The sequence below is a fragment of the Eurosta solidaginis genome, chromosome 4 (genome assembly GCF_040869045.1).
Source record: "Eurosta solidaginis isolate ZX-2024a chromosome 4, ASM4086904v1, whole genome shotgun sequence".
NCBI lineage: Eukaryota > Metazoa > Arthropoda > Insecta > Diptera > Tephritidae > Eurosta > Eurosta solidaginis.
This window is the reverse complement of record NC_090322.1, coordinates 70163480-70235568: the sequence shown is the minus strand read 5'-3', so window position 1 is coordinate 70235568 and position 72089 is coordinate 70163480. Positions and strand designations below refer to the sequence as shown.

At 38.5% G+C, this 72089-nt stretch overlaps 1 pseudogene; it reads left to right on the top strand.

Moving 5' to 3' along the window:
* The first annotated feature begins 22579 nt into the window (after positions 1-22579).
* Positions 22580-23984, top strand: LOC137248293 (piggyBac transposable element-derived protein 1-like; annotated as a pseudogene).
* The last annotated feature ends 48105 nt before the right edge of the window (positions 23985-72089 follow it).

The following is a 72089-nucleotide window of genomic DNA, read 5'->3' as shown; positions in this document are numbered from 1 at the left end:
ACTATCAGTTTCTTCTTGCATGGACCATCCTCATTCTCCCATACTCAATGCAAGCAACCGGATATCAACTCTAAACTGTTCCACTGTGCCCAATATGACTTCGCAATGGGACTCTCTGCTGACATCTCTCTATTTGGTCTTTCGTTTCGTTCGAGCCCTTGAATAACATGTGACAGATCTGTATCTTCTAGCTGACACTTCCTTAGCTGTTCCTCGTCCCATTCATCTGTACATGTTATAGTCATTAGCCGGACATCTATAATATCTTCTTTAGCCTCGGCCTTTGAACAGTACTTGCATTCCAAACTACATGGTCTTCCTGACAGTGAATCAGCATTTCCATGGGTACTACCTTTTCGATGCTCAATGGAAAAGTCATAGCTTTGTAGTCGCTCGATCCACCGTGCCAATTGTCCTTCCGGATTACGGAACTGCAGAAGCCATTTCAACGCTGCGTGATCTGTCCTGACGCGGAATCGCTGGCCGTAGAGGTATTTGTGGAAATGTTTAATGCACTCTACCAATGCCAACAGCTCTCTCCAGGTAACGCAATAGCTCCTCTCGTTGTTTTGTTTTACTCTGATAGGCTTCCTCTATCCCCTGCCCCCATGCCCTGATGCTATTAGAAAGATCAGTATTACTAGATGAAACGTGTTCCTGGAGCTGTTCACAGTTAATAACTACTTCAGCCTCTTGGCATCTTCCCAAAATAGCTCCTTTGGTCAGTTTGAGTGGAGACTTGAACTCATTGAGTACTCTTACCGGAATACGTCCATCTTGTTTTCTCATAGCCAGGGTTTTTCCTACAAGTATATTCAGTGCTGATGTGTTTGCTGCTTCTACAGCCCAAAATTTGTTTGTCCCACAATCTCCATCAACCCTTGCCCAGATGACTGCTTCGGATTTTGGTGGTATTTGCTGACTCTCTTCCACCAGCACTCGTTTACTGCTGTAGCCTCTCTCGTAGCCGAAATTAAGTGGCACATCCATGTTCTTATATCGCATCGTCTTGCTTTGCATATCGATCTTGATGCCTTGGTCGATTAAGAAGTCCACTCCAATTATGTTTTCATCAACAATCTCTGCCACTATAAAATTGTGTAGTATCGTGACGTTCCCAATTGCTACTTCACATGCTACTTCTACAATTACTTGGGTGTCCTCTCCCGTGGCTGTATGTAATCTTGCTCAAAGCAATGGTCTTATCTTCTTGTTGACTAAATCTGATAGAATGATGGAATGGGATGCACCCGTATCTACAGTCAGTAAACGCTCCTTTCCATCCACATGCCATCCGAAAGTAAGATTGCTTGACTTTCTTCCAATTTGCGAGATAGAGATTATGGGGCATTCAATTGAGGGAGCCAGCTATCGCCCCTTGCGGCTGACACTCTTTAGTTTAACGATTGAGTGGACTTGGAGATTTGCTCATCTCCTTCAGCTCTGCGTTTACGACCACCCACATTGTTGGAACTGTTAGGGTTGGTGTTGCAATATAGCGCAGCTTTCCACACATAAAACAATTGACTGCATCATTATTCTTCTGCTGCGTACCCTTTAATGCTTCCAAAATTGTGTCTACCCAGTCTGGCCTTTCCACTTCCACGCGATGAGCTTTATATGCAGGCTTACTAAAAACGACGATGTTTCTTGAGTCAGTGCATGGAATACCGTTTCTGCGAATGTGGGTTTTTGGTTTGCATATGTCACTCGCTTCGTTTCTACGTCCCGTATGCAATTTATAAAACTCTGGATTTTTACGCTCTCGGTGTACTCTACGGGTGCGTCCGCATTTGCCAAATGAGCCAGCCTTTCAACATCCGAACCAGACTCTTGCAAAGTCTCATTAACTTTTTGGTAGCGGTTTTGGAATTCTATTTGGTAGATCTGTTTCCTGTGTTCGCTTCCGTACCGTCGCTCTACCGCAGCCATCAATGCTTCATAACTGTTACGTTCATATTCTGGGATGGTCTGTAAGATCTCAGCAGCTGGTCCTTTTGAAGCCACGAATAGTGCTGCAACTTTATCTTCGGCACTTCAGTTGTTCGCTGCCGACGTCTTCTCAAATTGTAGCTTAAAGGCCTGGAAAGGAACAGAACCGTCAAAGGATGTTGTTTTTACCTTTGGATTACTCGTTGAAACTGCTGGGCAATTTAGTTACAACTGCTCGATACGTCCTCTCAAAGCATCCACCTCGGCCTCGATTTTTTCCTCAAACTGTACAATTTTTGTATCCTGGGCATCCAGCTTCGATGTTATTCTTATCTCTTGTGCTTCCAGCTGCGAGGATATGCGGGCCTCCTGTGCTTTATGTTTTCTGTTCTTCCATTGAGTTTCCATCTTGGATGTAATCTGTGTCGACATTTCTGACATACGTGTTTCTTGTGCTTCAATCTTCGATGTTATTTCTGACGACATTTTTGACATTTGCGACGACATTGATGTTACTGTCGATGTTTGTGCAGATATTGCAGTCAAAATCATGTTCAAGTCTGTGCTCGTAACTGTCTGCGAGGTTTCGTTTTTCTCTTCAATTTGTGTTATTGTCTCGTCCCCATCAGGATAAAAGACGTATTCGTCCACATCAATTCCTTGCGACTCCATTACCTCTCGTAGCCGTGCTTGAAGTTCGATCTTATTGCCGGTTGTATTCAATCCACGGTTCTACAACTCCTTTTTCAGTTGCTGGATCCTCAATTCACTCAACTTCGCCATGCCGAAGTTGTATTCCCAATCTTCGGAATTTATTCAACAATTCCTCCTCTGACACCAATTGTAACGAATTTACTGCAAATCCTCTTATTTTCCATCTTCTGCTAAGTTCGAATCACTAAACTGTTGAATAAATAACTCCAATATTTAATAATGCAAAATGGCCTTTATTAAAGTACTTCACAATAAATAAATCTACTATTTCTCGCCAGATAGCGTCTTAAATCCAACTGATTCCCGCGCCTCTACTGTTGTCGCCTTTTATACTGCCTGGTTTCCTCGTTGCATACTTTAATCTTTTCCATTCCAGAACTTACTAGTTAGTTATCAGCTACAAAATCACCAGCCACAACTACGATTAGAGCTTCTCATATGCGCGTGAGTAATACTTGCACAAATTATTGCCCTCTTTTGTGAGCACCTCAGATAAGATATATGCATGTTTTTGTGCGTTGCTTCTCCGCTGCGTGTACGTACATATGTGTAGACATAATGATTGAATTATTGATGTGGATCAACTCACTGCTTAGCATCGGCTTACAGATGATAGTATCCCTAAGTGCTGCTAATATTCGTTACAATATTTATGACGTAGAATAGAATATCTGCTATAGTCATTTGGAAGTCCAGATTTTTTATATCTCTTAAGCCAACGCGTTTTCTGATTTTTTAAGCGGTTTAGTTTCTTGGTGCACCAACCAGTATTTACTGAAACTCTAACGCTATTAGTTTGGGGGATACAAGAACGGAATATGAGGTGTAAAGAACTAGTAAAATGATGAACGCTCTCGTCAACATCTCCACTATAATCGGGCCAAACTATAACGGAAAGCTCATTTCTTAACTTCCTGAAGTCAGTTTTCCTAAATAAAAACCTAGTAGGAGACAAATTATTATAGGTGTTACGTTGTTCTGGAAGGCTAAAGGTTTCAGCAGGGTGATATACATCTTCAGGAAGTACTAGCGGGTCAGTTCGGACTAAAGAGAATCTAGAATTATCACTGACCTATATTAACTCCAAGCATTTACCAAATTTATTTAGAATGCCGTTAACCTGAAAAAGCCCACTATCTGCAAGGTTGTTTAAGAACTCGTTAAGATTTCTCGAGAAGACCAGGGAACCAAGCAACCATCAATCATATTCCATGTTACACACGGTAAATTAAAATCACCAAGAACTACAATCAAGTCAGAAGAAGTAGCCAAAGAAGTCACAGACATTATAATCGAAGCGTGTTTGTTGTATAACTGTAGGTCAGATTGCGGAGGAAGCTAGCTAATAGTAATGTATAAATGCATAGATAAGAGTTTGATACGAACGCAAAGAAATTCGATTTCGTCAGCTTCAGGAATCAGAATTTCTTCAGCAGATAGGCTAGCATCTGCGGCGATTAAGACACCACCACCGACTCTACTTTGACGATCTTTTCTCTAAAAATTTCGTATCTATTAATAAAATTTCAGAGTTCAGCACATGAGGTTTCAGCCAGGTTTCGGTAAATGCCAGTACTTTAAAAGTAAGGTCATGGCTGCTAAGAAAAAGATCTATTAGTTTAGTGTTCAAACCCCTCACATTCTGGTAATAGAAGTTGATGTCAAGGTCTACAACTAGTTTTTTGAGGCAGGAATAGGTCGTGGAGTGCGAGCGACATTTCTAGACCTAGGCTTAAATTCGTGGACTAACGCTCCATCTGGCCAGAAACACTTATCCAAAAGCATCTCAAAACAATATGCAGAAACATCTATCTTGAAAGAAGAGATGCACCTCTCATGGTCAAAAGTAAATTTTCTTATATGCAGTTAATTCGGCTTTATTTTTGACGATATAAAATAATTTATATCTATCAGTGGCTCTCAAACTTCTTACTTTTGTTTTTAACCCTTTTCGTAAGTAACCATATTCAAGTTTATATTTACATTTTATGTGCTAAATTTTTAAGACGACTATAATGGCAACTTCTTGTGTATTTGAAAATTGTAATGTGAAGAGCGACTCTGAGCGTTTTGTAGCATGTTGGTTATGTGATAGTATCGGGCATATGAAATGTGCTGGTTTGACTGGAAGAGTAGCTGACGCTTTGAATGAGGGTAAAGGGGTTCGCTGGTCCCGTCCAAAGTGTCGGTCTACTGAGGCGGATTTTTTCAGGCTCTTTAAAACAGCAAGAAACGGCTTTCTTGAAATCGGTAAGGAGCTTGAGATCATCAACCAAAAATTTCAGTTTTATGAAGCGGCTTTTAAATCTTTTAAATGTTTAGAGACATCACCGGCAAGAAATGGGAAGCAGACTACTAAAAAGCGGAAGTTTGCGGATGATGCCCTGTGCTCGAATTCAACCTCTTCTATTTCTAGTGTACCTATTCCTGTTTCTTTCTCGAACTCTATATCTTCTGCTTTACCTATTCCTTCCTCTATTTCTATGCTTGGCAGCGAATTGACCATCTTCAATTCGCCAAGCATTCAACAAGAAACTTCAGGGGCTACCACAAGGTCTAAATCTGATGTTAATCAGGGGTATCCTCCACTACTTACTCCTTCTACGACGGCGTTAACGTTGACGCCGTCGACCTCATCTGCTCCTATTTCGTCCATAACTTTTGGAAATCAGCGTTCCAGAAGATAGGACAGCTTTGATGGCTCCATCAACTCAGAATTTACCAAGCCCTAATAATACGGAAATAACGGTTGGAAGACAACTTATAGTTGTTCCTCCAAGAAAAGCTATCTTTTTATCCCGCTTCTCAAGTGATACAACTGCAGACGATATAAATTATTTTAAAATATATCAAGCCGAATGAACTGCATATAAGAAAATTTACATTTGACCATGATAGGTGCATCTCTTCTTTCAAGATAGATGTTTCTGCAGTTTGTTTTGAGATGCTTTTGGATAAGTCTTTCTGGCCAGATGGAGCGTTAGTCCACGAATTTACGTCTAGGTCTAGAAATGTCGCTCGCACTCCACGACCTATTGCTGCCTCAAAAAACTAGTTGTAGACCTTGGCATCAACTTCTATTACCAGAATGTGAGAGGCTTGAACACTAAACTAATAGATCTTTTTCTTAGCAGCCATGACCTTACTTTTAAAGTACTGTCATTTACCGAAACCTGGCTGGTTAAGGGGGTGGCAATGTAAAAGTTACCTCCCTTTTGGTGTATGGCTGTATGGCTGTGGCTTTGGTGGCTGAGCTGGCGATGTTAGGCTGCTGGTGATGGCGGTGGCGTCTTGATGATGGTGGCGGTGGTTATATGGCGGCGCCTTGATGATGGCGATACAGCGGCAGTGTGGTTGTGGATGGGCTAATTAGTATTTTGCACGAAATATTTCGAGGGTATGCTTTTTCACATAAATCAATCTATTTTATGTGATTGGGTTGAAGCCAACATTTATAGAGTGTATGAACTTTCGAGTTTAACAAGAATAATAAACTATTTTGTTTAAAATTTTGAGGTTCTACAAATTTTATTGTCACAACCGGGATAAGTAAAAATTTCGAGTGGGTAATAAAATATAAAAAAGAAAATGTCAAAACAAATATAAATGTATGTATGTATGTACATAGTCACATCTGTCAACCCATTGTTGGGGTTGCCAGAGAGGTGAAATACGCTCGCGCGTTAGCGTAAAATACAAACATTTCAAATTCTTAAATTTAATAAATATGTACGTAATATATGATATTACGTATTTGTACGTGCAAATAATTCAGAATGCGTACTTATACGTGAAAGGTACATATGTAAATAAATTCAATATAAAATTCAGGTAAATTCATTTAAATTCATGTTTAGGTTTTCTTAAGCCTAATTTCTATTAAATAGAAGGGTTGGCTGTTGGCGACTACGATAGTCGCTCAAACATCGTCCCCGCCCTAGGCGCGTTCAGCGGCTAGAGCCTCTTGCAGCTCTTGAAGAGTCCGTAGCGCATCTCGTAGGAGGAGGTCAGACACCTTTCCCCTGAAAGTGGCAGTTTGCAGCCCTTGAGCGGTGCATCGAACGGTGCGTCGAGCGGCAGTAGATGCTGGCGGTTGTGCTTCGGTAGCTGGACGAGACCGAGAGATAGCTGGGCGAGACCGAGAGATAGCTGGGCGAGAACGGGGTCGCACGGTGGGGGCAGAGGGTACCTGAGGTGGTACTACTTGGCGATTAGGCCGGGGTGCCTGGGTATGACGTGGGATGCTCGGGGTTGCATCCCGTCGATGCAGCAGAGGGTGATGTCGTAAGCCGCAAGTTCGGCAGCGATCATGTGAGCTGCATTCATCTGTGGCGTGCGATAGCGCTAAGCAATTTAGGCAGAATTTATGCGCCCTCGCGAGAATCCATCGTTGTGGCGGCTTCAGTTTCTTGAAGACTGCAATTGCGAAGAGCGTGGGTTTGCATACATACGCGGCATCGTCGGTAGTCGATTTTCAGCGGCGGGCTGCGCGCGACCACTGCTGACCGCAAGGAGTTTCGGGGTGCCCGTTGCTGATCGCGATTCATGACAATCTGAAAGTATAGTTGTAAATGCCTTTTAGGTGAGAGAAATGTTAAGGCAGGGAGTTTCAGGCGGCATTATGTTGCGAAATACGACTATTAGTGACGGTGATGTGGTAAGAGTGGACAGAGGTGGTTTGAGAGTAGCTACGAATTCTCCGGGGTTGCCCGAGAGGGTGGGCTTTCAGTCTGAGGGAGGAAACAGAGCTTGACAAGTGGTCGTGTGAAGGTGCCGGTTTGAGTACGAACGTCAACAACACGTATATGGCCGTCAGGACCTGGATGTATTTTTTCAATACGTCCAAGGCGCCATTCAGTCGGGGGAAGTGAGTCGTCGTGAATGCAGACACACTCACCGACCTTGGGTTCGGGTTGTGGATTTTTCCACTTCTGCCTTTTTTGGAGATCCTTTGGGTAGTCTTCCTTCCACCTTTTGCTGAATTGATGATGTAAGCTTTTTACCCTATCCCATCGGTTTATAAGAGATAAATCCGCGTGATCCAATTCAGGGATAGCGAGGAGGGGGCTACCTCGGAGAAAGTGGCCGGGGGCAGCGCGGTAAACTCTGTGGGATCTTGGGATAAAGGTGAGATAGGACGAGAGTTCAACACGGCTTCTATTCTTACCAAGAGGGTGGTAAATTCTTCAAATGTGAACTTGTGGGCTCCTGAAGTCTTCTTGAAGTGCAGTTTGAAACTCTCCACTGCAGACTCCCAAAAGCCGCCCATGTGGGGAGCTCCGGGCGGAATGAATTTCCAATTGATGCCCTGGGGAGAGTATTTTGCGGTTACTTCTTGAGAGGCAGTTTTCATGAAGTCAACGAACTCTTTTTCCGTCGCTCTTTTAGCTCCAATAAACGTTTTGCCGTTGTCACTCATCATTGTGGCAGGATATCCACGACGTCCGACGAAGCGAGCAAATGCTGCGAGAAAGGCATTTGTTGTTAAGTCCGAGCACAGCTCAAGGTGGATAGCTTTTGTCACGAAACAGACAAAAACGGCCACGTAGCCTTTCAGTAAGGTGTGAGACCTTAGCAAGGAGGCTTTTATTTGAAAAGGCCCCGCAAAGTCGACACCGGTAGTGGTGAAAGGCGGAGCGTATGTGCATCGGTCCGGGGGCAAGGCCGCCATGATTTGCGATCGCATTTGCTGCTTGTGGAGGGTACAAGTTTTGCACTGATGGATGCATCTCTTTATGAGGAGTTTTAGGCGTGGAATATAGAGATCCTGTCTGAGGCATTGCTGCATTAGACGTATTTCGGCGTGGAGGAGAAGTTCATGGAGGTACTGTATATAGAGGACAGCGAATCTAGATTTCTCCGATATAATAACGGGGTGTTTTTCATTGTAAGTCAACGTCGAATGAACTAGTCTACCATGAACCCTGAGGAGCCCGTTTTCATCGAGGTATGGGTTGAGGGTTAGAAGAGAGCTTCTTTTATCAATGGGTTTTGCATTTCCTAAGCATGCTCTTTCGCGAGGAAAATATCGGGTTTGCGTTAACGTCACAAGTTTATTTTTCGTTTTGCGGAGATCTTCATGAGACAGAGAGGGAGTGTAAGCGGGTTTAATGCCTCGAATTCGGTCCTTGAGATTATTAATGAACCTAAAAGCATATGCCATGACCCTGAGGGCGCGAGGAAAAGAGGAAAATCGATCCAATACATCGGGGTCATCTTCAGCTGAGTGTAGTGCTTCGACTCGGCGCATTCCAGGCGGGTTGATGCTGCGGGTGGATGGGTTTGGCCAAGCTTCGGGGGGCTGGGTCAGCCACGCAGGGCCATTCCACCACAGCGAAGAATTTGCCAAGTCCATGGGTTTGCATCCTCTAGTGCCCATGTCTACTGAATTGTCGCGACTGCCTACATGCTTCCAGGAGGCGCTTCCGACGAGATCCATAATTTCAGCTGTTCGATTGGATACGAAAGTTTTCCAAGCGTGGGGAAGCTTTTCGAGCCATGCTAACACAATTTCCGAGTCAGACCACATGTAAGGATTTTTAAGAGAGAGCTCGAGATGGGATTGTACGACGGCGATTAGTCGGGCAAGGAGTAGAGCTGCACATAGTTCTAGTCTTGGAAGACTGGTAGTGCGAAGGGGGGCAACCTTGCCTTTAGCGACCAGAAGGTGAGACGACGTGGTGGCACCGTGGATTGTTCGCAGATATATGGTGGCAAAATATGCCTTTTCTGACGCATCGCAGTAGCCATGCAGTTCAACCTGCTGGTTCGGGATGTAGTCAACCCACCGAGGTATCTTTATATTTGAGATGTTGGGTAAATTTTTTGGGAACTGCGTCCATTTAATGAAGCGGAGGGGCTTCACTGGTTCGTCCCAGCCGGTTCCGTCTATCCATAACTCTTGGAGTAAAATCTTGGCCTGAATAATAATCGGCGTAAGCCACCCTGCGGGGTCAAAAAGTTTTGCGACCGAGGAGAGAATTTGTCGTTTTGTACTAGCGGACGAGAGGGGTATTGAGTCCACTGTATACGAAAACGTGTCGGCCAGAGCGTTCACTGTATGCCGAGAGTTTTGGTGTTGCTTGCTTTCTCGAATTCCAAAAGATTGGTATCTAGCAAGTCCTCTGCTGACGCTAACACTTGGATAACTTGGGAGAGAGATGTTTCAGCAGAGAGAATTTCATGGCTGCCAGAGAGAATGTCATCTACATATGTTTCTTTCGTCAAAACAGGGACGGCTTTGGGGAAAGTTTCTTCTACATTTTTGGCCAGTTGGTGAAGAGTACGTATGGCGAGGTAAGGGGCACAGTTCACACCAAATGTGACTGTTTTCAGGCGACAGTATTTTACGGGGTCGCTCGGAGATGAGCGAAAGACGATCCTCTGATAGTCTCTATCGTCTTCGTGCATTATAATTTGACGATACATTTTTTCTACGTCTCCGTTGAAAACAAACTGATATGTCCTCCATTTGAGAATCAGAAGCATCAGATCGGGTTGGAGGGTAGGGCCGGTATAAAGAACGTCGTTGAGCATGTCAAGATGCCAACTTCTTTGAGGCGTTAAACCCGACCCGCACCTTTGATGTCTTTTTCTCGGGCTTGACAACTGCGTGATGAGGAAGATAAAATGAGAGGCATTTTCCTCCGTCAAATTTTTCATAGGAGCCGGTTTCCTCCATATGATCGAGGGTGAGGTATTCTTCTAGGACACTATCATATTGAGTCTTTAAATCCCCTTTTTTGTGGAAACTTCTCTCCATTCCAAGAAACTGGCTTAGAGCTGAAGACCGAGAGTGGGATAATGAGATTGACTCTGGGAAGCTGGGTTTAAACGGCAGCCTTACGATATAACGACCGTTATCATCGCGTGAGGTTGTGGCTGCGTAGAAAATTTCGCAAAACTCGTCTTCTGGGGTTATTTGGGGTTTGGTGGGAACTTCCTCCAATTCCCAGAATTTTCGCAATAGAGAGTTAAGATCTTCGTTCGTCACTTCTGACGCTTGCATGCAGAAAGAGTTGACCATCACAGGGGCTCTACCGCTCAGAATCCATCCAAAAATGGTTTTCTGCACTAGAAGATGGGGGGAAAGTTTCTCAACGCCATTTTGGATGATTTGAGGTATTACATCACTGCCTAGGATGAGATCTATTTGCGAGGGGGAGTGACAGTTCGAGTCTGCGAGGTTGAGGTGTGTCCATTTTGCTTGAAGCTCACTAGTGAGCTTAAGCGGGGGGAGCATTTTTGTTATCCGGGGTAATACTATTGCCTCTGCACTTATTCTGGTTTTAAAATCGGGGGATACCAAGGTCAGAGAGCACAATTTGTTTGAGGTCTGAACTACCTTGCCGCCCATCCCTGATATTTCAAATCTAGAGGGTTTGAATGGGAGCTTGAGTCTATCTTGGGCTCTGGTAGAGATAGTTTAAACATTTCTCCTTTATGCTCTACGGGAACGATAGCCGTGGGTAAAATTATTTCACAATCGTTTTCGGAATAAAACGATTGCACTTGGCTTTTCTGCGAGCATGAAGGGCTTTCATCCAGAGCATTGGCTTGATCGGGAGTATTAACGGGTGAGACTGTGGAATTCGTGGTCGTGGCTTGTGAGGCTGTCCTTTGCAATCGTGAGGGTTGCCTTGAGATGTGTCTTCGTGAAGAACTGAGTTGTGCCGATCTTGACATTGATTGCAAGTTTGAGTACTGGAACAGTCTTTCAATATGTGTGACTGAGAGAGGCAGTTGAAACACATATTGTTTTCTCTCACAAACCTTCTGCGATCAGAGGTCGACAGCTTCTTAAATTTGAAGCAACCTATAAGGGGGTGAGATGAGGTTTTACACATAGCGCACTTGTACATTGTCCGCTGCTCTGTCATATGAGACTGGGTGTGGGAGGTCGATCTATTTTGAAAGGGATGCGACTGCTGGGGTTTAAATGATGGCCTAGCTTGTGGGGTGGCTTTAAATTTATTTGGTCGCCATTGATCGACTCGCTCTACGACTTCATATCGAGTTGTGAGGAACTGGTCCATTTGGGACCAGTTAGGAAGTTCTCTTCTTGAAGTCAGAGACTGCTCCCATAACGTGACTGTATTTTCAGGGAGTTTAGAGGTCACGAGATAAATAAGAATGGGGTCCCAGTTATCTGTGGAGACTTGTTGCGTGGCAAGAATTTGAAGGCAATTATTTACCGACGATTGCAACCTTTGAATGTCTTCACTGTTTTCGGTAGTGATAGTTTTTAAATTCATCAGGGCCCGTATTTGATTATCTACGAGAACTCGCCTGTTCTCGTATCGGGCCTTTAGGGCTTCCCACGCTAAGGCAAAGTTGTCGTCAGTAAAAGGGAATTGATTGACTATTTGAGCTGCCTTTCCTTGGGTTTTGTATCTGAGGTGATACAATTTTTGTGCTTGGGAGAGTTTGGGATGGTTAATATAAACGGCTGTGAACATGTCACGAAATGAGGGCCATTTTTCATAACCACCATAAAATATTTCGGTATCGCAGGGAGGGATTTTTAGCGAAATACCGGAGTTATCGGGTGGACCTGTTGTGACAGAAGGAGGCGCGGGGGCATTTGCTTGTTTAAGCAACTGAAGCTGGTCTTCGATCTGGGCTTTTGTGTCTTCATACGCTATTAGACAGGACCTTTATTTGCTATTAGCAGATGTTGGAAAATCTTCGGGCAGTTCCTGATCTGGGGTTTCGGCAATTTTATCGAAAGCGTGTTGGACTCTATTCCAGAATTTTGTTATATTCGAGTTTTTTATTTTGAGTGAGGACTCCGTGTTGTCTTGGAGCGACGTCGACCTAAACCGAGCACAATATTCCATAAAATTGTCCGTTTCGGATGTAAATTTTTTGGGGGCAGACGAGATTTTAAATTTTTTAACTCCTTGAGTTTTGGAGCCACCTTTTTTGGTTTCATCGTCACTCATTTTTGAGCTTTGTTTTATGACGCTTAGAGTTGAGAATTAACAAAACATTTAACTTCAGAGAGAAAACTTTTTTTTTTTTTTTTGAAGAGAGAGTATTTGCTTTTAACTATGTGAGGGAGTTACGTTTAAATATTCACGTTAAATAGCAAGAGAGAATACTTTTCAAAACCAAAAAAAAGTTTTTAAGTTAAATTTATTTGCGTTTGCACTGTATTTAATGCGTATATATGGGGGAGAATTAAATATACGTGGGAAAAATACAAATATATATATATATATGTAAATATGAGTAATTATTTTTTAAGATTTTCACTATCGATATTTTTGTGGACTGTATAAATGGGGATACAGAGTGAAATACTAAATTACTCGGGAAAATTTTTTAGCTTTACACAAGAGAGATATATTTTTTAAACGCTAGTGTACGCACTGAACCACTCTTGTACCACTGTATGAGATTTTGTTTCACCGCTTATGTCGCTTTCTTTCTTTTGTTTATCCGTATATATGTATACGCAAGTATGGAGATTTACAAATGTTTTTTGCGTTTTAAATTAATTTAAATGGGGAGAAATCAGAAGTTAGCAGAGGTTGTGCAATATATTTAATTAACGACAAGAGATATTTTAATTTAAAATGAGAAAATTTTAAATTATTAAGAGATTTGTCGCATTAAAATATAAGGGGTGCTCTTAGCAAGTGTGCCCACTGTAGCTAACTACTGAGTTTTTCTTATTTGGCTTTGCACATATACCGTACTGAGTTTTGCAATATGGGGTTATTGCTATATATATATATATATATATACATATATATATGTATATATACGAATGGTATGTGCAAGTTTTGGCGGGAAATTATAACTTTTGGCGGAATAATAATTTTTTGAGGATCAAATTGCCTTAATTTTTCCGATTTTATATATATTTCTTGTGTGGGGGAGTATTAAATCGCATTTAATACTCACAATTTTTTGGAAAATGGGTACTAATTGTGTCGCTGGTTTCTTAGTGGCGTCGAAGGACCACTGGTTAAGGGGGTGGCAATGTAAAAGTTACCTCTCTTTTGGTGTATGGCTGTATGGCTGTGGCTTTGGTGGCTGAGCTGGCGATGTTAGGCTGCTGGTGATGGCGGTGGCGTCTTGATGATGGTGGCGGTGGTTATATGGCGGCGCCTTGATGATGGCGATACAGCGGCAGTGTGATTTTGGATGGGCTAATTAGTATTTTGCACGAAATATTTCGAGGGTATGCTTTTTCACATAAATCAATCTATTTTATGTGATTGGGTTGAAGCCAACATTTATAGAGTGTATCAACTTTCGAGTTTAACAAGAGCACGGTATTAAACTTTGAATAATAAACTATTTTGTTTAAAATTTTGAGGTTCTACAAATTTTATTGTCACAACCGGGATAAGTAAAAATTTCGAGTGAGTAATAAAAAATGTATAAAAAAGAAAATGTCAAAACAAATATAAATGTATGTATGTATGTATATAGTCACATCTGTCAACCCATTGTTGGGGTTGCCAGAGAGGTGAAATACGCTCGCGCGTTAGCGTAAAATACAAACATTTCAAATTCTTAAATTTAATAAATATGTACGTAATATATAATATTACGTATTTGTACGTGCAAATAATTCAGAATGCGTACTTATACGTCAAAGGTACATATGTAAATAAATTCAATATAAAATTCAGGTAAATTCATTTAAATTCATGTTTAGGTTTTCTTAAGCCTAATTTCTATTAAATAGAAGGGTTGGCTGTTGGCGACTACGACAGTCGCTCAAACACTGGCTAAAACCTCATGTGCTCAACTCTGAAATTCTATGTAATAGATACGAAATTTTTAGAAAATATCGTCAAAGTAAAGTCGGTGGTGGTGTCTTAATCGCCGTAGATGCTAGCTTATCAGCTGAAGAAATTCTGATTCCTGAAGCTGACGAAATCGAATTTCTTTGCGTTCATATAAGACTCTTATCTATGCATTTATACATTACTATTAGCTGTGCCGCAATCTGACCTACAGTTATACAACAAACACGCTTCGATTATAATGTCTGCGACTTCTTTGGCTACTTCTTCTGAATTGATTGTAGTTCTCGGTGATTTTAGTTTATCGTGTGTAACGTGGAATATGATTGATGGTTGCTTGGTTCCCTGTTCTTCTCGAGAAATCTTTAACGAGTTCTTAAACAACCTTGCAGATAGTGGGCTTTTTCAGGTTAACGGCATTCTAAATAAGTTTGGTAAATGCTTGGACCTAATATATGTCAGTGATAATTCTAGATTCTCTTTAGTTCGAACTGACCCGTTGGTACTTCCTGAAGTTGTATATCACCCTGCATTGGAGTTAATTGCTGAAACCTTTAGCCTTCCAAAACAACGCAACACCTATAATAATTTGTCTGCTGCTAGATTTTTATTTAGGAAAACTGACTTCAGGATGTTAAGAAATGAGCTTTCCGTTATAGTTTGGCCCGATTATAGTGGAGATGTTGACGAGAGCGTTCATCATTTTATTAGTGCTTTACACCTCATATTCCGTGTTTGTATCCCCCAAACTATTAGCGTTAGAGTTTCAGTAAATACTGGTTGGTGCACCAAGAAACCAAACTGCTTAAACAAATCAGAAAACGCGTTGGTTTAAGAGATATAAAAAATCTGGACTTCCAAATGACTATAGCAGATATTCTATTCTACGCTATAAATATAATTCTTTGAACTAAAAGTATTACAAAGACTACATTAATAAGATTAAGCTGCAACTTTCCTCTAATCTCGAGTCGTTCTTCAATTTTGATAACACTAAACGAAAGACTACTGGATTCCCATCCGTCATGAAATTTAAAGACTTGATTTCAAGTGACGATGCCACAGTTGCCGATATGTTCGCTGATTTTTTAAATCAAACTACGCACAAAATTGCGTGCCCGTCCAATCGAATGTTCTTTTTAGCTTGGCAATGCTTTGGGGTGTACGAGCCCCTTCGATATCCTGTAACGACGTGTTTTTACACTTAGAAAACCTAAAAACTTCTTATGCTAGTGGTCCCCACAGCATTCCGTCTGTTGTTCTAAAAAGTTGCGCGCAATATTTGTATCGGCCCTTAACGAATATTTTTAACGCTCCTCTAAGGCAAGGTGTATTTCCCTGTTTCTGGAAAGAGTCTTTTATTATACCACTGTACAAAAGTAGCAGTAAATCATGTGTTGCAAACTATAGAGGCATTACAAAACTTAGCGAAATACCTAAACTTTTCGAATCCATTATAACTAAACAACTAGCTCATTCAGTTTCTCCTATCATTAACCCAGCTCAGCGTGGCTTCTCCAAAGGGAAGTGAGCTGAGACAAACCTGTTGGAATTTACCACTCATGTCTCCAGAAATTTAAGGAATAACTTACATACCGATGTAATTTACACGGATTTCAGCAAAGCTTTCGATAAGGTTGCCCACACTATTCTCACCTATAAACTTAATGGTTTAGGGTTTCCACCTCAACTTCGGAGTTGGATTTCTCTTACTTAAAAGGAAGGAAACAAAAGGTGTTACTTAAAAACAGCGAATTTCAATTCATTAGGGTTACTTCTGGCGTACCGCAAGGTAGTCACCTTGATCCTTTGCTATTTTTGCTATTTATTTATGATCTACCAAGCGCGTTAACTCATTCCAAGATTTTGATGTACGCTGACTATGTAAAGCTTTTTAAACCTATACTCACTCCGGAAGACAGACTGCTCCTTCAAGAAGATGTCGATAGTTTAGTCAAGTGGCGCAATATTAAAAAATATGAGCCTGAACCTAATTAAGTGTAAATTTATGAGTTTTGGTAGAAAATCATTTCAAGTGCACAATTACACGGTTGGTGACTACCGGCTGGAGCAAGTCACTAGATTTACTGATCTGGGTGTTACATTGGACCCAAAACTTGACTTTAAATTTCATATTGAAACTTGCGTGACCCGATCGAAAGGAGTTCTTGCTTTTGTTAAACGATGGTCTAAGGAATTTAATGACCCCTACGTTACAAAATCTCTCTTTACTGCTTTAGTGAGACCTATATTGGAGTATGCATCAATCATTTGGAAGCCGCGGTATCAAATCTTTCGTGAAAAGCTTGAATCGGTTCAAAAACAATTCCTACTTTTTGCTTTGAGTCATTTGGCGTGGGATCCAACAAGAAATCTTCCCTCTTACAGCAGTCGGTTAAAGCTTATAAACCTCCCTTCTCTCGAGAGTCGCAGGGAAATGCTTGGTGTGTTGTTTATGTTGAAATTATTGAGTGGAACGGTGAATAGTCCGTTTTTACTTAGCGAGATCAAATTTAATGTTCCCATGAGGCTGTCAAGGCATTTCCATCTGCTTTTTTTGAGCACATGTAGGTCGAATTTCGAAATGCACGAAGCTCTTCGTTGTTTGTGCCTGGATTTTAACAAGCATTATAGTAGTTTTGATATGTCGGACCCGCTTTTCAAAATAAAGAGGTGTATTTTATTTGAGTTAAATTAGTATATATGTATACATATTTCAAATAACTAACTATAACTTACTGTTACTCCATTTTACGTATATATAATATAGCAGCTCTTTCTGAGCGGTTCGCGTCAGCTCCCTTCTGAGCACCTTTCGTTAGCCCCCTACTGGGCAATCAGCTCCTTTCTGAGCAATTCGCGTCAGCTCCCTTATGAGCACCTTCGTCGGCCCCTTACTGGGCATACGTATACAAAACTCATACCCTCTTGTAAAGTTAAGTTATTTATTTATGTATGCATATAATTATACATGTCACCTCTTAATATCAAATATGTAACTATAACTCTTAAGACCGTTCACTTAATGTTTTACACTGCATATTCGTTTTGTATAAGACATACTATTTGTAAATTTACTGCTATTTGCTATTTAGTCTGTTTAAATTGCTCAAATTTGTAGACTATTAAATAAAAAATAAAAAAAAATATTAAATGTTTTTTTTTTTTAACGCACTTATTAAGCAAATATTGTTACCTTTAAAATAAAACAAAAATGAATAAGATACGATGGGTGGCACCAAAGATATAGAATTTCGAATGTGGGGAAGTTGGTCTAAACATCGAATCTGAACACATTCAGATCTCTGAAAAAAAATGTTTTTTTGGAGGAATTCCTTATATATGTGTTGACTCAAATTGCGAAAATATTCCATGAAATAAATTTGGGTGTCTTTTTAAACAGTTAAAATTTATTTTCTAAAAATCCGTACGATTTGTAAAATATTGACCCATATATGCTCCTGTCAAACATATTGTGCGAAGGATTGAAGCCCACCCTTAATCGATTGATTGAACCTTATAAGTGTGAGTTAAACATGGTAAATCTACCATTGGCTCTGCATATGTCGTCGTTGTTGTTGTTGTTGTAGCGATAAGGTTGCTCCCCGCAGGCTTTGGGGAGTGTTATCGATGTGATGGTCCTTTGCCGGATACAGATCCGGTATGCTCCAGTACCACAGCACCATTAAGGTGCTAGCTCGACCATCTCGGGAACGATTTATGTGGCCACATTAAACCTTCAGGCCATTCCCTCCCTCCCCACCCCAAGTTACATTAGGAGCTTGGGGTCGCCAGAGCCTCGTCTGTTAGTGAAACAGGATTCGCCGCAGATAGGTGAGGTTGACAATTGGGTTTGGAGAAGCTATATATTACGCTGGCAACCTGAAGGGTTGCGCTACACAGCCCGTTGAATCTGGTATTTTAGTCGCCTCTTACGACAGACATACCTACCGCAGGTATATTTTGATCCCCTAACCCGCTGGGGGTGCATATGTCGTTGAGCGAGGTTTCAGATAGGGTGGCTCCATTGTGCGATTTCTTTATTTTGATGCTGGAGAAAATTATACTGCTGCAGAATTTAACCGCTCTGGAACAAGATTCTATAAAAGCGTACAATAACTAGCGAATGCTGATGACATTGATATTGTAACGAATTCTGGGGATTGCTGATATTTATACACCTTCTGCTAACGTTCGAATCGCTAAACTATTGAATATATCACTCCAATATTAAGTATTGCAGACTGCTCTTTATTTATATTACTTTGGGAGTAATAATTCATAATTATACTTCATAACCAATAGCGTGATTAAATAAATACTGATTAACTGAAGACTCAGCTTGCGCTGCTTTTGTGCTCTTCGTTGCTTCGTTCGCATATTTCTCCTAAGGTCTAGACGTTTCACCTTCTAGAACTTTTGTATCTCCAACTCGGTTTGTAGCTTATGTCTTTCTTATAGCCATATGCGGGTGTAAGTGAAGTAAGAACTTCGACTCATGGCTACATGTGTGTGTGTGATATACCTCTTCACTTCTAGCTGCTGGTTATGTGTGTGCATGTACTTCTCATCGCCTTCCATGTATTTGTGTAAATGATGATTGAAGTGTTCATGTACGGAAGTGTGGCTTGCTTTAATGTTTTTGTTGATAATTATGATCATGAGCCTACAGTGTTTCTTTTTACTATTAGGGATTGCTTGCACTGTATCACACTTTTAGGTGTTGTGCTATGCAAAATTATTTCTTTAATTGCTCTTTGGCTATCAATATAAAAGTAGACGCGGCTGTAGTGTTTCCACTGCTTTGGTTTGGCTACTACTTCCGCCTAAAAAGCAACACAGTGATTTGGCAGCTTATAGGATTTGTTTATTTTCAGATTAGCACAGTATACAACAGACCCTAATCCTTCCATTACTTTGAAACCAACAATGTACACGTGTATCGCCTCGTTCACCATTTGAGCACCCTTGTGCCAACCATCCACCTCTATTGTAGCTCCAAGAGCGCCTTCGAAGCGCAGATACGGAATAAGGTAGTCCGTTCGTCCAGTAATTGACGACGTTATACTACAAAGGCCGTATGTTCTGCGCTCAAGCTGGCCCGAAGCACTGAACGTTGGAAATGGCATACACTCAGGGCATCCTGCATACCCCATTTAACTTTTTCAGGTAGGTTCTTTTTTCTGTTGTTGTCCAACAAAGAAGGACTCCATAGAACAGGATAGGGTTAAAAATCACTGTAAACACCCAATCAGAGAGACATGGCGATAGATCCTACGAACACTTCTTCTTCTAGGTCCAACTCTTTGGAATGCGATGTATGACGAGGTGCTAGAAATCGACCTTCCCGGAGGCACGGAAATTGTTGGCTATGCAGATGATATTGTCGTAGTAGTAGTGGCCAAGGAACTTGATTTGCTCCCAGCATTATGTAATGACGCCGTGGGAAGAATAAAGGAATGGTTGACGAACATGGGGCTGGATATGGGTAGCAATAAGATAGAAGTGGTTCTGGTGAGCTTAAAGCGGACTGTGGATGAGTTGGTCTTAACCATAGGAGATTATCAAATAAATTCAAAGCCTTCCTTGAAATATCCAGGAGTAATCATTGACTCAAAACTAACTTTTAGGGAGCACTTCAGGGTGGAGAAAGTTTCTAGAGTTAGTGGAGCCCTAACGCGAATAATGCCCGACATCGGCGGCCCAAGCGAAGCTACCCGTCAGCTATTATCCAACGTAACCAGCTCTATAATATTATATGCAGCACCAGTATGGCACGGATCTAAAATGGTCACCAAAAAGATATACTAGCAGCCTACCGCATTACTGCTATACGAATAGCATGTGCTTATCGGATGGTGTCCGACGACGCGATCCATGTTTTATCCAGGAAAATCCCATTAGATCTACTCTCAGGTGAAATGGGCCATCTGCATGGCATTGGAATCAGCCGAAGATGCTAAGAAAAGCGCAAGGTCACGAACAATAGTTAGGTATCAAGAACGGTGGGAAGATTCGAGAAAAGGGCGCTGGACCTTCATGCTAGTCCGGAATATAGCGGAATGGTACGAGCGAAAATACGGCGAACTAAATTACCACCTCACACAGATATTGAGCGGGCACGGCGGTTTCAAGGAATATCTACATAAGCGGGGATAGAGGAGGATCCTTTCTGTCCAAACTGTCCCCCCGAAATGGAAAGAGCAGAACATGTTGTAACGAATTTGCCTGAAATCCACTTATTTGCAACCTTCTGCTAAGTTCGAATCACTAAACTGTTGAACAAATAACTCCAATATTTAATAATGCAAAATGGCCTTTATTCAAGTACTTTCAAAATAACACTTCTTTTGCTCGACAAATAGCGTGCTATAAAATTATAACTACAGATGCACGTGTATAGCTCCTCATATGCGCGTGTATTTGTGAGCGAAACTTCCACAATTATATTGCATTCTTTTGGGAGCATCTCAGATAAGATATCTGCATGTGTTTGTGCATTGCTTCTCCGCTGCGTGTACGTACATATGTGTAGACATAATGATTGAATTATTGATGTGCATCAAGTCACTGCTTAGCATCGGCTTAGAGATGACAGTATCCCTTAGTGCTGCTAATATTCGTTACAATGTAATGTTTCACTGCCCTCGTTTTCATGGCGAAAGACTGTCTGTAAACAGAGTTTTTGGAGAGGAGCCTTCCATTAGGAATTTGGTTCCACGAATGTGCGGACAAATAGATTGTTGGATTGCTGTTAGCAAGATGGCCTTTATAGTAATGACGAAATTGATGCATGCTGAAAGGGAGCGCTGAGAAATCCGCATGCGAAGTAGTGGCGACTAAATCGCCGGAGACATTGTTGAATGCCCCGGAAATGCCTAAGAAGACTTCTAAAATTAGATCCCTATTTAATCTACAAGAAAGAAAGATAAAGCCTATCGTTTTTAGAAATTACTAAAAGTATCGGGAATTTATTTTGACATTAAAACCACATACATAATCCAATTTCAAAACAATTTTCGAAAACGTTACAAAAGTCGAAAAGCATTTAAACATCTGCATGAAAACTTTGAATTTTTTATTTTGAATTTTCATCAATGTTTTGAGTATGCCCGTTCTGTAGACCAATAAACTTTAGTGCAAAAAGTCACTCAAAGTTCGCATTATTAAAAGCAAAAATTGTAAAATATCAATGCTAATTTTCGGTTTTCGATTGTCTCGAGACTGATCGGTTTGGACTTGTATATTATTATTATATCATATTATCGTTTTCTATGCCGATAATGACAACAGATTCTGGCCCTTCCACTGATAAACTATGATACAAAATAAACAACTATATCTATAGTCTTTACAGATTTTGCGCCTCGCGTAACTTGGCAGTTTTATCGCCCAGGCATTCGTCGAATTTATTCAGGAAGTGGGCGTGGCAAATGTCTGGCACCGAAATATGCTGGGTGTGGCGAGCATGCTGCCATAGATGAATGGATTTGCAACTCTTTGTTTCGAGAGAGCGCTGTCAAAATGCACATTTTTTATAACATTTATCAATGATGCCACTCCAAACAAAAATGAATAGATCTGACAATGGGGATTTTTGACATACATTTCGGCGATTATAGTTTCAATCCTTTAATAAAATGATAGTCGTAAAATATTTATTTCCTTAAAGTTATTTTACAATAATACGACTAGTTAGAGTTAAATATAAACAAATCTAATTAAAACTAACATTTCGATTAAATTAATTAGTCAAATATTGTAACGCATTTAACTCGCAGTGAAAACCATATATTTTCGTAGCCTTTGAAAAAGATCCACGTTAATACTTTACGATTTGTTTAAATTTTCGTTTTATTATTAGAAATGTTCCGATCAAATAATGAAAACTTATCAGATGATGAAATACAAAATTTTTTTGAACAATTACCATCTGACAATGAATTTATGGAAAGACACACACTTTCAGCTTCACGTCAACGAACTGTTTTTTGGAGGTGACAAGGACACCCCAGATTTTCGAAAAAATTTACGAACACCATATGATTGTTTTCAATACTTTGTTTCAAACGATTTTCTAAAGGTATGACTTTAATTAATTAATGGAACGTAAATCCAGATATTACAGGTGTTTGATAAATTTTTTTATCCAGACTTTAGCTACTCAAATGAATTTTTATGCCACCCAAAGCGATATTTCTACAAAGTTTAAAACTGACGAAGTGGAACTTCGAAAATTTTGGGGGATATTGTTTTTCATGTCAGTGTTCCGGTATCCGAGTTCTCGCTTGTATTGGGGACAGTATTCTCTGGAACCGGTACGCTTAGCAATGACTTGTAATCGTTTTGAGGAGCTCCGATCAAAACTTCACTTTAATGATAATTTTTTATATGCCAAGAAGGGTGAACTTGAATTGATCTGTTGTATAAAGCGAGACCTCTTATCCAACATTTCAATAACCGTTTCGGGTCAATTCCTATGCTTCAGCGTCTTTGTGTGGATGAACAGATATGTTTTTCGAAAATGCAAAAAAAAACCTTTTGAGCAGTATATGCCGGCAAAACCCCATATCGAAGTTATTTGTTCTCTGCGACTATACTTTGTTTTCTTACAATTTCGAATTATATTGCGGCGCTGGGGACAATAAAGTTTTTCCTGAGTGTCCTGATCCAGCAGCTGCTTCGAACTTCGTTGTAAGATCGTCAAAAAATATACCGAACAATATAAATCACATCCTATACTTCGATATTTTCTGCACATCTATAGGATTACTAGTTTATTTGAAAAGCCGCGGGATTTAGGGATTGGGAACAGTGCGGGCAAATCGCGTTCCGAACATTAAACTTTCTACTGATCCTGAGCTCCAAAAGAAAAATGTAAGTCGTGGCTTTTCCGAACAGTATGTTGGAGCAGTTTGTGGCGTGGAAGTAAGCAATGTTCTTTTGTACGATACAAGGCCAGTTCGTCTTCTTTCTAGTTATGTGGGATCAGAACCGTTTATAAGTCGCATCATACCCCTCAACAATAACACTTTGGGATCGAAAAACAAAGAAAAAATTGATATAAGCTGCCCAGCAATACTCAAAGAATACAACAAACATATGGGTGGAGTCGACTTATTGGATGGACTTATCGGACGATACCATATTCGAATGAAGACAAAAAATTGGACAGCTCGCTTATTCTATCATTTACTAGATGTGGCTATGGTTAATTCTTATATATTGTACAAGAGGTTACATCAAAATCCTAATGAAAAGCAGTATACCCTACTTGAGTTCAGAACAGAAGTTGCAGAAGTATTATGTTGGATGCGTTCAACTCCGTCTCCGAAACGTGGTCGCCCCCCTTTAGCTTCCCCTCAACCAAAGCCGAAAAAGGCGTACATGCCACCAATAGACATTCGCTATGACAATCAGGACATTGGTGCAAGTTTTTAGATAGATCCGGAAAGAAAATATGCAAGCATCCAGGTTGTAAATCAGAAACCCAAGCATTTTGTGTAAAATTTGATATAAATGTATGTTTCTACAACAAAACAATGTTTTATAGAATTCCACACTAAACAATAAAAACTTTCTTACTTACTTAATTGGCGCTTAACCGTCTAAACGGTTATGGCCGTCCAACAAGGCGCGCCAGTCGCTCCTTCGGTCCGCCAACCGGCGCCAATTGGTCACACCAAGGGAGTTTAAATCGTTTTCCACCTGGACTTCCAACGGAGTGGGGGCCGCCCTCTACCTTTGCTTCCATAGGCGGGTTCCGATAGAAACACTTTCTTGGCCGGAGCATCATCTTTCATTCGCATAACATGGCCTAGCCAGCGCAGCCGCTGCGTTTTAATTCGCTGGACTATGTTGATGTCTGCGTATAGCTCGTACAGCTCATCATTAAATCTTCTTCGGTAGTCGCCAAACAATAAAACAATAAAAAAAAAAATAAAAACAAGTTTGAAATATATCTCTGAAAAATGTTTAACATTCGAAATATATTGCTGTTTTATTTTTTATAACTATCCAGGCGTTGTTTCATGGGTCCGCCTCAAGGTGGACTGCACTTTTTTAAATATTTTCCGAAAACGAAAAGTCAAATTAAAAAATTATTAGCAGATTCGAGCTCAGATACATGAAATTAATATAATTAAATTTTTTGAACAAAAATTCATGCATTAGAGGGTTAAAGACAATTTGTTTAGCAAATGTCTTCCTCATTTTAGATAAGTGTTTTTTTCTGAGTGTATTTGGCATAGTTTTTGATTAGAAAGCCCAACGATGTTGACCAATGACTAAAACCTGCTGACGATTTCAAATAAAATTCCATAAATGAGGTGCTATCACCCCACAGCCGCCTCGCCTGCCATAACTTCGATATGGGTACTATAATAGGTCCAACTCCAGAATCAATCAATGTGTCCCCATATGACACCAACCATCTTTTCAATCGCAATTTGTGAGTGATCGCATTTATTGGATAAGGCGAGCACTCCCTGCAGCGAACCGCACTGGTTCCGAACTATTGCATTAAGAGACGATACCGATTCTAATTCCGTCCCCTCGAAATGCTTTGAGCTTACATTTTCTACATTGTGGTGTCCTACGTATAGGCCTTTGCAAGCCTTTTGAACGCATTATTAACTGCTTCAGTCAGGTGTTTCTGAAATAGTCGCTGCCTTCGACTAATTAATTTATGTGCATATAGCTCAGACCTTAGCGCTGTTGTTGCGGTTTATTGCATCCGATTGACAGCAGTTTGGAGGTAGTCCTTAAATTTGTAGTACGAATCTGTCGCTTTGCATCTTTGTTTCCCATATTCGATGCTACAAAAAGACAACTTTTTCAGAACCACCAGCTACAGGATAAGATAAGAACGCGTCCGAAAATACCGCAATTGAAAGCCCTACGAGGCGACAGAACTAGAACTAGTACTGTCTCTTAACGCAATCGTTCTGCGCTAGTTCACAACTATAGCGATTCGCTGCAGGGTATAAAAGAAAATTAATAAGGGCGTAGATCTAAAATGCATTTTGAGGTTGACCAAATACACAGATATCTTTTCATAGACATAGGCGCGACGACGTTTGGCACTTTTCTCAATTTTTTACTTATTTAAGACGGTCTATGCCGTTTATTGTTCGTGTGGGCGATATGGTCGAGAGCGATATCAACGGACGCGCATCACTGACCGTATGCGCAATTTAGCTCTTCTTAACACGGCTAAAACTTTAAGCCTAAATTCAAAACTTTTTTTGGACTTCATATATGACGAAAACTAATTTGGTTTAAAAATCAAACTTAGTAAATTTTCATAGCAGAGAGTGTACTGATTTGGGTTTTGATTTCAAACCAGGGCCCGTATCATGTTTACGTTACTGATCGTATGAGCGGCATTAGTGGTATTGCCACATACGTTCACTATAGTATCGTAATTTGTGACAGAGTGTAATAGATTTGACAACGAAATGTAATAGAAATATTGATAGCGTGAAAAATAAACCGGTGACATGAGTCATGCGTATGGGACTTACGTCGTCATGATAGATATATCGCATCGAATATTAATGAAGGATTTGCGATAGTGGTCTTCCTTTATTTCCTGTATATATTTTTTAACAAAGCTATCATATTTACAAAAAATGTTCACACTACTAAAATTTTTCGACTTTGATAACTTTTTAGTAAGTTCACAGATCTCACAATACCAAATTACGATTCTCCTTATTCGTTTACGTATAACACGATACCAAATAAAGCAATATTACGAAACTACTAACTCGATCACGGAAGCTACGATACGGGACAACGTTTAAAATTTTGAGTTTTTTAAATTCAACGACAACAAACCTGATTTGTTGATTGTACTAGCTTATTTTCTTTCGGTGCATATTGTGAAGTAACTGTCTGGGATCATCGTGGTCCACATTTTGGTCTATATCTCAGATCTGGGTTCACACAAGGAACTACAACCCGATTTCAAACCAGCTACGAAATCTAGCTATAATTTTTTAAATCGTTTTGGTCGAGCTATAAAGTTTCCAACAGATTTTGTATACGTTTTTATATACATATATTATATTCTTCTCTTTGAAAGGCTGCTTAAATAATTAATTTGAAACAAATCTCACTATAAATAAGATTTTTTACAATAGTTCGGATGCTGGCCCACTTGCGCAAAGAAATGTTAAGAGCGTAGCGGTCGCGACATTATAAATTTTAAAAGTAGTAGAGAGGTCATTTCCATACCACACACTGTAAGAATTTCCCACTATATTCATTAAAACCATCTTACCATATCTAAAGTATATATAAACAACATATTTAAACTTGACTTGAATGGAATTCCGCAATTCTACGCCGATGACGGGACCTTTTTGTATGCTACTGATAGCCTCGATGACCTCTTGGCTAATATGCAAAGAGATTTAAGTTAATTTCACAATGGTTTCAGCATAATTTATTAAAAATTAATCTATCTAAAACTAACTTTATAATATTCAACAATTATAAAAATATACCCAGTTTGAATGATTTGAAAGGAACTTATCTGGGGGGCAGCTTTATTTCGAGAATCGACAATTTAAAGTACCTCGGAATTTGTTAGGTATCGTCATTGTAAATGACAAACTAAACATAAGTCACCTCCAATTATATATACTCACCTTAAGAATTATCTTAGTTATTAATCGAATCTCATTGTTAAGGCTCCATTACTGATACTTAGCATAGACTTGGCTTGCGAACTGTCACTTACAGTTCTGTTAAATGAACATTGCATGTTACTGATTACTCAAAACTTAACTTGACTTAGAAGTCTGTTGAATTTTGATTTTCTATGCAAGTTCTAAGTGACGTTTACATTTTGAGATGCCATTTGTTTGTTTCCATTTCATTTTGACATTTTGTCATACAAATTGACATTTATTTAAAAATAAATTTCAACGCTGATTATGATGCCAGATTTTATGCGCCAAGTGGAGTATAATCGTGGCTAAGTTGCCAAGTTTACGCCAAGTCAAGTCAAGTCTATGCTAAGTATCAGTAATGGGGGCTTTAGTCTATAAGAAGTAATGAGTAAGTCAATAAACTGAAGTCGTAAGCAAACAACTCTTCGGTGCGTCTCACTCGGTACATAACATATTGGTGACGAAGAAAAAAGGAAAAATAAAATTTATTTTTTTTTCTCTTCTTTTGTACATACAAAAGAAATTGATAGTGTATAGTGCAGCAACTGTAATTACAGAGCTGAACGAAATGTATCATAAACTTCACTATAATGCCCAACGAACCTCAAAATACAGTAACGATATACCATCCAAATAATGTGGAGCAATTTTCTCCACAAACGGAATCATGGATATTGTGGAAAGAAAAGTTAGAAATTAATTTTGGGAAAATAAATTGCACAGAATTGAATGCAAAAAAGGCTACTCTATTAAAAGCCATAGGCCCAACACCATATGAGGTTTTGCACAACCTTTGCAGCCCAGGTGCACCGGTATCAAAAACGTATAAGGAGGTAAGTGACATACTCAAAGTTCATTACACTCCACCGTCCATTGTTTTCCGCGTGCGTAAGGATTTTCACTCAGCAACACAGGCTGAAGGTGAAACGGTATCGCAATGGCATGCACGAGTAAAAAAACTCGCGCTAACATGCAAATTTGGTGACAACTTGTCAGCCTTCGTAATGGATCGCTTCATAATGGGTCTTCACAGCGGAATATTTGAACGTATGTGCGAAGAAGATGAGAACATATGCATTGACCAAGCACTCCGAAAAGCTCTCATTATGGAGATGAAACTGTCATCGACAAAGCATGAGCACAACTTGCAAGTGAATTACACCAAAAGTGGCAAGAGTAACAACAAATCTAAAAGCTCTACTTCTGACACTTCAAATCAAGACAACAAACATGATCGTAAAAAGAAGAAAGGAACTCACAATACAGCAACAAAATACGCAAAGGCTTGCAATCACTGTGTGTGGCGAAATCACACAACTAACGAATGTCGATACAAGAATAGCAAATGTCATAAGTGCGGCAAAATTGGACACATATGTAACCGAAAATCGTTACCAGTTCTTTTATTCGCAATTCTGGCCAAAGTTGTAACGCTGTCATCACCGAAAAACTCACCAATGTCTGTGGTGAAATTTAAAAGTTGGTTTTCTTCGCTTCACCCATGGCGGAACGATACAAAGTGACAGCATGCGACAGCTGAATATAAACTTTTTTATTTGATTCGATACATCAACTTCCGGCGCAGTACGATTTTAACATTCGTCTATCGAATTTACAAACACAAAGTACATGGAATTTTTATTTATGTTTGTAGGTATGTCACCATGCTGCCACCTTGTATGGTTCCGCCATGGCTTTACCGAAAATGTGTCACTCGTAGATACGAGGTTAACGAATAAACGAGACGATGTGTATATATGTACATACATGCATAAGATTTTACATACATAGCTATATTGTAATTTATTCTATGAAAGTACATAATGTAAACAAATATATAATATATAGCAAGAGGCAACACTTGTTTACTATTATCTTTACTTATTTGCGCTTACAATTCTTTATTTTTCAGTTTTGCCTTTTTCTAAACAACAGCTGTTGTGTGGTTATTTCGATGTAACCACCTACTTTTGTGGGTAACAAATTATCCGGCTACTTTCGTGGATAGAATAACAAAAGGATGTACAAGTTTCCACATGATTTCGTTACCGTGGTGAAGAATGTTGTTACCACACTAGAATCGGGGCCTTAGCATCAATTTGCAAAACAAGTGGAAAAGTAGTTAATTACGTATCAGAATCTGATAATTCAGGCGACGAATTTAATACTAACAATTCGCATAATTTTTATACTCAGTTGAGCAGAGCTCACAGAGTATATTAAGTTTGATTGGATAACGGTTGGTTGTACATATATAAAGGAATCGAGATAGTTATAGACTTCCATATATCAAAATAATCAGGATCGAAAAAAAATTTAATTGAGCCATGTCCGTCCGTCCGTCCGTCCGTCCGTTAACACGATAACTTGAGTAAATTTTGAGATATCTTGATGAAATTTGGTATGTAGATTCCTGGGCACTCATCTCAGATCGCTATTTAAAATGAACGATATCGGACAATAACCACGCCCACTTTTTCGATATCGAAAATTTCGAAAAACTGAAAAAATGCGATAATTCATTGCCAAAGACGGTTAAAGCGATGAAACTTGGTAGATGGGTTGACGTTATGACGCAGAATAGAAAATTAGTAAGATTTTGGACAATGGGCGTGGCACCGCCCACTTTTACAAGAAGGTAATTTAAAAGTTTTGCAAGCTGTAATTTGGCAGTCGTTGAAGATATCATGATGACATTTGGCAGGAACGCTACTACTATTACTATATATGTGTTAAATAAAAATTAGCAAAATTGGATGAAGAACACGCCCACTTTTTAAAAAAAATTTTTTTTTAATTCAAATTTTAACAAAAAATTTAATATCTTTACTGTATATAAGTAAATTAATTCAAAATTCAACTCCTGTAATGATATGATGCAACAAAATACAAAAATAAAAGAAGATTTCAAAATGGGCGTGGCTCCGCCCATTTTCATTTAGTTTGTGTAGAATACTTTTAATGCCATAAGTCGAACAAAAATTTACGAATCCTTCTTAAATTTGGTAGGGGCATAGATTCTATGACGGTAACTGTTCTCTGTGAAAATGGGCGAAATCGGTGGAAGCCACGCCCAGTTTTTATACACAGTCCACCGTCTGTCCTTCCGCTCCGCCGTTAACACAATAACTTGAGCAAAAACCGATATATCTTTACTAAACTTAGCCCACCTACTTATCTAAACTCACTTTATCTTGGTATAAAAAATGGCCGACATCCGACCATAACCACGCCCACTTTATCGATATCGAAAATTACGAAAAATGAAAAAAATGCCATAATTCTATACCAAATACGAAAAAAGGGATGAAACATGGTAACTGGATTGGTTTATTGACGCAAAATATAACTTTGGAAAAAATTTTGTAAAATGGGTGTGACACCTACCATATTAAGTAGAAGAAAATGAATAAGTTCTACAAGGTGAAATCAACAGCCCTTGGAATCTTGGCAGGAATACTGTTAGTGGTATTGCATATATAAATAAATTAGCAGTACCCGACAGATGATTTTCTGGATCACCTGATCCACATTTTGGTCGATATCGCGAGAACGCCTTCACATATACATCTAAGGGCCACTCGCTTTTAAAACCCTCATTAATACCTTTAATTTGATATCGATATCGTACAAACACATTCTAGAGTCACCCCTGGCCCACCCTAATGGCGATATCTCGAAAAGGCGTCCACCTATAGGCCTAATGGCCACTCCCTCTTAAAATGCTCAGTAACACCTTTCGCTTGATACCCATTTCGTACAAACATTCTAGAGTCACCCCTGGCCCACCCTATTGGCGATATCTCGGAAAGGCGTCCACCTATAGACCTAATGCCCCCTACCTCTTAAAATGCTCAGTAACACATTTCGTTTGATACCCATATCGTACAAACATTCTAGAGTCACTTCTGGCCCACCCTAATGGCGATATCTCGAAAAGGCGTCCACCTATAGACCTAATGCCCACTCCCTCTTAAAATGCTCAGTAACACCTTTCGTTTGATACCCATATCGTACAAACACATTCTAGAGTCACCCTGGCCCACCCTAATGGCGATATCTCGAAAAGGCGGCCACCTATAGACCTCATGCCCACTCCCTCTTAAAATGCTCAGTAACACCTTTCTTTTGATACCCATATCGTACAAACATTCTAGAGTCACCCTTGGTCCACCTTTATGGCGATATCTCGAAAAGGCGTCCACCTATAGAACTAAGGATTACTCCCTTTTAAAATACTCATTACCACCTTACATTTGATACCCATATCGTACAAACACATTCTAGAGTCACCCTGGCCCACCCTAATGGCGATATCTCGAAAAGGCGTCCACCTATAGACCTAATGCCCACTCTCTCTTAAAATGCTCAGTAACACCTTTCGTTTGATACCCATATCGTACAAACATTCTAGAGTCACCCCTGGCCCACACTAATGGCGATATCTCGAAAAGGCGTCCACCTATAGACCTAATGCCCACTCCCTCTTAAAATGCTCAGTAACACCTTTCGTTTGATACCCATATCGTACAAACACATTCTAGAGTCACCACTGGCCCACCCTAATGACGATATCTCGAAAAGGCGGCCACCTATAGACCTCATGCCCACTCCCTCTTAAAATGCTCAGTAACACCTTTCGTTTGATACCCATATCGTACAAACATTCTAGAGTCACCCTTGGTCCACCTTTATGGCGATATCTCGATAAGGCGTCCACCTATAGAACTAAGGATTACTCCCTTTTAAAATACTCATTACCATCTTTCATTTGATACCCATATCATACAAACACATTCTAGAGTCACCCCTGGCCCACCCTAATGGCGATATCTCGAAAAGGCGTCCACCTATAGACCTAATGCCCACTCCCTCTTAAAATGCTCAGTAACACCTTTCATTTGATTCCCATATCGTACAAACACATTCTAGAGACACCCCTGGTCCACCTTTATGGCGATATCTCGAAACGGCGTCCACCTATGGAACTAAGGATCACTCCTTCCAAAATACTCATTAACAGCTTTCATTTGATACCCATATCGTACAAACATATTCTAGAGTCACCCCTGGTCCACCTTTATGGCGATTTATGGAAAAGGCGTTCACCTATAGAACTAAAGCCCACTCCCTTTTAAAATACTCATTACCACCTTTCATTTGATACCCATATCGTACAAACACATTCTGGAGTCACCCCTGGTCCACCTTAATGGCGATATCTCGAAAAGGCGTCCACCGATAGACCTAAGACCCACTCCCTCTTAAAATGCTCAGTAACACCTTTCATTTGATACCCATATCGTACAAACAAATTCTAGAGTCAGCCCTGGTCCACCTTTATGGCGATATCCCTAAATGGCGTCCATCCATAGAACTATGGCCTACTCTCTCTTAAAATACTCTTTAATACCTTCCATTTGATACACATGTCATACAACCACATTCCAGGGTTACCCTAGGTTCATTTTCCTACATGGTGATTTCCTTATTTTGTCTCCATAGCTCTCAACTGAGTATGTAATGTTCGGTTACACCCGAACTTAGCCTTCCTTACTTGTTCTATTTACAGTATCAACCAAAGCAAGTGTGATGATTCAGCTAAAATGTACAGTGTATCGGTCAAAATAGGCGGAGTTTCTATGGACATATTATGCGATTCGGGTTCACCATGTAGTTTGGTTTCTAGACATTGTTTAAATAAAATTAATAAGAACGTAAGACTTAATCCTTATAATGGCCCTTTTATTGATTATAATGGCAACCGAATTAAAGTACAAGGAGAATACTATTAAAAGAAAGAATGCAATGGTGTCAAAAAGAAAGTAAAATTAATAGTTACTAATAACAATAATACCGCTTTACTTGTCAGAAATGTTTTGAGAAAATTTAGTTTTGAACTAGTGCAAGTGAATTCTATCGGTACCCCTAATCGATCTTCCACAAGCGCTGAGGAATTAAAAAATGAATTTTTTGAAGTTTTTGACAATGGTCTGGGCGCTTATAAGTTGAGTAAAATTTCTTTAGCTGTAGATAGTGACGCAAAGCCCATATTTTTCAAACCACGTCCAGTTCCTCTTGCATGGAAAAACAAAATTGAGAAGAACTTAAACGAATTAGTTGCGACAGGAGTTTTAGTACCAATTGACCATGCGGAATGGGGTACTCCTCTTGTTCCCATACTGAAACCAAATGGCGAGATCAGAATCTATCACAATTAATAAACATCTATCCGATTTTAAGTATCCTCTACCTATAATTGATGAAATTTTCGCATCACTTCAGGGTGGTGAAATCTTTTCTAAATTGGACTTGTGCAACGCTTATAATCAGTTGATTCTTGACGAAGAATCACAAAAATTATGCACTTGGTCAACGCACATAGGCACATTCAAAATAACGCGCTTATCTTTCGGCATAAAACCGGCAGCAGGCATATTCCAGAAAACTACGGAAAATTTACTAAAGAGCATTCGATTTGTAGTTGTGTATCAAGATGATATAACCGTGTCAGGCAAAGACATGCAACAACACAATCGGAACTTGAAGGCAGTGCTGTGTAAACTGATGGAAGCAGGGCTTAAGTTGAACAATAACAAATGTGAGTTTTTCAAATCCAAAATTACGTATTTAGGTTTTACAATCAACAAATTTGGTCTTAGCAAAAATAAAGATAGAATAGAGCCGGTATTACATGCACCTGTCGCTAGTAATGTATCAGAGCTTAGGGCATTTATAGGTATGGTCAACTACTACTCTAAGCTTATTAACCATTTTGCTGAAAAGATGATCCCTTAATATAAACTATTGCAAAAAAATGTAACTTTCCATTGGTCTAAAAGTTGCCAGGAGGCCTATGAAACGATAAAAAAAGATGTGACGTCAGACCAAGTTTTGGTACACTTTATGCCAAAGATACCGATCATACTTACAACGGATGCATCTAACAATGCAATATCCGGTATTTTGTCTCATTCCTTATCGGACAACTCAAAGCCAATTGCCTTCTTATCCAGAGCTTTATCAATAGCTGAACAAAATTATAGCACGCTTGAAAAAGAAGCACTGACGATCGTTTTTTCGGTCACAAAATTGAAAAATTATTTATTGGGAATTTTTTTTATATTGAAAACAGATCATAAGCCACTGATTTCAATATTTAACGAAAATAAAGGTTTACCAGTTCTTGCAGCTGCTAGAGTACAAAGATGGGAGTTCGTACTGTCGGGATTCAACTACAGAATAGAATACGTAAAAGGACAATTGAATACTGCGGATCATTTGTCGCCACAGCAGACTGTGCGAGAGACATCTGATAATGAATGCAGTTTCGTCAACCTAGTTGAAAAATCCAATATTCTTAGTCTTGATTTTAAAGACATTGCTCGTGAAACAAGGCGTTACCCAATTCTATCCAAAGTGCAGGAATCTATGCAAAAAGGTTTAGTGAGGGAACTAAAGGATGAAATTTTTAAAGGGTACACCAACAAAGAGGTTGAGCTTACAGTAGACCAGGGCTGCATTCTGTGGGGCTATAGAGTAATAATTCCACAAAAACTTAGGAAATATGTGCTCCAATCATTACATGATTCTCACTTAGGAATAGTGAAGACAAAATTGGCCAGGTCGTTTGTTTGATGGCCCAAGATAGATAATGATATTGAAAAGTGAATCAAATCCTGCATTCGTTGCCAAAAACTTTCACCGTCTCCAGAGAAGAGTACTCTTATACCATGGCAATTACCAGATTCTAATTGGCGAAGATTACACATGGATTTTGCTGGTCCGATTAAAGGACATTATCTTTTCATAATTATTGACGCCTATTCGAAGTGGGTTGAAGTTTTTAGAACAAAGGACATCACAACCAACTTCGTGATTACCAAGCTAAGAGAACTTTTCTGTCGTTTTGGCATTCCCACCACCATTGCAAGTGACAACGGCAGACAATTTGTGTCGATTGATTTTAACGACTTTACAAAACGAAACAAAATAAATCATGTTTTAACAGCTCCAGGTCACCCATCTACCAATGGACAAGCCGAGAACTTTGTCAAAACTCTAAATAAATCAATCTTAGCAAATTTTAATTCTGAAAATAATGAAATTTTTGATGTTGTCGTGAATAGATTTTTGATGAACTATCGAAATGCAAAACACATTCCTTGGAAGATCTATTAGAACTCGTTTTGATCTTATTAAACCTCCTCTCATTCGCGTTAAATTTGTGAAAAACAAAATAAAACTATTGTTAACTACAAGGTTAAACGTTCTGTTACTTTCAAAAAAGGTCAACATGTTTTTGTACGGGATTATTCTAATCTTAACAAAGAGGTTTGGTCCGCTGCAGTTGTTAAGAATCAAATTGGTCCACGTTCGTATTATTGCACATTACCAAATAACAGAGTAATTAAGCGACACACTGATCAAATGAGACCAGGCGTAAGAATTAATAGTTCAAACCATACGCAAATGCAATTAATAGAAAATACACTGGGTGCATCAGCCGAATCATTGCAAAGCTCACATGATAATTTAGAAGTTAGTGAAAATCATAACACTTTAGTAGAGAATAGCATCGAAGAAAATGAAAGTATCACAAATGGGGAGAAAAGAGATACGCTGAACAATGAAGTCGAAAATCATAAAAATAATGTAAACACTAGAACACTGAGACCTAGAGATAAGGATGGGAAAGTTTCTAAATAATCTTTTTTTATATTGTTACGAATATTAGCAACATTAAGGGGTACTGCCATCTCCAGGCCGATGCTAAGCAGTGACGTGAATTCACATCAATAATTCAATCATTAAGTATCTATATCAGGGCTATTCATTTCATAGCACAATTGTACCCTCTCAATTCACACGCATATGATTCGCTCTGTCGTCGTTAATTGAGTTAGTCGTCGCTTGGCACTTGGCGTAGCAACATCGGTGGTGGGTATCGGCTGATCGGTATCAAAATATGTATGAAAAATTATGCGCGATACATATGCTTGTTGTTAGCTCGTTGCTTGCTGGTAAGCGACTAAATGAAAAATCAATTCAACCGCACGATCATCGCTACGATTGCGCTCTCACTAATACAGGTGCAATTTCAGTTTTGAATAGCCCTGATTTACATAACCGAATCAATAATTGCGTCTACACATATGTAAGTATACGAGCAGCGGAGAAGCAATGCACAAACACATGCATATATCTTATCTCAGTTGTCACAAGAGAGGGCAATAATTTGTGCAAGTATTACTCAAATGAGAAGTTATAAACGTAGTTGTGGCTGGCGATTTTGTAGCTGAAACTAACTAGTAAGTTCTGGAATGGAAAAGCCTGGAAGTATGCAATGAGAAATCAAAAAGTATAAAAGGCGCGACAGTAGAGGCGAAGAGTGAGTTTCATTTGAGCTATCAATCAGTTTGGTTGTTAAGCAAGCTAGTTGCAAAGTATTGTGAAGTACTTTAATAAAGGCCATTTTTCCATTATTCAATATTGGAGTTATTTTTTCAACAGTTTAGTGATCGAACTTAGCAAAAGGGCAAATAAGAGGATTTGCAGGTAAATTCGTTACAATATTTATATCATACACAGGTATGGCGTATATGTAAAATAAGTTATATTTCATTTAACCGAATGTATGAAACACATATTTTTGAATTCGAATATCAAATGTTAATTTTTATTTCTATAAGTATAAGAAATCAAATCAAAACGTAAAATTAATTAAAAGGTATCATCATTGTGAATGACAAACTAAACATAACTCACCTCCAATTATATATACTCACCTTAAGAATTATCTTAGTTATTAATCGCATCTCATTGTTAGTCTATAAGAAGTAATGAGTCAGTTAATAAAGTGAAGTCGTAAGCAAACAATTCTTCTGTGCGTCTCACTCGACACATAACAGATATCGAAAACTTATTCCACTAACACAGAAGTGGCTTCTGATCAAAGCCTTGGTCATGTCGCATATTAATTATTTAAATCCAATTTGGAACACTTGTTCCGAACAGCTAACAAATGAAATACAAAGAATTCAAATAAAATAATAAAGAACATTTCAAATCTGCCGCTAAGGACAGCAAGTGAAATGCTAAACCAAGACAGGCTTGATGTACGCAAGAACTCCATCCTTCAAACTTTAATATTATTTTATAAAATTAAAAATAACTTAATAAAGCATAATTTAGACATTCCAGAAGAATCAACCCCAGAATATATACTTAGAGTTAGAATAAATATGAAACCACGTATCTTTCGAACGGAAAGATGTGCAAAATCACTAAGACATTATGGTGTTAAACTTCCAGTTGTAGTTAAAAATGCAAGAAATGTGCAATACTTTAAATTCGAGGTCAAACGGCTACTTCTTACAAATTTTGACTTTAATATCTAGATGCAAAGTACGTTCTACACTATATTTTTAATTATACTCATATAATATTAAATTATTAAGCTGAATTTTAGTTTTAATTAAATTTTAATTATTATTATTTCCTTACTGTTGTCTTTCATTGTAACCTCTCATAACAATTGATACCAAATAGAGTAAAATAGAAATAAGCTATTTTCTCTCGCAAAAACTTCCCAACTTCGCTTTTTTTGAGAAATATTGTAATAATTTTAAACTTTGTTGTCAATAAAGAAAAAAAAAATTTGAAATTGCTTTTAATAATAATAAATAAATATAAAAATGAATGTTTGTATGTACGTCATCGATTAAATCAAAAACTATTGGACCGATTATTATGAAAATTGATTATTATGAAATGAGTACTTTGATACCGGGTGACTAGGGTCTCGAGATATAGGCCAAAACATGGACCCGGGTTACTATAGGAAGTGTTTGTACAATATCGATATCAAATGGAAGCTGTTTATGAGTACTTTTTTCGTACCCCTGGGTGACTAGGGTCTCGACATATAGGCCAAAACGTGGACCCGTGCACCCCTAGAAGATGTTTATACAATATGGAAATAAAAGCTCTTGATGAGTGCTTTAGTACAGGGTAGTTTTCATACCTATTGGTGACTAGGGTCTCGAGATATAGGCCAAAACGTGGATCAGGGTAATACTAGGATGCGGTTTTACATTATGGATATCAAATTGAAGCTGTTGATGTGTACTTTACTGCAGATGATTTTTTATACCGCTGGGTGTCTTGGGTCTCGAGATATAGGCCAAAACGTGGACCCGAATACCCTGAGACAATGTTCATACAATATGGATATCAAATGAAAACTGTTGATGAGTGCTTTACTACAGGGTAGTTTTCATACCTATTGGTGACTAGGGCCTCGAGATATAGGCCAAAACATGACATTTGGTATATAAATTTGCCTGTATTAGTATTTACGATGCTTTTTTCCGGGAAGTAGACCAGAGACGGACTGGGACTGGGATTAGGACTGTGACTGAGACTGAGACTCGGAGTGGGACTGGAAAAAAATACATACCACCCTCTGGGACTGGCAATAAGATATAAAGAAGAATGAGAAAAACTTGAGAGAAGAAAAAAGAGAGAAGGAGACTGAGAAAGAGATAGAATGAGACGAAGATGGAGATATATGAAGCGAAAAATACGGAGGGAGGAGTGAATACAAAGATTAGGAAAAAGTGTGGAGGGGCAAGGGCAGAGTTAGACGGAAAAAGCCAATCCCAATCCCTAAATCCCGATTGACAGCAGTTTGGAGATAGACCTTAAATTTGTAATACGAATCTGTCGCTTTGCATCTTTGTTTCCCATATTCGATGCTACAAAAAGAAAACTTTTTCAGAACCACCAGCTACAGGATAAGATAAGAACGCGTCCGAAAATACCGCAATTGGAAGCCCTACGAGGCGACAGAACTAGAACTAGTACTGTCTCTTAACGCAATCGTTCTGCGCTAGTTCACAACTATAGTGATTCGCTGCAGGGTATAAAAGAAAATTAATAAGGGCGTAGATCTAAAATGCATTTTGAGGTTGACCAAATACACAGATATCTTTTCATAGACATAGGCGCGACGACGTTTGGCACTTTTCTCAATTTTTTACTTATTTAAGACGGTCTATGCCGTTTATTGTTCGTGTGGGCGATATGGTCGAGAGCGATATCAACGGACGCGCATCACTGACCGTATGCGCAATTTAGCTCTTCTTAACACGGCTAAAACTTTAAGCCTAAATTCAAAACTTTTTTTGGACTTCATATATGACGAAAACTAATTTGGTTTAAAAATCAAACTTAGTAAATTTTCATAGCAGAGAGTGTACTGATTTGGGTTTTGATTTCAAACCAGGGCCCGTATCATGTTTACGTTACTGATCGTATGAGCGGCATTAGTGGTATTGCCACATACGTTCACTATAGTAACGTAATTTGTGACAGAGTGTAATAGATTTGACAACGAAATGTAATAGAAATATTGATAGCGTGAACAATAAACCGGTGACATGAGTCATGCGTATGGGACTTACGTCGTCATGATAGATATATCCCATCGAATATTAATGAAGGATTTGCTATAGTGGTCTTCCTTTATTTCCTGTATATATTTTTTAACAAAGCTATCATATTTACAAAAAATGTTCACACTACTAAAATTTTTCGGCTTTGATAACTTTTTAGTAAGTTCACAGATCTCACAATACCAAATTACGATTCTCCTTATTCGTTTACGTATAACACGATAACAAATAAAGCAATATTACGAAACTACTATCTCGATCACGGAAGATACGATACGGGACAACGTTTAAAATTTTGAGTTTTTTAAATTCAACGACAACAAACCTGATTTGTTGATTGTACTAGCTTATTTTCTTTCGGTGCATATTGTGAAGTAACTGTCTGGGATCATCGTGGTCCACATTTTGTTCTATATCTCAGATCTGGGTTCACAAAAGGAACTACAACCCGATTTCAAACCAGCTACGAAATCTAGCTATAATTTTTTAAATCGTTTTGGTCGAGCTATAAAGTTTCCAACAGGTTTTTTATACGTTTTTATATACATATATTATATTCTTCTCTTTGAAAGGATGCTTAAATAATTAATTTGAAACAAATCTCACTATAAATAAGATTTTTTACAATAGTTCGGATGCTGGGCCACTTGCGCAAAGAAATGTTAAGAGCGTAGCGGTCGCGACATTATAAATTTTAAAAGTTGTGTAGAGGTCATTTCCATACCACACACTGTAAGAATTTCCCACGATATTCATTAAAACCATTTTACCATATCTAAAGTATATATAAACAACATATTTAAACTTGACTTGAATGGAATTCCGCAATTCTATGCCGATGACGGGACCTTTTTGTATGCTACTGATAGCCTCGATGACCTCTTGGCTAATATGCAAAGAGATTTAAGTTAATTTCACAATGGTTTCAGCATAATTTATTAAAAATTAATCTATCTAAAACTAACTTTATAATATTCAACAATTATAAAAATATACCCAGTTTGAATGATTTGAAAGGAACTTATCTGGGGGGCAGCTTTATTTCGAGAATCGACAATTTAAAGTACCTCGGAATTTGTTAGGTATCGTCATTGTGAATGACAAACTAAACATAACTCACCTCCAATTATATATACTCACCTTAAGAATTATCTTAGTTATTAATCGAATCTCATTGTTAAGGCTCCATTACTGATACTTAGCATAGACTTGGCTTGCGAACTGTCACAGTTCTGTTAAATGAACATTGCATGTTACTGATTACTCAAAACTTAACTTGACTTAGAAGTCTGTTGAATTTTGATTTTCTATGCAAGTTCTAAGTGACGTTTACATTTTGAGATGCCATTTGTTTGTTTCCATTTCATTTTGACATTTTCTCATACAAATTGACATTTATTTAAAAATAAATTTCAACGCTGATTATGATGCCAGATTTTATGCGCCAAGTGGAGTATAATCGTGGCTAAGTTGCCAAGTTTACGCCAAGTCAAGTCAAGTCTATGCTAAGTATCAGTAATGGGGGCTTTAGTCTATAAGAAGTAATGAGTCAGTCAATAAACTGAAGTCGTAAGCAAACAACTCTTCGGTGCGTCTCACTCGGTACATAACATATTGGTGACGAAGAAAAAAGGAAAAATAAAATTTATTTTTTTTCTCTTCTTTTGTACATACAAAAGAAATTGATAGTGTATAGTGCAGCAACTGTAATTACAGAGCTGAACGAAATGTATCATAAACTTCACTATAATGCCCAACGAACCTCAAAATACAGTAACGATATACCATCCAAATAATGTGGAGCAATTTTCTCCACAAACGGAATCATGGATATTGTGGAAAGAAAAGTTAGAAATTAATTTTGGGGAAATAAATTGCACAGAAGAGAATGCAAAAAAGGCTACTCTATTAAAAGCCATAGGCCCAACACCATATGAGGTTTTGCACAACCTTTGCAGCCCAGGTGCACCGGTATCAAAAACGTATAAGGAGGTAAGTGACATACTCAAAGTTCATTACACTCCACCGTCCATTGTTTTCCGCGTGCGTAAGAATTTTCACTCAGCAACACAGGCTGAAGGTGAAACGGTATCGCAATGGCATGCACGAGTAAAAAAACTCGCGCTAACATGCAAATTTGGTGACAACTTGTCAGCCTTCGTAATGGATCGCTTCATAATGGGTCTTCACAGCGGAATATTTGAACGTATGTGCGAAGAAGATGAGAACATATGCATTGACCAAGCACTCCGAAAAGCTCTCATTATGGAGATGAAACTGTCATCGACAAAGCATGAGCACAACTTGCAAGTGAATTACACCAAAAGTGGCAAGAGTAACAACAAATCTAAAAGCTCTACTTCTGACACTTCAAATCAAGACAACAAACATGATCGTAAAAAGAAGAAAGGAACTCACAATACAGCAACAAAATACGCAAAGGCTTGCAATCACTGTGTGTGGCGAAATCACACAACTAACGAATGTCGATACAAGAATAGCAAATGTCATAAGTGCGGCAAAATTGGACACATATGTAACCGAAAATCGTTACCAGTTCTTTTATTCGCAATTCTGGCCAAAGTTGTAACGCTGTCATCACCGAAAAACTCACCAATGTCTGTGGTGAAATTTAAAAGTTGGTTTTCTTCGCTTCACCCATGGCGGAACGATACAAAGTGACAGCATGCGACAGCTGAATATAAACTTTTTTATTTGATTCGATACATCAACTTCCGGCGCAGTACGATTTTAACATTCGTCTATCGAATTTACAAACACAAAGTACATGGAATTTTTATTTATGTTTGTAGGTATGTCACCATGCTGCCACCTTGTATGGTTCCGCCATGGCTTTACCGAAAATGTGTCACTCGTAGATACGAGGTTAACGAATAAACGAGACGATGTGTATATATGTACATACATGCATAAGATTTTACATACATAGCTATATTGTAATTTATTCTATGAAAGTACATAATGTAAACAAATATATAATATATAGCAAGAGGCAACACTTGTTTACTATTATCTTTACTTATTTGCGCTTACAATTCTTTATTTTTCAGTTTTGCCTTTTTCTAAACAACAGCTGTTGTGTGGTTATTTCGATGTAACCACCTACTTTTGTGGGTAACAAATTATCCGGCTACTTTCGTGGATAGAATAACAAAAGGATGTACAAGTTTCCACATGATTTCGTTACCGTGGTGAAGAATGTTGTTACCACACTAGAATCGGGGCCTTAGCATCAATTTGCAAAACAAGTGGAAAAGTAGTTAATTACGTATCAGAATCTGATAATTCAGGCGACGAATTTAATACTAACAATTCGCATAATTTTTCTATTTACAGTATCAACCAAAGCAAGTGTGATGATTCAGCTAAAATGTACAGTGTATCGGTCAAAATAGGCGGAGTTTCTATGGACATATTATGCGATTCGGGTTCACCATGTAGTTTGGTTTCTAGACATTGTTTAAATAAAATTAATAAGAACGTAAGACTTAATCCTTATAATGGCCCTTTTATTGATTATAATGGCAACCGAATTAAAGTACAAGGAGAATACTATTAAAAGAAAGAATGCAATGGTGTCAAAAAGAAAGTAAAATTAATAGTTACTAATAACAATAATACCGCTTTACTTGTCAGAAATTTTTTGAGAAAATTTAGTTTTGAACTAGTGCAAGTGAATTCTATCGGTAACCCTAATCGATCTTCCACAAGCGCTGAGGAATTAAAAAATGAATTTTTTGAAGTTTTTGACAATGGTCTGGGCGCTTATAAGTTGAGTAAAATTTCTTTAGCTGTAGATAGTGACGCAAAGCCCATATTTTTCAAACCACGTCCAGTTCCTCTTGCATGGAAAAACAAAATTGAGAAGAACTTAAACGAATTAGTTGCGACAGGAGTTTTAGTACCAATTGACCATGCGGAATGGGGTACTCCTCTTGTTCCCATACTGAAACCAAATGGCGAGATCAGAATCTATCACAATTAATAAACATCTATCCGATTTTAAGTATCCTCTACCTATAATTGATGAAATTTTCGCATCACTTCAGGGTGGTGAAATCTTTTCTAAATTGGACTTGTGCAACGCTTATAATCAGTTGATTCTTGACGAAGAATCACAAAAATTATGCACTTGGTCAACGCACATAGGCACATTCAAAATGACGCGCTTATCTTTCGGCATAAAACCGGCAGCAGGCATATTCCAGAAAACTATGGAAAATTTACTAAAGAGCATTCGATTTGTAGTTGTGTATCAAGATGATATAACCGTGTCAGGCAAAGACATGCAACAACACATTCGGAACTTGAAGGCAGTGCTGTGTAAACTGATGGAAGCAGGGCTTAAGTTGAACAATAACAAATGTGAGTTTTTCAAATCCAAAATTACGTATTTAGGTTTTACAATCAACAAATTTGGTCTTAGCAAAAATAAAGATAGAATAGAGCCGGTATTACATGCACCTGTCGCTAGTAATGTATCAGAGCTTAGGGCATTTATAGGTATGGTCAACTACTACTCTAAGCTTATTAACCATTTTGCTGAAAAGATGATCCCTTAATATAAACTATTGCAAAAAAATGTAACTTTCCATTGGTCTAAAAGTTGCCAGGAGGCCTATGAAACGATAAAAAAAGATGTGACGTCAGACCAAGTTTTGGTACACTTTATGCCAAAGATACCGATCATACTTACAACGGATGCATCTAACAATGCAATATCCGGTATTTTGTCTCATTCCTTATCGGACAACTCAAAGCCAATTGCCTTCTTATCCAGAGCTTTATCAATAGCTGAACAAAATTATAGCACGCTTGAAAAAGAAGCACTGGCGAGCGTTTTTTCGGTCACAAAATTGAAAAATTATTTATTGGGAATTTTTTTTATATTGAAAACAGATCATAAGCCACTGATTTCAATATTTAACGAAAATAAAGGTTTACCAGTTCTTGCAGCTGCTAGAGTACAAAGATGGGAGTTCGTACTGTCGGGATTCAACTACAGAATAGAATACGTAAAAGGACAATTGAATACTGCGGATCATTTGTCGCCACAGCAGACTGTGCGAGAGACATCTGATAATGAATGCAGTTTCGTCAACCTAGTTGAAAAATCCAATATTCTTAGTCTTGATTTTAAAGACATTGCTCGTGAAACAAGGCGTGACCCAATTCTATCCAAAGTGCAGGAATCTATGCAAAAAGGTTTAGTGAGGGAACTAAAGGATGAAATTTTTAAAGGGTACACCAACAAAGAGGTTGAGCTTACAGTAGACCAGGGCTGCATTCTGTGGGGCTATAGAGTAATAATTCCACAAAAACTTAGGAAATATGTGCTCCAATCATTACATGATTCTCACTTAGGAATAGTGAAGACAAAATTGGCCAGGTCGTTTGTTTGATGGCCCAAGATAGATAATGATATTGAAAAGTGAATCAAATCCTGCATTCATTGCCAAAAACTTTCACCGTCTCCAGAGAAGAGTACTCTTATACCATGGCAATTACCAGATTCTAATTGGCGAAGATTACACATGGATTTTGCTGGTCCGATTAAAGGACATTATCTTTTCATAATTATTGACGCCTATTCGAAGTGGGTTGAAGTTTTTAGAACAAAGGACATCACAACCAACTTCGTGATTACCAAGCTAAGAGCACTTTTCTGTCGTTTTGGCATTCCCACCACCATTGCAAGTGACAACGGCAGACAATTTGTGTCGATTGATTTTAACGACTTTACAAAACGAAACAAAATAAATCATGTTTTAACAGCTCCAGGTCACCCATCTACCAATGGACAAGCCGAGAACTTTGTCAAAACTCTAAAAAAATCAATCTTAGCAAATTTTAATTCTGAAAATAATGAAATTTTTGATGTTGTCGTGAATAGATTTTTGATGAACTATCGAAATGCAAAACACATTCCTTGGAAGATCTATTAGAACTCGTTTTGATCTTATTAAACCTCCTCTCATTCGCGTAAATTTGTGAAAAACAAAATAAAACTATTGTTAACTACAAGGTTAAACGTTCTGTTACTTTCAAAAAAGGTCAACATGTTTTTGTACGGGATTATTCTAATCTTAACAAAGAGGTTTGGTCCGCTGCAGTTGTTAAGAATCAAATTGGTCCACGTTCGTATTATTGCACATTACCAAATAACAGAGTAATTAAGCGACACACTGATCAAATGAGACCAGGCGTAGGAATTAATAGTTCAAACCATACGCAAATGCAATCAATAGAAAATACACTGGGTGCATCAGCCGAATCATTGCAAAGCTCACATGATAATTTAGAAGTTAGTGAAAATCATAACACTTTAGTAGAGAATAGCATCGAAGAAAATGAAAGTATCACAAATGGGGAGGAAAGAGATACGCTGAACAATGAAGTCGAAAATCATAAAAATAATGTAAACACTAGAACACTGAGACCTAGAGATAAGGATGGGAAAGTTTCTAAATAATCTTTTTTTATATTGTTACGAATATTAGCAACACTAAGGGGTACTGCCATCTCCAGGCCGATGCTAAGCAGTGACGGGAATTCACATCAATAATTCAATCATTATGTATCTACATCAGGGCTATTCATTTCATAGCACAATTGTACCCTCTCAATTCACACGCTTGTGGCTGGCGATTTTGTAGCTGAAACTAATTAGTAAGTTCTGAAATGGAAAAGCCTGGAAGTATGCAATGAGAAATCAAAAAGTATAAAAGGCGCGACAGTAGAGGCGAAGAGTGAGTTTCATTTGAGCTATCAATCAGTTTGGTTGTTAAGCAAGCTAGTTGCAAAGTATTGTGAAGTACTTTAATAAAGGCCATTTTTCCATTATTCAATATTGGAGTTATTTTTTCAACAGTTTAGTGATCGAACTTAGCAAAAGGGCAAATAAGAGGATTTGCAGGTAAATTCGTTACAATATTTATGTCATACACAGGTATGGCGTATGTGTAAAATAAGTTATATTTCATTTAACCGAATGTATGAAACACATATTTTTGAATTCGAATATCAAATGTTAATTTTTATTTCTATAAGTATAAGAAATCAAATCAAAACGTAAAAGTAATTAAAAGGTATCATCATTGTGAATGACAAACTAAACATAACTCACCTCCAATTATATATACTCACCTTAAGAATTATCTTAGTTATTAATCGCATCTCATTGTTAGTCTATAAGAAGTAATGAGTCAGTTAATAAAGTGAAGTCGTAAGCAAACAATTCTTCTGTGCGTCTCACTCGACACATAACAGATATCGAAAACTTATTCCACAAACACAGAAGTGGCTTCTGATCAAAGCCTTGGTCATGTCGCATATTAATTATTTAAATCCAATTTGGAACACTTGTTCCGAACAGCTAACAAATGAAATACAAAGAATTCAAATAAAATAATAAAGAACATTTCAAATCTGCCGCTAAGGACAGCAAGTGAAATGCTAAACCAAGACAGGCTTGATGTACGCAAGAACTCCATCCTTCAAACTTTAATATTATTTTATAAAATTAAAAATAACTTAATAAAGCATAATTTAGACATTCCTGAAGAATCAACCCCAGAATATATACTTAGAGTTAGAATAAATATGAAACCACGTATCTTTCGAACGGAAAGATGTGCAAAATCACTAAGACATTATGGTGTTAAACTTCCAGTTGTAGTTAAAAATGCAAGAAATGTGCAATACTTTAAATTCGAGGTCAAACGGCTACTTCTTACAAATTTTGACTTTAATATCTAGATGCAAAGTACGTTCTACACTATATTTTTAATTATACTCATATAATATTAAATTATTAAGCTGAATTTTAGTTTTAATTAAATTTTAATTATTATTATTTCCTTACTGTTGTCTTTCATTGTAACCTCTCATAACAATTGATACCAAATAGAGTAAAATAGAAATAAGCTATTTTCTCTCGCAAAAACTTCCCAACTTCGCTTTTTTTGAGAAATATTGTAATAATTTTAAACTTTGTTGTCAATAAAGAAAAAAAAAATTTGAAATTGCTTTTAATAATAATAAATAAATATAAAAATGAATGTTTGTATGTACGTCATCGATTAAATCAAAAACTATTGGACCGATTATTATGAAAATTGATTATTATGAAATGAGTACTTTGATACCGGGTGACTAGGGTCTCGAGATATAGGCCAAAACATGGACCCGGGTTACTATAGGAAGTGTTTGTACAATATCGATATCAAATGGAAGCTGTTTATGAGTACTTTTTTCGTACCCCTGGGTGACTAGGGTCTCGAGATATAGGCCAAAACGTGGACCCGTGCACCCCTAGAAGATGTTTATACAATATGGAAATAAAAGCTCTTGATGAGTGCTTTAGTACAGGGTAGTTTTCATACCTATTGGTGACTAGGGTCTCGAGATATAGGCCAAAACGTGGATCAGGGTAATACTAGGATGCGGTTTTACATTATGGATATCAAATTGAAGCTGTTGATGTGTACTTTACTGCAGATGATTTTTTATACCGCTGGGTGTCTTGGGTCTCGAGATATAGGCCAAAACGTGGACCCGAATACCCTGAGACAATGTTCATACAATATGGATATCAAATGAAAACTGTTGATGAGTGCTTTACTACAGGGTAGTTTTCATACCTATTGGTGACTAGGGCCTCGAGATATAGGCCAAAACATGACATTTGGTATATAAATTTGCCTGTATTAGTATTTACGATGCTTTTTTCCGGGAAGTAGACCAGAGACGGACTGGGACTGGGATTAGGACTGTGACTGAGACTGAGACTCGGAGTGGGACTGGAAAAAAATACATACCACCCTCTGGGACTGGCAATAAGATATAAAGAAGAATGAGAAAAACTTGAGAGAAGAAAAAAGAGAGAAGGAGACTGAGAAAGAGATAGAATGAGACGAAGATGGAGATATATGAAGCGAAAAATACGGAGGGAGGAGTGAATACAAAGATTAGGAAAAAGTGTGGAGGGGCAAGGGCAGAGTTAGACGGAAAAAGCCAATCCCAATCCCTAAATCCCGATTGACAGCAGTTTGGAGGTAGTCCTTAAATTTGTAGTACGAATCTGTCGCTTTGCATCTTTGTTTCCCATATTCGATGCTACAAAAAGAAAACTTTTTCAGAACCACCAGCTACAGGATAAGATAAGAACGCGTCCGAAAATACCGCAATTGGAAGCCCTACGAGGCGACAGAACTAGAACTAGTACTGTCTCTTAACGCAATCGTTCTGCGCTAGTTCACAACTATAGCGATTCGCTGCAGGGTATAAAAGAAAATTAATAAGGGCGTAGATCTAAAATGCATTTTGAGGTTGACCAAATACACAGATATCTTTTCATAGACATAGGCGCGACGACGTTTGGCACTTTTCTCAATTTTTTACTTATTTAAGACGGTCTATGCCGTTTATTGTTCGTGTGGGCGATATGGTCGAGAGCGATATCAACGGACGCGCATCACTGACCGTATGCGCAATTTAGCTCTTCTTAACACGGCTAAAACTTTAAGCCTAAATTCAAAACTTTTTTTGGACTTCATATATGACGAAAACTAATTTGGTTTAAAAATCAAACTTAGTAAATTTTCATAGCAGAGAGTGTACTGATTTGGGTTTTGATTTCAAACCAGGGCCCGTATCATGTTTACGTTACTGATCGTATGAGCGGCATTAGTGGTATTGCCACATACGTTCACTATAGTAACGTAATTTGTGACAGAGTGTAATAGATTTGACAACGAAATGTAATAGAAATATTGATAGCGTGAACAATAAACCGGTGACATGAGTCATGCGTATGGGACTTACGTCGTCATGATAGATATATCCCATCGAATATTGATGAAGGATTTGCTATAGTGGTCTTCCTTTATTTCCTGTATATATTTTTTAACAAAGCTATCATATTTACAAAAAATGTTCACACTACTAAAATTTTTCGACTTTGATAACTTTTTAGTAAGTTCACAGATCTCACAATACCAAATTACGATTCTCCTTATTCGTTTACGTATAACACGATACCAAATAAAGCAATATTACGAAACTACTATCTCGATCACGGAAGATACGATACGGGACAACGTTTAAAATTTTGAGTTTTTTAAATTCAACGACAACAAACCTGATTTGTTGATTGTACTAGCTTATTTTCTTTCGGTGCATATTGTGAAGTAACTGTCTGGGATCATCGTGGTCCACATTTTGTTCTATATCTCAGATCTGGGTTCACAAAAGGAACTACAACCCGATTTCAAACCAGCTACGAAATCTAGCTATAATTTTTTAAATCGTTTTGGTCGAGCTATAAAGTTTCCAACAGGTTTTTTATACGTTTTTATATACATATATTATATTCTTCTCTTTGAAAGGATGCTTAAATAATTAATTTGAAACAAATCTCACTATAAATAAGATTTTTTACAATAGTTCGGATGCTGGGCCACTTGCGCAAAGAAATGTTAAGAGCGTAGCGGTCGCGACATTATAAATTTTAAAAGTTGTGTAGAGGTCATTTCCATACCACACACTGTAAGAATTTCCCACGATATTCATTAAAACCATTTTACCATATCTAAAGTATATATAAACAACATATTTAAACTTGACTTGAATGGAATTCCGCAATTCTATGCCGATGACGGGACCTTTTTGTATGCTACTGATAGCCTCGATGACCTCTTGGCTAATATGCAAAGAGATTTAAGTTAATTTCACAATGGTTTCAGCATAATTTATTAAAAATTAATCTATCTAAAACTAACTTTATAATATTCAACAATTATAAAAATATACCCAGTTTGAATGATTTGAAAGGAACTTATCTGGGGGGCAGCTTTATTTCGAGAATCGACAATTTAAAGTACCTCGGAATTTGTTAGGTATCGTCATTGTGAATGACAAACTAAACATAACTCACCTCCAATTATATATACTCACCTTAAGAATTATCTTAGTTATTAATCGAATCTCATTGTTAAGGCTCCATTACTGATACTTAGCATAGACTTGGCTTGCGAACTGTCACTTACAGTTCTGTTAAATGAACATTGCATGTTACTGATTACTCAAAACTTAACTTGACTTAGAAGTCTGTTGAATTTTGATTTTCTATGCAAGTTCTAAGTGACGTTTACATTTTGAGATGCCATTTGTTTGTTTCCATTTCATTTTGACATTTTGTCATACAAATTGACATTTATTTAAAAATAAATTTCAACGCTGATTATGATGCCAGATTTTATGCGCCAAGTGGAGTATTATCGTGGCTAAGTTGCCAAGTTTACGCCAAGTCAAGTCAAGTCTATGCTAAGTATCAGTAATGGGGGCTTTAGTCTATAAGAAGTAATGAGTCAGTCAATAAACTGAAGTCGTAAGCAAACAACTCTTCGGTGCGTCTCACTCGGTACATAACATATTGGTGAGGAAGAAAAAAGGAAAAATAAAATTTATTTTTTTTCTCTTCTTTTGTACATACAAAAGAAATTGATAGTGTATAGTGCAGCAACTGTAATTACAGAGCTGAACGAAATGTATCATAAACTTCACTATAATGCCCAACGAACCTCAAAATACAGTAACGATATACCATCCAAATAATGTGGAGCAATTTTCTCCACAAACGGAATCATGGATATTGTGGAAAGAAAAGTTAGAAATTAATTTTGGGGAAATAAATTGCACAGAAGAGAATGCAAAAAAGGCTACTCTATTAAAAGCCATAGGCCCAACACCATATGAGGTTTTGCACAACCTTTGCAGCCCAGGTGCACCGGTATCAAAAACGTATAAGGAGGTAAGTGACATACTCAAAGTTCATTACACTCCACCGTCCATTGTTTTCCGCGTGCGTAAGAATTTTCACTCAGCAACACAGGCTGAAGGTGAAACGGTATCGCAATGGCATGCACGAGTAAAAAAACTCGCGCTAACATGCAAATTTGGTGACAACTTGTCAGCCTTCGTAATGGATCGCTTCATAATGGGTCTTCACAGCGGAATATTTGAACGTATGTGCGAAGAAGATGAGAACATATGCATTGACCAAGCACTCCGAAAAGCTCTCATTATGGAGATGAAACTGTCATCGACAAAGCATGAGCACAACTTGCAAGTGAATTACACCAAAAGTGGCAAGAGTAACAACAAATCTAAAAGCTCTACTTCTGACACTTCAAATCAAGACAACAAACATGATCGTAAAAAGAAGAAAGGAACTCACAATACAGCAACAAAATACGCAAAGGCTTGCAATCACTGTGTGTGGCGAAATCACACAACTAACGAATGTCGATACAAGAATAGCAAATGTCATAAGTGCGGCAAAATTGGACACATATGTAACCGAAAATCGTTACCAGTTCTTTTATTCGCAATTCTGGCCAAAGTTGTAACGCTGTCATCACCGAAAAACTCACCAATGTCTGTGGTGAAATTTAAAAGTTGGTTTTCTTCGCTTCACCCATGGCGGAACGATACAAAGTGACAGCATGCGACAGCTGAATATAAACTTTTTTATTTGATTCGATACATCAAATTCCGGCGCAGTACGATTTTAACATTCGTCTATCGAATTTACAAACACAAAGTACATGGAATTTTTATTTATGTTTGTAGGTATGTCACCATGCTGCCACCTTGTATGGTTCCGCCATGGCTTTACCGAAAATGTGTCACTCGTAGATACGAGGTTAACGAATAAACGAGACGATGTGTATATATGTACATACATGCATAAGATTTTACATACATAGCTATATTGTAATTTATTCTATGAAAGTACATAATGTAAACAAATATATAATATATAGCAAGAGGCAACACTTGTTTACTATTATCTTTACTTATTTGCGCTTACAATTCTTTATTTTTCAGTTTTGCCTTTTTCTAAACAACAGCTGTTGTGTGGTTATTTCGATGTAACCACCTACTTTTGTGGGTAACAAATTATCCGGCTACTTTCGTGGATAGAATAACAAAAGGATGTACAAGTTTCCACATGATTTCGTTACCGTGGTGAAGAATGTTGTTACCACACTAGAATCGGGGCCTTAGCATCAATTTGCAAAACAAGTGGAAAAGTAGTTAATTACGTATCAGAATCTGATAATTCAGGCGACGAATTTAATACTAACAATTCGCATAATTTTTCTATTTACAGTATCAACCAAAGCAAGTGTGATGATTCAGCTAAAATGTACAGTGTATCGGTCAAAATAGGCGGAGTTTCTATGGACATATTATGCGATTCGGGTTCACCATGTAGTTTGGTTTCTAGACATTGTTTAAATAAAATTAATAAGAACGTAAGACTTAATCCTTATAATGGCCCTTTTATTGATTATAATGGCAACCGAATTAAAGTACAAGGAGAATACTATTAAAAGAAAGAATGCAATGGTGTCAAAAAGAAAGTAAAATTAATAGTTACTAATAACAATAATACCGCTTTACTTGTCAGAAATTTTTTGAGAAAATTTAGTTTTGAACTAGTGCAAGTGAATTCTATCGGTAACCCTAATCGATCTTCCACAAGCGCTGAGGAATTAAAAAATGAATTTTTTGAAGTTTTTGACAATGGTCTGGGCGCTTATAAGTTGAGTAAAATTTCTTTAGCTGTAGATAGTGACGCAAAGCCCATATTTTTCAAACCACGTCCAGTTCCTCTTGCATGGAAAAACAAAATTGAGAAGAACTTAAACGAATTAGTTGCGACAGGAGTTTTAGTACCAATTGACCATGCGGAATGGGGTACTCCTCTTGTTCCCATACTGAAACCAAATGGCGAGATCAGAATCTATCACAATTAATAAACATCTATCCGATTTTAAGTATCCTCTACCTATAATTGATGAAATTTTCGCATCACTTCAGGGTGGTGAAATCTTTTCTAAATTGGACTTGTGCAACGCTTATAATCAGTTGATTCTTGACGAAGAATCACAAAAATTATGCACTTGGTCAACGCACATAGGCACATTCAAAATGACGCGCTTATCTTTCGGCATAAAACCGGCAGCAGGCATATTCCAGAAAACTATGGAAAATTTACTAAAGAGCATTCGATTTGTAGTTGTGTATCAAGATGATATAACCGTGTCAGGCAAAGACATGCAACAACACATTCGGAACTTGAAGGCAGTGCTGTGTAAACTGATGGAAGCAGGGCTTAAGTTGAACAATAACAAATGTGAGTTTTTCAAATCCAAAATTACGTATTTAGGTTTTACAATCAACAAATTTGGTCTTAGCAAAAATAAAGATAGAATAGAGCCGGTATTACATGCACCTGTCGCTAGTAATGTATCAGAGCTTAGGGCATTTATATGTATGGTCAACCACTACTCTAAGCTTATTAACCATTTTGCTGAAAAGATGATCCCTTAATATAAACTATTGCAAAAAAATGTAACTTTCCATTGGTCTAAAAGTTGCCAGGAGGCCTATGAAACGATAAAAAAAGATGTGACGTCAGACCAAGTTTTGGTACACTTTATGCCAAAGATACCGATCATACTTACAACGGATGCATCTAACAATGCAATATCCGGTATTTTGTCTCATTCCTTATCGGACAACTCAAAGCCAATTGCCTTCTTATCCAGAGCTTTATCAATAGCTGAACAAAATTATAGCACGCTTGAAAAAGAAGCACTGGCGAGCGTTTTTTCGGTCACAAAATTGAAAAATTATTTATTGGGAATTTTTTTTATATTGAAAACAGATCATAAGCCACTGATTTCAATATTTAACGAAAATAAAGGTTTACCAGTTCTTGCAGCTGCTAGAGTACAAAGATGGGAGTTCGTACTGTCGGGATTCAACTACAGAATAGAATACGTAAAAGGACAATTGAATACTGCGGATCATTTGTCGCCACAGCAGACTGTGCAAGAGACATCTGATAATGAATGCAGTTTCGTCAACCTAGTTGAAAAATCCAATATTCTTAGTCTTGATTTTAAAGACATTGCTCGTGAAACAAGGCGTGACCCAATTCTATCCAAAGTGCAGGAATCTATGCAAAAAGGTTTAGTGAGGGAACTAAAGGATGAAATTTTTAAAGGGTACACCAACAAAGAGGTTGAGCTTACAGTAGACCAGGGCTGCATTCTGTGGGGCTATAGAGTAATAATTCCACAAAAACTTAGGAAATATGTGCTCCAATCATTACATGATTCTCACTTAGGAATAGTGAAGACAAAATTGGCCAGGTCGTTTGTTTGATGTCCCAAGATAGATAATGATATTGAAAAGTGAATCAAATCCTGCATTCATTGCCAAAAACTTTCACCGCCTCCAGAGAAGAGTACTCTTATACCATGGCAATTACCAGATTCTAATTGGCGAAGATTACACATGGATTTTGCTGGTCCGATTAAAGGACATTATCTTTTCATAATTATTGACGCCTATTCGAAGTGGGTTGAAGTTTTTAGAACAAAGGACATCACAACCAACTTCGTGATTACCAAGCTAAGAGCACTTTTCTGTCGTTTTGGCATTCCCACCACCATTGCAAGTGACAACGGCAGACAATTTGTGTCGATTGATTTTAACGACTTTACAAAACGAAACAAAATAAATCATGTTTTAACAGCTCCAGGTCACCCATCTACCAATGGACAAGCCGAGAACTTTGTCAAAACTCTAAAAAAAATCAATCTTAGCAAATTTTAATTCTGAAAATAATGAAATTTTTGATGTTGTCGTGAATAGATTTTTGATGAACTATCGAAATGCAAAACACATTCCTTGGAAGATCTATTAGAACTCGTTTTGATCTTATTAAACCTCCTCTCATTCGCGTAAATTTGTGAAAAACAAAATAAAACTATTGTTAACTACAAGGTTAAACGTTCTGTTACTTTCAAAAAAGGTCAACATGTTTTTGTACGGGATTATTCTAATCTTAACAAAGAGGTTTGGTCCGCTGCAGTTGTTAAGAATCAAATTGGTCCACGTTCGTATTATTGCACATTACCAAATAACAGAGTAATTAAGCGACACACTGATCAAATGAGACCAGGCGTAGGAATTAATAGTTCAAACCATACGCAAATGCAATCAATAGAAAATACACTGGGTGCATCAGCCGAATCATTGCAAAGCTCACATGATAATTTAGAAGTTAGTGAAAATCATAACACTTTAGTAGAGAATAGCATCGAAGAAAATGAAAGTATCCCAAATGGGGAGGAAAGAGATACGCTGAACAATGAAGTCGAAAATCATAAAAATAATGTAAACACTAGAACACTGAGACCTAGAGATAAGGATGGGAAAGTTTCTAAATAATCTTTTTTTATATTGTTACGAATATTAGCAACACTAAGGGGTACTGCCATCTCCAGGCCGATGCTAAGCAGTGACGGGAATTCACATCAATAATTCAATCATTATGTATCTGCATCAGGGCTATTCATTTCATAGCACAATTGTACCCTCTCAATTCACACGCTTGTGGCTGGCGATTTTGTAGCTGAAACTAATTAGTAAGTTCTGAAATGGAAAAGCCTGGAAGTATGCAATGAGAAATCAAAAAGTATAAAAGGCGCGACAGTAGAGGCGAAGAGTGAGTTTCATTTGAGCTATCAATCAGTTTGGTTGTTAAGCAAGCTAGTTGCAAAGTATTGTGAAGTACTTTAATAAAGGCCATTTTTCCATTATTCAATATTGGAGTTATTTTTTCAACAGTTTAGTGATCGAACTTAGCAAAAGGGCAAATAAGAGGATTTGCAGGTAAATTCGTTACAATATTTATGTCATACACAGGTATGGCGTATGTGTAAAATAAGTTATATTTCATTTAACCGAATGTATGAAACACATATTTTTGAATTCGAATATCAAATGTTAATTTTTATTTCTATAAGTATAAGAAATCAAATCAAAACGTAAAAGTAATTAAAAGGTATCATCATTGTGAATGACAAACTAAACATAACTCACCTCCAATTATATATACTCACCTTAAGAATTATCTTAGTTATTAATCGCATCTCATTGTTAGTCTATAAGAAGTAATGAGTCAGTTAATAAAGTGAAGTCGTAAGCAAACAATTCTTCTGTGCGTCTCACTCGGCACATAACAGATATCGAAAACTTATTCCACAAACACAGAAGTGGCTTCTGAACAAAGCCTTGGTCATGTCGCATATTAATTATTTAAATCCAATTTGGAACACTTGTTCCGAACAGCTAACAAATGAAATACAAAGAATTCAACTAAAATAATAAAAAACATTTTAAATCTGCCGCTAAGGACAGCAAGTGAAATGCTAAACCAAGATAGGCTTGATGTACGCAAGAACTCCATCCTTCAAACTTTAATATTATTTTATAAAATTAAAAATAACTTAATAAAGCATAATTTAGACATTCCAGAAGAATCAACCCCAGAATATATACTTAGAGTTAGAATAAATATGAAACCACGTATCTTTCGAACGGAAAGATGTGCAAAATCACTAAGACATTATGGTGTTAAACTTCCAGTTGTAGTTAAAAATGCAAGAAATGTGCAATACTTTAAATTCGAGGTCAAACGGCTACTTCTTACAAATTTTGACTTTAATATCTAGATGCAAAGTACGTTCTACACTATATTTTTAATTATACTCATATAATATTAAATTATTAAGCTGAATTTTAGTTTTAATTAAATTTTAATTATTATTATTTCCTTACTGTTGTCTTTCATTGTAACCTCTCATAACAATTGATACCAAATAGAGTAAAATAGAAATAAGCTATTTTCTCTCGCAAAAACTTCCCAACTTCGCTTTTTTTGAGAAATATTGTAATAATTTTAAACTTTGTTGTCAATAAAGAAAAAAAAATTGAAATTGCTTTTAATAACAATAAATAAATATAAAAATGAATGTTTGTATGTATGTCATCGATTAAATCAAAAACTACAAGACCGATTATTATGAAAATTGATTATTATGAAATGAGTACTTTGATACCGGGTGACTAGGGTCTCGAGATATAGGCCAAAACATGGACCCGGGTTACTATAGGAAGTGTTTGTACAATATCGATATCAAATGGAAGCTGTTTATGAGTACTTTTTTCGTACCCCTGGGTGACTAAGGTATCGAGATATAGGCCAAAACGTGGACCCGAAGATGTTTATACAATATGGAAATAAAAGCTCTTGATGAGTGCTTTAGTACAGGGTAGTTTTCATACCTATTGGTGATTAGGGTCTCGAGATATAGGCCAAAACGTGGATCAGGGTAATACTAGGATGCGGTTTTACATTATGGATATCAAATTGAAGCTGTTGATGTGTACTTTACTGTAGATAATTTTTTATACCGCTGGGTGTCTTGGGTCTTGAGATATAGGCCAAAACGTGGACACGGATACCCTGAGACAATGTTCATACAATATGGATATCAAATGAAAACTGTTGATGAGTGCTTTACTACAGGGTAGTTTTCATACCTATTGGTGACTAGGGCTTCGAGATATAGGCCAAAACATGACATTTGGTATATAAATTTGCCTGTATTAGTATTTACGATGCTTTTTTCCGGGAAGTAGACCAGAGACGGACTGGGACTGGGATTAGGACTGTGACTGAGACTGAGACTCGGAGTGGGACTGGAAAAAAATACGTACCACCCTCTGGGACTGGCAATAAGATATGAAGAAGAATGAGAAAAACTTGAGAGAAGAAAAAAGAGAGGAGACTGAGAAAGAGATAGAATGAGACGAAGATGGAGATATATGAAGCGAAAAATACGGAGGGAGGAGTGAATACAAAGATTAGGAAAAAGTGTGGAGGGGCAAGGGCAGAGCTAGACGGAAAAAGCATATTAAAATGTATGCAGATTTAAATAATTAATATGTGATAATGAATATATGACCAAGGCGTTGTACAGAAGCCACTTCTGTTTTTGTGGAATAAGTTTTCGATTTCTATAAATAGCAAAATTTAGTGGTATTCATTTCATTTTCAATTTGTTTATATGTTCTCGCCAGTTTAAATTGGCATCAAACCAAATTCCGAGGTACTTTAAATTGTCGACTCTCGATATAAAAATGCCCTCCAGATTAGTTCCCTTCAAATCGTTCCAACTGGGTATATTTTTATAATTGTTGGATATTATAAAGTTAGTTTTAGATAGATTAATTTTTAATAAATTATGCTGAAACCATTGTGAAATTAACTTAAGATCTCTTTGCATATTAGCCAAGAGGTCATCGAGGCTATCAGTAGCATACAAAAAGATCCCGTCATCGGCATAGAATTGCGGAATTCCATTCAAGTCAATTTTAAATATGTTGTTTATATATACTTTAGATATGGTAAGATGGTTTTAATGAATATAGTGGGAAAATCTTACAGTGTGTGGTATGGAAATGACATCTACACAACTTTTAAAATGTATAATGTCGCGACCGCTACGCTCTTAACATTTCTTTGCGCAAGTGGGCCAGCATCCGAACTATTGTAATAAATCTTATTTATAGTGAGATTTGTTTCAAATTAATTATTTAAGCAGCCTTTCAAAGAGAAGAATATAATATATGTATATAAAATTGTATACAAAATCTGTTGGAAACTTTATAGCTCGGCCGAAGCGATTTAAAAAATTATAGCTAGATTTCGTAGCTGGTTTGAAAGCGGATTGTAGTTCCTTGTGTGAACCCAGATCTGAGATTTAGACCAAAATGTGAACCACGATGATCCCAGACAGTTACTTCACAATATGCACCGAAAGAAAATAAGCTAGTAAAATCAACAAATCAGGTTTGTTGTCGTTGAATTTAAAAAACTAAAAATTTTAAACGTTGTTATCTTCCGTGATCGAGATAGTCGTCTCGTAATATTGCTTATTTGGTATCGTGTTATACGTAAACGAATAAGTAGAATCGTAATTTGGTATTGTGAGATCTGTGAACTTACTAAAAAGTTATCAAAGTCGAAAAATTTAAGTAGTGTGAACATTTTTTGTAAATATGATAGCTTTGTTAAGCTATTGCATAGATTTTATCGCGGACTTGGCGACTAAATAAAAAAAAAACGTAACGAATATTTGTCAAAAAAGATCCGAAAAGGCTCGAGAAGGTTCGAAAAGGTTCGTAATGGTTCGGTGTTAGCAACAGGCCAAATACATAAAATTGGATCTCTATCATAAACAGCGGTGGGCACCACTACATTTACACGGTTACCAAATTGAGAATGTTTTAGTAAACACGAACGCGTAGCGAGCACGAAAGCAAGATCAATTATTTATTTAGTTTGATTTAAATGCTTGAACGGTGAACACGTGTCACACGCACTCTTTGGTACTCTGTTTTAAGCGCGCGTGCGACACTTCTTCACCGTACGATCATCGAAATCAAACTAAAAGAGCTGTCGTTGATTTTCACGAAGTAGCCATTGTGCTATCGCTTATCGTATACATATATGGTCGCTTACAAGCCAACCTAATAAAACCGCACTGCGTTTTTTTAGCGCACGCAAACAACCTGCGTTTTTTGCCCTAACCCAAATAAGCATGCGCTGCGACAAAGTAAAGCATGTGTGCAAACGTCAAATCTAAATGTCACGCAGAACAAAAATTGGAAATCGAGTTAGGTTTTCACGCAGCAAATTCAATTTGAGTTGCTCTCATACAAGTTGTATGTGCATGAGACATTTTTGACAGAAAATGACTTGCGTGCGTTTATATTAGGTTGGCTTGTTAGCAGGTGCTAAGCTCACGCCCAACCCGGATCATAAAGTTAAAGTTAAAGTTAAAGTGAATGTTAAAGTTAAAGCGAAAGTTAAAGTTAAAAATAAAGTTAAAGTTAATGTTAAAGTTAAAGTTAAAGTTGAAATTAAGGTTAAAGTTAAAATTAAAGTTAAAGTTAAATTTGAAGTTAAAGTTAAAGTTAAAGTGAATGTTAAAGTTAAAGCGAAAATTGTATTTTGTTTTTGGAATAGTAAGTAGAACATTTTTCAGACAATCTGCCATAGCTGCGCAGATAGATCCATTTCGAAGGGTGCTAAGCCTTCATCATCAGTACGCTTTAGGCATGCTGCGCTAACCATTTAGCTATACAGCGGTGGTTTGTTTGACTGTCAGGTAAAAATCTACCTCTCCGTGCGGTCGCTTCAACCATGGATTCAGTTCAGGGATTAGTTCCCTAGTCCACTTTCCTACGATGATGTTGCTCCACTGATCTTGCCAGCGTCGCATCGATTCTTCTCGCGCCTGCATGGCAACAGCAGCTCTACTTGCTTGCGATCCGTTGTCATATATTGTTTTTCTTTCCTCAACGAGAAGATATATCGATATGGTTCCCGCAACGACCAGGACGGCTTCAGCTGATACCGTGCGGTAAGCCGAAGATATTCGCAGCGCCCCTCTGCGTTGGACCGGGGTGATGGCGACTCGGTTCTTCCGGTATTTCATTGCGTTCGCCCAGATTTCTGCACCATATAAGAGTATAGAATCCGAGGCTGATGCAAGCAACTTCCACCTGTGTTTGCCATTAATCTACTCAACTGCGCTATTATGCGCGCAGCTCTTTCGCAGGCCCCTCGTATGTGATCCGAGAAGTTGAGTTTGCTGTCTAACCTCACTCCCAGATAGTTCGTTGGAGCGAGTGTTTCTATTGGCTGGTCCCCAACCATCATGTTCCTGGTAGTGGGAATACGTCTCTTTGTGAGGATGACGATCTCCGTTTTGGCTGTTGCTAACTGGAGACCGTGCTCAGCCATCCACCTATTTACATTACGCATGACCTGGTTTAATTTTAGCTGTGCCAGCACGCAGCTTGGTGCTGTTATCACAGCTGCCACGTCGTCTGCAAAGGCATCGAGGAAGGTGCTTTCTGGCATGTCTAATCGAAGAAGACTGTCGTAAGTTATATTCCAGAGATCGGGACCTAGTACCGAACCCTGGGCTGCTCTACTTGTTATTTTTACCTTTTTTTGACCGTGAGTACTTTCATATATTAGATACCTCTCTCTTAGGTAGTCCCTTAGAATTTCTAACAAATATTGCGGTACTTTGAAAGTGCTTTCAAATGCCTCAAGCATGTCCTCCCACCTAGCTGAGTTAAACGCGTTTTTGACGTCCAGCGTGACCAGCAACACTATAGGTCTTGCTCTGTGGCACGCTGTCTCGGCTTTCTTGACTGCGTCTATAACTTCTGCTATGGCATCGATTGTGGAGCGCCCCCTCCGAAAACCATGCTGTCTGGGCGACAGTCCTCCGGCGTCCTGTAACGCTCTGGTGAGGCGTTGCTTCAGGAGACTCTCCATCAATTTCCCTGCTGTGTCCAACATACATAGGGGACGGTAGGATGATGGAGAGTTGGGATCTCCTTTCCCTTTTGGAATGAGAACCAGTCGTGCTGTCTTCCATATGGTGGGGAAAGTTCTTTCTTCGAGACATTTGTTGTACATGTGCAACATAAGTTCTGGGCAGTTATTTGCAGCTAGTCTAATTGCCTCCGCGGGTATTCCGTCGGGCCCAGATGCTTTCCTAGGTTTCATAGTTCGCACGGCAGTTTTAAGCTCTTCTTCTTGGAATGGTTCCACGTTGCGATCTTCATAGGTAACGTACCCGTCCTCCCTAGGCAGTTGGGTGGGAAACAGACCATCCACAATGTTCCTTATTTGGTTCTCGTCCATCAGCTAGTTTGGCGGACGGAACTTCTTCATTACTATCTTATATCCCTGCCCCAGGGGTCTCGATCCACTTCTTCCCAAAGCGCTTTCCAGCACTTAAGCTTGCTTTGCTTAATAGCAGCACTAAGAGATTTCTTCGCTCCTTTGTACGCTTCCGACTTTTCTAAAGCCTCGGGCCTGCCGTGCGCGCGAGTTGCTAGCCTTCGCATCCTGTGGCATATTTTCCGCAGCTCCGCGATTTCGCTATTCCACCAGTATATCTGCTTTTTACCCCTCCAAACTCCCCTCCGTGGCATAGAGAGGTTGCAAGCGTGGCGAAGACAGCTCATTGTCTTTTCAACCGTCTCTTCCGTCGGACTGGAGTTGTTGATTATTCGTCGGGCATCCTCCAGTACTGATGCGGAGAACGTGGCAGAGTCGACCTTGGATGCATCCCATGCTTTTGTTCTACGTGGCCCGTTCGGAATCTGCCTCTGACCGGGATCGTTTAGGTGGAAAGTGATGTAGTTGTGATCGCTGCCAGTCAGATCCTCTATGACTCTCCATCCAGCAGCGGTCAGCAGCAGGCTTTCTGACAGTAGTGTTATATCGGGGATCGAGTATCCAAAGCCTGGCCGGTGGTATGTAGGGGTCGTACCAGTGTTAAGCACGTTCAAACCGAGCCTGGCTGCCATCTCAAGGACTAACCTTCCACGGGTGTTAGTCTGCGCCATTCCCCTTTCGACGGCTCTTGCGTTAAAGTCTCCCGCTACAACCAGGTTACTAGTTAAGTCCCTCAGGTCGTCTTCAATAAGTTCAAGCTTGTCCCTGAACGTTTGAATGGGATCATTCGGGGACAAGTAGCAGCTTACTATTGTGGTATTATTCGTAGTTAGGCGGACGTAGCCTTGTCCGGCAACACGGTTCACAATATTGGCGTTTGCATCTGTCATCCAGATTGCGGCGGTGCCGGTGTTGTCTATAAGCCAATCATTTCGGGCTCTATAGGGTCTAGTATCTAATACCAACTGTTGTAGTAGCTCATCAGCAAGTCTGCTCCGGTTTAGGTTGCCTTGGATAAAACTAATCACTATTGAATTGAGACTTTGGCCTTTGCACCAGGGAGTGCCGCTCTGAAAATGCTGCATGCTCCAGATCCAGGGACATGATCGAGCTTCTGTGTATTACACAGGTAACATTTTGGAGCTGCGGTACAGGCCGAAGCTTTGTGGCCGCTTTGCCCACACTTACATATTTGATATTAATATTAAGAGGTGACATGTATAATTATATGCATACATAAATAAATAACTTAACTTTACAAGAGGGTATGAGTTTTGTATACGTATGCCCAGTAAGGGGCCGACGAAGGTGCTCATAAGGGAGCTGACGCGAATTGCTCAGAAAGGAGCTGATTGCCCAGTAGGGGGCTAACGAAAGGTGCTCAGAAGGGAGCTGACGCGAACCGATCAGAAAGAGCTGCTATATTATATATACGTAAAATGGAGTAACAGTAAGTTATAGTTAGTTATTTGAAATATGTATACATATATACTAATTTAACTCAAATAAAATACACCTCTTTATTTTGAAAAGCGAGTCCGACGTATCAAAATTACTATAATGCTTGTTAAAATCCAGGCACAAACAACGAAGAGCTTCGTGCATTTCGAAATTCGACCTACATGTGCTCGAAAAAAGCAGATGGAAATGCCTTGATAGCCTCATGGGAACACTAAATTTGATCTCGCTAAGTAAAAACGGACTATTCACCGTTCCACTCAATAATTTCAACATAAACAACACACCAAGCATTTCCCTGCGACTCTCGAGAGAAGGGAGGTTTATAAGCTTTAACCGACTGCTGTAAGAGGGAAGATATCTTGTTGGATCCCACGCCAAATGACTCAAAGCAAAAAGTAGGAATTGTAGGAATTGTGGTGTTGTCACGAAAGATTTGATACCGCGGCTTCCAAACGATTGATTGATACCTCAATATAGGTCTCACTAAAGCAGAGTTAACGCGCTTGGAAGATCATTAATAAATAGCAAAAATAGCAAAGGAAGAAGGTGACTACCTTGCGGTACGCCAGAAGTAACGCTAATGAATTGAGATTCGCGGTTTTTAAATAACACCTTTTGTTTCCTTCCTTTTAAGTAAGAGGAAATCCAACTCAGAAGTTGAGGTGGAAACCCTAAACCATTAAGTTTATAGGTGAGAATAGTGTGGGAAACCTTATCGAAAGCTTTGCTGAAATCCGTGTAAATTACATCGGTATGTAGGTTATTTCTAAAGTTTCTGGAGACATGGGTGGTAAATTCCAACAGGTTCGTCTCAGCTGACTTGCCTTTGCAGAAGCCATGCTGAGCTGGGTTAATGATATGAGAAACTGAATAAGCTAGTTATTTACAAAGTTATAATGGATTCGAAAACTTTAGGTATTTCGCTAAGTTTTGCAATGCCTCTATAGTTTGCAACACATGATTTACTGCCACTTTTGTACAGTGGTATAATAAAATACTCTTTCCAGAAACAGGGAATTACACCTTGCTTTAGAGGATTAAAAATATTCGTTAAGGGTCGACATAAATATTCCGCGCAACTTTTTAGAACAACAGAAGGAATGCTGTCGGGACCACTAGCATAAGAAGTTTTAGGTGTAAAAACACGCCGTTACAGGATATCGAAGGGGCTCGTACACCGCAAACCAGTGGCGAGCTAAAAAGAACATTCGGTTGGACGGGCACGCAATTTTGTGCGTAGTTTGATTTAAAGAAATCAGCAAACATATCGGCAACTGTGGCATCGTCACTTGAAATAAAGTCTTTAAATTTCATGACGGATGGGAATCCAGTAGTCTTTCGTTTATTGTTAACAAAATTGAAGAACGACTTGGGATTAGAGGAAAGTTGCAGCTTAATCTTATTAATGTAGTCTTTGTAACACTTTTGTTCAAAGAATTATATTGTGACGAATTTACTGCAAATCCTCTTATTTCCAAACTTCTGCTAAGTTCGAATCACTAAACTGTTGAATAAATAACTCCAATATTTAAAATGCAAAATAGCCTTTATTAAAGTAGCTACTTCACAATAAATAACTCTACTATTGCTCGCCAGATAGCGTCTTAAATCCAACTGATTCCCGCGCCTCTACTGTTGTCGCCTTTTATACTGTATGGTTTCCTCGTTGCATACTTCTAGGCTTTTCCATTCCAGAACTTACTAGTTCGTTATCAGCTACAAAATCACCAGCCACAACTACGATTAGAGCTTCTCATATGCACGTGAGTAATACTTGCACAAATTATTGCCCTCTTTTGTGAGCACCTCAGATAAGATATATGCATGTTTTTGTGCGTTGCTTATCCGCTGCGTGTACGTACATATGTGTAGACATAATGATTGAATTATTGATGTGCATCAAGTCACTGCTTAGCATCGGCTTAGAGATGATAGTATCCCTTAGTATTGCTAATATTCGTTACACTACCCTCCACCTAAGTCTGATCGTCCCGATCAGACAAATCTCTCCATCTAAACGCTGCCAGCCTTTCCAAATGAACCACTTTCATTTTGGTTCGTGGTTTGCCAATGGTTTGTATGCGGTACACTACATCGTTGATCCGTTTTACAACTTTGTATGGACCTTCCCAATTACACTGCAATTTCGGGGACAACGCTTTTTTCCGTTGTGGGTTGTATAACAGCACCAACTCTCTTTCCTGAAACCCTTCTGAATTAATTGCTTTATCGTACCTCGCTTTCATCTTGTCACTCATAATCTTTGATCGTTGCATTATAAGATCGTGTATCTCTCTCAGCTCTACTTCCAAGACACCAGTGGATTTCTTGACATTTCTCTCCGCATCGGCATCTATCCCAAACTTCAAATCAGCTGACAGTCGAAGGTCATTGCCAAAAATTACCTTTGCGGGAGTTGGGCCGTTGTCTCATGCATTGCCGATCAGTAAGCCATCAAGAATAATGATATATCTGTATCCCACTCCTTATGGTACCCGTCTACTACTTTCCCTAAATGCTCCTCCAATGTTCTATTTAATCGTTTCACCATACCATCGGACTGAGGATGCAATGCAGTTGTCCGTGTTTTTCGAATTCCTAATGATTTACACATTTCCCGGAATACAGCTGATTCGAAATTCCTGCCTTGGTCAGAATGTAACTCCATTGGTACACCATACCTTGCAACCCAATTGTTTATAAACACTTCTGTTACTGTTTCCGCTTCTTGATTTGGCATTGGATATACCTCTGGCCATTTGCTGAAGTAATCCATAACCACCAGCACATATTTGTTTCCGAATTTGCTAGTAGGAAATGGACCTGCAATATCCATGGTGATCCTTTCAAATGGCGCACCTGAGTTATATTGCTTCATCTGGCCATGACTTCGGTTTTTGGGCCCTTTCGCTCTGCTGTAAACCTCGCCGTTCGCAATCCACTCAGTGATCGACCGACGGCAACCAATCCAATAGAATCTCTGTTTAATCTTCTCGAGCGTCTTCGTGATTCCAAGATGACCTCCGTTTGAACCATTATGCAGCTCGCTGAGCACGGCAGGAATCCTATTTCTGGGAACAACTATCAGTTTCTTCTTGCATGGACCATCCTCATTCTCCCATACTCAATGCAAGCAACCGGATATCAACTCTAAACTGTTCCACTGTGCCCAATATGACTTCGCAATGGGACTCTCTGCTGACATCTCTCTATTTGGTCTTTCGTTTCGTTCGAGCCCTTGAATAACATGTGACAGATCTGTATCTTCTAGCTGACACTTCCTTAGCTGTTCCTCGTCCCATTCATCTGTACATGTTATAGTCATTAGCCGGACATCTATAATATCTTCTTTAGCCTCGGCCTTTGAACAGTACTTGCATTCCAAACTACATGGTCTTCCTGACAGTGAATCAGCATTTCCATGGGTACTACCTTTTCGATGCTCAATGGAAAAGTCATAGCTTTGTAGTCGCTCGATCCACCGTGCCAATTGTCCTTCCGGATTACGGAACTGCAGAAGCCATTTCAACGCTGCGTGATCTGTCCTGACGCGGAATCGCTGGCCGTAGAGGTATTTGTGGAAATGTTTAATGCACTCTACCAATGCCAACAGCTCTCTCCAGGTAACGCAATAGCTCCTCTCGTTGTTTTGTTTTACTCTGATAGGCTTCCTCTATCCCCTGCCCCCATGCCCTGATGCTATTAGAAAGATCAGTATTACTAGATGAAACGTGTTCCTGGAGCTGTTCACAGTTAATAACTACTTCAGCCTCTTGGCATCTTCCCAAAATAGCTCCTTTGGTCAGTTTGAGTGGAGACTTGAACTCATTGAGTACTCTTACCGGAATACGTCCATCTTGTTTTCTCATAGCCAGGGTTTTTCCTACAAGTATATTCAGTGCTGATGTGTTTGCTGCTTCTACAGCCCAAAATTTGTTTGTCCCACAATCTCCATCAACCCTTGCCCAGATGACTGCTTCGGATTTTGGTGGTATTTGCTGACTCTCTTCCACCAGCACTCGTTTACTGCTGTAGCCTCTCTCGTAGCCGAAATTAAGTGGCACATCCATGTTCTTATATCGCATCGTCTTGCTTTGCATATCGATCTTGATGCCTTGGTCGATTAAGAAGTCCACTCCAATTATGTTTTCATCAACAATCTCTGCCACTATAAAATTGTGTAGTATCGTGACGTTCCCAATTGCTACTTCACATGCTACTTCTACAATTACTTGGGTGTCCTCTCCCGTGGCTGTATGTAATCTTGCTCAAAGCAATGGTCTTATCTTCTTGTTGACTAAATCTGATAGAATGATGGAATGGGATGCACCCGTATCTACAGTCAGTAAACGCTCCTTTCCATCCACATGCCATCCGAAAGTAAGATTGCTTGACTTTCTTCCAATTTGCGAGATAGAGATTATGGGGCATTCAATTGAGGGAGCCAGCTATCGCCCCTTGCGGCTGACACTCTTTAGTTTAACGATTGAGTGGACTTGGAGATTTGCTCATCTCCTTCAGCTCTGCGTTTACGACCACCCACATTGTTGGAACTGTTAGGGTTGGTGTTGCAATATAGCGCAGCTTTCCACACATAAAACAATTGACTGCATCATTATTCTTCTGCTGCGTACCCTTTAATGCTTCCAAAATTGTGTCTACCCAGTCTGGCCTTTCCACTTCCACGCGATGAGCTTTATATGCAGGCTTACTAAAAACGACGATGTTTCTTGAGTCAGTGCATGGAATACCGTTTCTGCGAATGTGGGTTTTTGGTTTGCATATGTCACTCGCTTCGTTTCTACGTCCCGTATGCAATTTATAAAACTCTGGATTTTTACGCTCTCGGTGTACTCTACGGGTGCGTCCGCATTTGCCAAATGAGCCAGCCTTTCAACATCCGAACCAGACTCTTGCAAAGTCTCATTAACTTTTTGGTAGCGGTTTTGGAATTCTATTTGGTAGATCTGTTTCCTGTGTTCGCTTCCGTACCGTCGCTCTACCGCAGCCATCAATGCTTCATAACTGTTACGTTCATATTCTGGGATGGTCTGTAAGATCTCAGCAGCTGGTCCTTTTGAAGCCACGAATAGTGCTGCAACTTTATCTTCGGCACTTCAGTTGTTCGCTGCCGACGTCTTCTCAAATTGTAGCTTAAAGGCCTGGAAAGGAACAGAACCGTCAAAGGATGTTGTTTTTACCTTTGGATTACTCGTTGAAACTGCTGGGCAATTTAGTTACAACTGCTCGATACGTCCTCTCAAAGCATCCACCTCGGCCTCGATTTTTTCCTCAAACTGTACAATTTTTGTATCCTGGGCATCCAGCTTCGATGTTATTCTTATCTCTTGTGCTTCCAGCTGCGAGGATATGCGGGCCTCCTGTGCTTTATGTTTTCTGTTCTTCCATTGAGTTTCCATCTTGGATGTAATCTGTGTCGACATTTCTGACATACGTGTTTCTTGTGCTTCAATCTTCGATGTTATTTCTGACGACATTTTTGACATTTGCGACGACATTGATGTTACTGTCGATGTTTGTGCAGATATTGCAGTCAAAATCATGTTCAAGTCTGTGCTCGTAACTGTCTGCGAGGTTTCGTTTTTCTCTTCAATTTGTGTTATTGTCTCGTCCCCATCAGGATAAAAGACGTATTCGTCCACATCAATTCCTTGCGACTCCATTACCTCTCGTAGCCGTGCTTGAAGTTCGATCTTATTGCCGGTTGTATTCAATCCACGGTTCTACAACTCCTTTTTCAGTTGCTGGATCCTCAATTCACTCAACTTCGCCATGCCGAAGTTGTATTCCCAATCTTCGGAATTTATTCAACAATTCCTCCTCTGACACCAATTGTAACGAATTTACTGCAAATCCTCTTATTTTCCATCTTCTGCTAAGTTCGAATCACTAAACTGTTGAATAAATAACTCCAATATTTAATAATGCAAAATGGCCTTTATTAAAGTACTTCACAATAAATAAATCTACTATTTCTCGCCAGATAGCGTCTTAAATCCAACTGATTCCCGCGCCTCTACTGTTGTCGCCTTTTATACTGCCTGGTTTCCTCGTTGCATACTTTAATCTTTTCCATTCCAGAACTTACTAGTTAGTTATCAGCTACAAAATCACCAGCCACAACTACGATTAGAGCTTCTCATATGCGCGTGAGTAATACTTGCACAAATTATTGCCCTCTTTTGTGAGCACCTCAGATAAGATATATGCATGTTTTTGTGCGTTGCTTCTCCGCTGCGTGTACGTACATATGTGTAGACATAATGATTGAATTATTGATGTGGATCAACTCACTGCTTAGCATCGGCTTACAGATGATAGTATCCCTAAGTGCTGCTAATATTCGTTACAATATTTATGACGTAGAATAGAATATCTGCTATAGTCATTTGGAAGTCCAGATTTTTTATATCTCTTAAGCCAACGCGTTTTCTGATTTTTTAAGCGGTTTAGTTTCTTGGTGCACCAACCAGTATTTACTGAAACTCTAACGCTATTAGTTTGGGGGATACAAGAACGGAATATGAGGTGTAAAGAACTAGTAAAATGATGAACGCTCTCGTCAACATCTCCACTATAATCGGGCCAAACTATAACGGAAAGCTCATTTCTTAACTTCCTGAAGTCAGTTTTCCTAAATAAAAACCTAGTAGGAGACAAATTATTATAGGTGTTACGTTGTTCTGGAAGGCTAAAGGTTTCAGCAGGGTGATATACATCTTCAGGAAGTACTAGCGGGTCAGTTCGGACTAAAGAGAATCTAGAATTATCACTGACCTATATTAACTCCAAGCATTTACCAAATTTATTTAGAATGCCGTTAACCTGAAAAAGCCCACTATCTGCAAGGTTGTTTAAGAACTCGTTAAGATTTCTCGAGAAGACCAGGGAACCAAGCAACCATCAATCATATTCCATGTTACACACGGTAAATTAAAATCACCAAGAACTACAATCAAGTCAGAAGAAGTAGCCAAAGAAGTCACAGACATTATAATCGAAGCGTGTTTGTTGTATAACTGTAGGTCAGATTGCGGAAGAAGCTAGCTAATAGTAATGTATAAATGCATAGATAAGAGTTTGATACGAACGCAAAGAAATTCGATTTCGTCAGCTTCAGGAATCAGAATTTCTTCAGCAGATAGGCTAGCATCTGCGGCGATTAAGACACCACCACCGACTCTACTTTGACGATCTTTTCTCTAAAAATTTCGTATCTATTAATAAAATTTCAGAGTTCAGCACATGAGGTTTCAGCCAGGTTTCGGTAAATGCCAGTACTTTAAAAGTAAGGTCATGGCTGCTAAGAAAAAGATCTATTAGTTTAGTGTTCAAACCCCTCACATTCTGGTAATAGAAGTTGATGTCAAGGTCTACAACTAGTTTTTTGAGGCAGGAATAGGTCGTGGAGTGCGAGCGACATTTCTAGACCTAGGCTTAAATTCGTGGACTAACGCTCCATCTGGCCAGAAACACTTATCCAAAAGCATCTCAAAACAATATGCAGAAACATCTATCTTGAAAGAAGAGATGCACCTCTCATGGTCAAATGTAAATTTTCTTATATGCAGTTAATTCGGCTTTATTTTTGACGATATAAAATAATTTATATCTATCAGTGGCTCTCAAACTTCTTACTTTTGTTTTTAACCCTTTTCGTAAGTAACCATATTCAAGTTTATATTTACATTTTATGTGCTAAATTTTTAAGACGACTATAATGGCAACTTCTTGTGTATTTGAAAATTGTAATGTGAAGAGCGACTCTGAGCGTTTTGTAGCATGTTGGTTATGTGATAGTATCGGGCATATGAAATGTGCTGGTTTGACTGGAAGAGTAGCTGACGCTTTGAATGAGGGTAAAGGGGTTCGCTGGTCCCGTCCAAAGTGTCGGTCTACTGAGGCGGATTTTTTCAGGCTCTTTAAAACAGCAAGAAACGGCTTTCTTGAAATCGGTAAGGAGCTTGAGATCATCAACCAAAAATTTCAGTTTTATGAAGCGGCTTTTAAATCTTTTAAATGTTTAGAGACATCACCGGCAAGAAATGGGAAGCAGACTACTAAAAAGCGGAAGTTTGCGGATGATGCCCTGTGCTCGAATTCAACCTCTTCTATTTCTAGTGTACCTATTCCTGTTTCTTTCTCGAACTCTATATCTTCTGCTTTACCTATTCCTTCCTCTATTTCTATGCTTGGCAGCGAATTGACCATCTTCAATTCGCCAAGCATTCAACAAGAAACTTCAGGGGCTACCACAAGGTCTAAATCTGATGTTAATCAGGGGTATCCTCCACTACTTACTCCTTCTACGACGGCGTTAACGTTGACGCCGTCGACC